The sequence below is a fragment of the Perognathus longimembris genome, chromosome 14, assembly GCF_023159225.1.
Source record: "Perognathus longimembris pacificus isolate PPM17 chromosome 14, ASM2315922v1, whole genome shotgun sequence".
NCBI classification, from domain to species: Eukaryota; Metazoa; Chordata; class Mammalia; order Rodentia; family Heteromyidae; genus Perognathus; species Perognathus longimembris.
The window spans coordinates 57,472,031-57,544,119 of record NC_063174.1 but is presented as its reverse complement, the minus strand read 5'-3'; positions in this window follow the sequence as shown (position 1 = coordinate 57,544,119).

Here is a 72,089-nt window from a genome sequence, read left to right as displayed (position 1 = left end):
TAGAGGTAAGCTCCGACACTGAAAGGTAGAAAACACGGAACACTAATTCTGCCGAATTTGACCTTCGCTCTGGGACCATGAACGCACGCACCCACATTGATGGCACCTGCTCTGCTGATACGAGGTGACCCCTGCATCCAGATCACCATGACAAGAGAGACACCAACCTTTTGCTTTTGCCATGTCTCCTCAGCAGAGCAAAGAAGGAGTAGAGTTGCTGGCAAGTGAAAGCCCTCAGCCTACCCTTCCTTTATGCCACGTGGAAACTACCCACTAACGGGGCACCCATTCTGGAGTGTGATTTGAAAAAAAAAAAAAAAAAAGCAAGAGAGACTATTGTCTCTTTAAGAGAGTGGTTGGGGCCGTGCTTTGGGTTTGGAAGTCTGGAAACAGTGGCATGAGATTGATTAGGTGTGTACATGCTGGCTGAGAAAGCTGTAGAAAGGCGAATGGAAGTGTTTGACAAGATGAAAGGCTATTCAACATGTTAGACAGCCGCTTGAGTGAAGAGATCTATAACAGTGTACTAAAATACGCTTACCAGTAAATGATACCTTCACGGCAGATGCTACTACCAAGCTAGGTCAGACAATTTCTGTGTGCCATGAACAGGCTCAACCAAGCAAAGTCTGAAAGCCAAGTGCAACGCGTGTGGCCTTGTCACGGTGGGCCACAACCCGTGGCCACGGCCCGTATTTGGTGGTCACTGCGGTATTGGTCTTTCAGAAAAGGAAAGATAAATAAGATCCCAGCGAAGACCTGTCGTATGATTCAAACAGGGTGGGCTTTGGAGTCAGGCAATACACAGTTAGGCTCAGTGGCCTCTGGTTAACCACTCGCTAGCCTTGAAGAAAGAGCTTCACCTTCCTGACTCTCAATTTTTATTCCTCATTAAGGCAGGATAATAGAAAGTACTTCTAAGGGAAAGACCGCACAGTATCTAGCCCATCACAGACATTGTAACCAGCTTATGTAAGTGTGCTGGTTTTCCTTTTTTTTTTTAATATATACTTTATTATCTTTAAGTAACTGTACAAAGGAGTTACCAATCAGAAAAGCAGTTTATGACTGCAATACATCTTGATCGGTGTTCAGGCTGCTGGAGGGCAGAAGGCCGGGGAGATTGGCCACTCGGCCTGTGGAATATGGAGCCAGGAAAGAGCGGGGCTTCCCCCTGGCCCTGTGTTTCTCACAGCAAGGCTGGCTTCTTCAGCTAACTTGTCCTGCTTCACTTATGCCTCAAACGCCATTCATAATGTGCAGATCAACCCAGCCTATGAGTCACCCCAAGACTCAAAGGACAAAACTAAAGGAAGAGATGTGATGCACACAGTCACTCTGAGCGGAATGGAATCTCAGCCACCTTTGGGGAAGACATGGATTCTGAGGCCTATGGAGCGCTCTCGTTGTTGAGGTTAACAAGGGAAATTAGCTCCAGACTCAGAACATCTACCCCCCGCCCCCGCCTTTGCACTCTGAGGCTTCTTGCTACAGAGCATGTGGTATCTATCATCAAACCCAAATAAACCCAGTACAGATAAGAGAAGAAGGGGGAACAGAGAAAACTGTTTTGTTTTTTGTGGGTTTTTTGTTTGTGTTTTTTTTCCAGTTCTGGCGCTTGAACTCGGGGCCTGAGCAACGTCCCTGGCTTCTTTTTGTTCAAGGATAGCATAGCACTCTACCACTTGAGCCACAGCGCCACTTCTGGCCGTTTTCTATATATGTGGCACTGGGGAATCGAACCCTGGGCTTCAGGTGTACGAGGCAAGCACTCTAGCCACTAGGCCATATCTCCAGCCCGGAGGAAGCTGAAATAAATTTGAATCTCTGCAATAATTACACTTGGAAAATAACATAAATGGAAGAAAATAGTTTATGTGTACAAAGAAAGGGACTATATCCTTTTGTTCTGTTTTCCACTATTATGTAATTCTTCCAATAAACGACGGTGGTAAGCCCGATCTTGGGAATAATGACAGTGATATAATTAGTACTCTTACACAGCTCTACTTTTCTTTTTTTGCCTCTGCTAAAGCTGGACAAGCCAAAGTCTTAGCGGTTGCCTGACTGACTTCAGATCCCATCTGCTGGAGAATAAAGCTTGGTGGCATTAACCATCCAAAGACCCAGCAGCCCTGTGGCGTCAGGATGAAAGCCTTCACTTGCAGGGTCCTTGCATAGAATGTTCCACGCACGTCGTCCTTGGTATTCAAAGGGCTGTGCGCTCTCTCTGCTATGTCTCTTCTCTCTTTTGCATGCAAAAGAGCTCATGAGACCAGGGCAAACTATCTGAAAGCTGAACAACAAACAGGGCTGGTCTGACTGCCATCCACACTCGCAGGGGCAGAAGGAAGCTCGTGGGTATCCGTAAGGCTGTTGATGTCGGGAGCTATCTCCAAGCAGTTTCGAAGACCAGCACGTGACAAAACGCAGTAAGCTCAGACACACGAGAGGAGCTGGGAGAACGTAGCCAGCCACTGTGCCTTCTTTCTCCACCTTACTAACTTACTTTGTGTGGCTTCGTTCCGTGGCAGTTTTCTTTGTCTGGCTTCTGGCCTCGCTTTCTTTTTCAAACACATCTCTGCCACTCATCCTGCACTCAAGGCTCCTCACAATGCACTTCTTCCCTCCCAACCTCAGCAACAGAAAGTGGCACCATTATTGGGCCCCGATTTGCAAATAAAGAAACAGGCACGGAGAGGTAATGTCTACAGAGTCTTACTTGCTCTTGGTGTTCGGTGGTTTTTAGTCCTTGAAACCACACCATCTGACTCATTAGCCTGGATGGACTCAAGACCTAGATTGATTAAAAGACCAAGTCACCCCTGAAAACAGTCTGTGTAACTCAGCGCACCCAGCCCTGTAAAAATTTCGAAGAGGAGTTGAACTTCTGTTGCCATTCCCGTCAATGAGCTGAGTGGATCTCAGGTATTTGAGGCTTGCTGCACTGCTTTAAGCAATCATGCACAGTTGGGCAGAGAGCTATGACTTATGGAAAAGGCACCGGAATTAAATAGTGAGGAGCGACCTGTGGATTTGGGCCAATTGGGGCCGTCCAGTGGTGTGACTGGTGGTGATCGCTGTCTCACTCGATAACCTCTAGCATCTTCATCACGGAACTCAGGAGTCTACTCTTGGCCTCCCACACAAAGGGAGTCACACTCCCCACAGCTCCTACTGCACAGTAGGTACACACCGTGGAGACAAGCAGTTGAATTAGAAGTTGAAGCCGAGTTGATCAACGCCTACACAACGGGCATGTGACAAGGAGGTTTGTTTTCTGAGATTGCATTCTGCCAACACATTGAAAAACCACACTGCCAATCGGAGGAATGCACTATGTTCATGCTCTTATGCTGCTTGGTCCTGAATTTTTTATCTCCCAAGAATAATGACCCCAGCCCTGGGCATTTCCAGGGGATTAATGACCAACAGAATTTAATGACCCTGGCTCCAGCCTAGAGCCATCCGCCATTCCCTAGGTACTCATTAATCCCAGGTAGACCAACAGCCTTTCTTCCTCCTGCCACAATCATGCCCAAGTTCAGCCCGGCTGCTAGTGGAGGGACCACTGGGACTCCACGCCTCCGCCTCAGTCCCCAGCCCGTTCCCAGCTCCAGCCACTGGCTCATTTATCTACAGGGGCAGCCAGGCAGTAATTAAAATATGCTAAGGAGAGCTCCTGCTCCGTGGCAGCTGCATCCGGTGACAAGCCGCACCTCCCGCCCCTCCCCTGGAATACACACGCATATTAACTTGAGGTTGGCAGCGCGCATTGCTTCACACGCGATGGGGAAGGGTTCCATGGGATTTTAATGAGTTTCTGCCCGTGTGAAGGGAGGCTCACAAAGGATCCATGTAAACTGCTCCCCTCGTGCCGTAAGCCCGGTGACAACGTGCTTCCATATTTGGGTTCCGTGAGGACAGGGAGCTGGGTGCATGCAGGTCAGGGTGAACGGGCGTGGCCTGGGTAGGGCCATCTGGAGACGAAGCCCCCAGACTGGATCTCCCACGAGGGAATCTGCAGCCCGGATCTCAGACAGCTCTGGGCCAGAGCACCCAGGCATCTTCCACGATGAAACTCAGTTTAAAAAAAAAAAAAAATGAAGCATTTCCCTATCATTCCTTCTTCTGGAATAAAAATAAAAATCTTAATTCCTATTAATAAGCTGTTGGGTGAATGCAATGGCCTCCTCCTCCTCCCCAGGCAGAAAATCATTTTTAAAAAAAATAATAAGGTTGTGATGGTGACGGAGTGAAGCCCAGAGGAGGTGTTTCCTCCCAGATGGTCCTGAGCTCCCTGCTTCTCTAAGGTGGACACCAAAGGTTTCAGGGATCTGTAGTCGGCCTCATCAGCGAGTAGCAATGTGGAGAGGAGCACCGAGGCACCCTGTACTGCGGAAGGACATGTCTCCCGAGGACGGGCACGGAATGCAAGGACTTGGAATGGAAGGACTGGCGAGCCCAAGGTCAGCCAGGGCCGTAGGTTCCCCACCCCCCCCCCGCCCCGGGGACTGACTGGGATAGACACCATGTCTTTCAGGACCGTCTCTGAACACCCAGTACCTGCTCAGGACGGAGTGCAGCTGACGGTCCCAAGTGTGGCAGATAGATGAAAGCTTGAGTAGCTCCAGGAAGGAAGTCAAGGAACATGTGGCTTTGATTTTTCTTTTCAATCAATGACCACAGAGGTCTCAGTCCTTTTGGATGAGTGATATTAGCATCTAGGGAGCCTTATTATCTTGGGTCAATGGTGAGAAGTAAAGGCATCTTACCTCAGCAACAATCTAAACACCTACTTGTCACGCTTCTTCACCTATTGTACCAAATGACTTCTCTTTAGTCTGAAAGAACCAATGAAAGAGAGATTACTGGCTCCACTTGCCGACGGATTGCTGTAGAGTGAACGTGTGTAAGCTTCCCGCACCCAAATGCATGGGCTGGAACTAATTTAATCCTCCCTGTGATAGCATTAAGGTGGGACTTTCAGGGGAGCGTCCATCTTGGTTAAGATTTATATCCTTTAAAAGAGGAGTGAAGGAAGATCTTAACTCACAGAAGGCGTCACCTGAAGGTGAGGAGCCAGCCCTCACCAGACACTACTCGGTCAGCCCCCTTGTCTGTGGCCTTCGCAAACTCTGGAACAGAAAGTAATACACTTCTTTTCTTTATAAATCTCCCAGCCAACGCCATTTTGTTATCGCAGCTCCAAAAAGGAATAAACAGGAAAGCTTGCAAACGATAGATTCTTCCCTGAAGGCTAACCATCTGGAAGGTTCTAAATTATTTCGTTTAAGAGTAGGTATCCTCACGCCGAACTCAAGTCTCTGCTCTATGACATAAAAATGGATCCCATATGAGAGACACTGCCCCACCACTGGGCTCTCCATCTTCCTTCTCTTTCAAATCTAGAAAATTCTAAAAGTCCAGAGCTAACATGCAGGTATCCATGAATATATGTTAAAGACCCTCTGGCTTAACAAACAGTTGACAGGAAAGAACTTTCTTTCTTTTTGACAGATGAGGATCAGAAGCACAGAAAGAAGGAGCACCCCCTGCTGAGATTAGACATGTTTGGGGGTGTTCACTTTTGTCTTTTCTAGCTCTTCTCAGTCCCTCTCTCTCTCCCCTTCCTACCCGCTGCTTGTCATGACCTTCTGGTTTTGCCCACCCCAAAGGCTTCGGATTCCACAAATTAGATATATATTATTTGGCTGAGTCCTTGGGTACATTTAAGTCATCGCTCGAAAGCTCACTGTCTTTGTTGTCTCTGAAAAGTATTTTCGGTCAATTAAACAACAGTAACGTGGATCGTTCTGTGTGCACCTCAAGAGGGCTGCCTGGAATACTGGATATAAATTCCATTGTTCTGTAGTCAATTAAGCCTCGTTTTCTATAAAAGTCACCTGTCTGGCTTGAGGGAGAGGTGGCGTAAATGGGAAAGGACCCAACTGAAAAGCAACCAGGTGATAGATGTTTCTCCTCTTGGGAGCAGGAAAAGGCCATTCCTTCGAGGAAAGGGCCTCGATGTAGGGTGGTGCTGTTTCAAGACCATTCTAAGGGCCAAGGGGCACCCAAAGTCTAACTACCCCTGAAAAATTAAGATGAGGGAGACAAAGCACTTCTTTTTTTTTTTTTTGTCTTTCTTAGTTCAGATGTAAGAAACTTGTCATTCCAACTTCGCAAGACAGTGCTTGAAGATGAAATGATCAACTCCACCGGGACGGCCTTCTTCTTTTTTTTTTTTTCTGTTATTACAGAAGAAAATTATAACCATAAAAATGTCCAATTTAGAAAAAAAGGTGCCACTTTAGTGTCATTTGCATAAAAGCTGTTACACACAAATTGTTATAAAGACAAATGTGTAGCACTCTTGTTGAAAATTGCTTATATCTTTGGTGCTTTGCCTCAAAGACATAAAGGCCTCTTCAAACTGAAACTCCATTCGCAGGTAAATAAACGTGAGGGTGAGATTTCTCCTCTTGGGGAAAACGTGAGTGGGTTTTCCTGTTGTCTTAAGCCCTTCCACCCTTGTCTCCAGCCCCCTGGGGTCAGCTCCTATGAGGGCAAAGGCCTCTTGGGCTGTGGCTAGTGATGGACTGTAGAGCGTCCAGCCCCATGAGCAGTGGGGACATCTTGCAGGCAAGAACATGAAGGGCAGGGGCTTGGAAGGCAGAAGGATAGCTCAGCAGGACAGCAGTCCGCAGCTCTTCTTTGTAAGTCAACTCCGTGGCATGAACTCCAAGTGTCTAACTAGAATGCTCTCCTCACCCCAGCATATCAGGGCCTGTGCTGGTGGCTTCTCTGGCAGAGTCTCGCTCCCCCACCACCTCCACCTCACACTGGAATAATGGTTCTAGGGAGTGTATTATTCATCTTCGGCTCTTCCCGGATGGACACGGGTGCCTGCCCTGATCTTCTGAGTTATCCCAAAGTATTTCGACGTTTTCTCAAAAGTCATCCCTTCCTGCCATCTGTCAGGGCTTGCTCTCTCCTCTGCCTCCGCTGTGCAGAAACCAATGTTGGCAACTGGGTGGCCAACAGGGACTGTTGTGTCACATCTGTCCTGACTCACGGTCCCAACACGGTACACATTGGAAGGCAGGACCTTCGTCAATACCAACGAACTAGGAGGTCTCTTGCTAACGGAGGGCGTGGCTGTGCCCTGGCCCCGGGCTGGGCAAGGATGGGACCTGAGCGTGGGTAAAGCTCATGCTCCCAACTGACTTCCAAGTCAAGACTGGCCCAGAACCCGGGGACCACCCAGATCCCAAGCAGCTACCTGCCACAAAGCCTATGCAGCTCCAGGTCCCAAGGACAAGGCCACAACCTGGCAGCTCAGCCCTCGGAACGCTCTGCTGAATGAATGGGCACGTGAAAGATTCCGTGTACTGTGTCACGCTTTTGCAAGAACTTCCTGTTATGAAACAAGTCCATTAACATCCCTCCTTACACATGATAAATACACGTCCGCTCCAGGATGGCGTTTACATATATTTACATGATGAAGCCGTGCATACATGGAAATGCATGCAAATGTCATGATGAAACCCCTCACGCTGTACAATTTAATATAATATATACCAATATAGGTTGGGGTTTTTTTTGTTGTTTTTTTTTTTTTTTTGGCCAGTCCTGGGCCTTGGACTCAGGGCCTGAGCACTGTCCCTGGCTTCTTCCCACTCAAGGCTGCTAGCACTCTGCCACTTGAGCCACAGCGCCGCTTCTGGCCGTTTTCTGTATATGTGGTGCTGGGGAATCGAACCCAGGGCCTCGTGTATCCGAGGCAGGCACTCTTGCCACTAGGCTATGTCCCCAGCCCCCATGGTTTTTTTTTTTTTTTGAAGAAAATATTAACCCCAAAAGACCTACAAGGTGTTTTCTGGGTCCAATGTGGGCCTTGCTGGCCCCTCAAATATAATGGGAATATTCTAACCCAGGGGAACATATCCTAACCCACGTTTCTGTAACTGGTACTGCGGGCCAAACATTTGCTTAAGGAGTAGTTAGGAGTGGGCCATGGTTTACATCTTCTACGTGAGAAGTTATAAGAAAAAAATAATTTTCTAGGTCACTGAAGACTTTGAGGCCTGCATATTTTTGAGAAGGAAGCCAAAAGAAATAAACATTTGGTTTGAAGCCTTTTTCATTTCAGAGTCGGGGTGGCGCAGAAGGATTTAGAGCTAATGCACTGGGAGAAACTATAACTCAGACTTCCCTGTCCCAATAGGAAAAGCCAGCCTAAATAGTCAACTTGAGGCTACATGCAAATTTTCTGTCAATGTTTTCAACGTTTTTTCCTTTCTTCTCCAACTAGTGCCTGGAAGCAACACTCTAGTAGCATTTGGAGGATGTTTTTGTTGTTTTGTTTTGTTTGAAGCCTGTCCTGAGGCTGGAATGACCCCTCCGTTGGAGACAATGTAATTGTTTCACAGGTCACAGATCTTGAAGGGATAAGGCTAAAGCGGTGACGATCTGAACCTTGGTCAGATTAGATTATGGGACAATTTAGGTCAAGCCAATTTATCAAGGTGTATCTATCAGACATTCACTCAGGAAACCACTGCTGGGGGGGGAGGGGAGGGCTGGAAAACGTGAACACAGGTGATGATTCGGCTCTCCTAGAAGCCTCCATGCCACGTACAGACCCCATCGGTCGATTGAGCTATGCCGATCTCTGACTGTTCATAGTGTGAGAATGCATGTATGACAAGAGTATGTTCCCAGACAACAATCACAGGCACATATGAGACTCTGACCCTGTAAGGAAGAAAATCCTCCTATGAGTTTCGGATCTGCTGAGATCTATTACTAATCAGAGTTAGCAGGCAGCAATCACGAAACCTTGATTACCCATGCAGCACCTCTTGCAGAAGGCACCTTCTAACTCCAGAACGGAGTTCTGGCAGATTGTGTTTTTTTGGGGGGAGGGGAGGAAAAGACTTGTTGGCATCTAACATTTAACGCAAATCGCATTCCCTGTGCCGGTAGCTTTCCACGGAGGCGGGGAGAACAGATTCCCCTACCCAGCATCCCAGGAAAATTCCTCCCTAAATTCCCCACCAGGGAGTGGGTCCGCTCCCCCGGGCCTGAAGCAGCTCAAGAGGTGAGTCACGGCATGCTAGGGGGATCACCGGGAACCGGTTAAATTGGGGCCCTCCGCTTTCTCGAGAACACAGATCAGTGCTAGTTCTGAGGGGAGGAGGGGGGCAGGTCCTGAGATGGTGGGGACTTAGTGGCCAGCACTCAGGAAGGGCACATGGGGAAAAAAAAAATGGGGTACAAAAGATCCAAAAGCCTTTCCTTCAACACGCTTCCGTCTTGTTGTTGGGGGTCAGAGATCTAGCTTCTCTGTGGGACACGGCGCGGACCCAAGCCTGGAGTGACGGTAGGAGTTGCCGGGAAGACAGACTTGAGGCTCGCCCTGGTCCCCGTGAGTGCACGGGACCCGCGGAGCTGCTCGGTGGGGGCGTGTGGACCTGTGCGACAAGTGTCTTCCCATACGCCGGAGGCTGCCTTTCTGGGATGCCGCGAGGGGCTTCCCTGCTCTGGGTGGGAGGCAGGAGCAGATGGCGGTGCGATTCCTCTGGGAGCTGCCTTTCTATGTTTAAGGCACACTTGGAGTATTTTGGTCCCTCCCGTGCCTCGGGTAGGAAATTCAGAGACGGTGCACATCTAAGTCTTAGTCAGCACAGAAGGCCTGGAATCTGCAGCACCAGCAGCCATGGAGAAAGCAGAGACCTGCCGTTTCCAGCACCGTCCCCGCGCCTTGTAACGCTCCTGTTCCAGCCCTGGACGGTGGCAAGGGGGATGGATGGATGATACAGCTCTGTGCCTAAGAGCCACGTCAGAGCCTCCCCAGCCCTGGGAGGCAGAACCAACCCCGGTTACACTGGGCTGGAAAACTCAGCCAAATGCCTGCGGCTGGCCGGCCATTCACACAGCACTGGGAACCCGGCCGGGCCGATCCGGAGCCCGAGCCCCCAGCTTCTGTGCTAAGCCTCATCAGCTTCAAGCAGTGCTCTTTTTTTGTTTTGTTTTTGGGGTGGTTTTTTTATTGGGGGGGGGGATTGTAATCCATTGTTGAGTGAATAAATAAGCAAATGGGCCCTTTCAGGCTACACAGGCAATTCCTCGGGTCTGATGCTCTGGGTGAATACATCTTTCCTCCAGTGAAGATCTGTGCAGGATGACAGTCAGACCTTTGGAAGTCCCTGAGTCCTGACTGCCTGGCTGGCACAAGGGGTTTTTTTGTACCTTCATCAGTCCTGAGTCTTCTGAGAAGTTGGCGCTCGGACAAGATCGGGCACACACGCAAAACCAAAATACATTAGAAGACAAAATGTCTGGAGCAGAAGCCTGAGAGTGGAGTGAGGAGAGAATGGAGGAGTTGCCCGATAGTAACAGCTCTGACTCCTGGGAAGGAGGGAGGGAAGGGAAAGGCAGGCTAGGTGGGGTGGGATGGTCTGTAGTATCGTGTGAGGAAGACCAGGGGACCTGAGGTGTCTCCAGGGGAAGTGGCAGGATACCAGAGTCCTGGTTTCTCAGGAACTGCCAGCTGGATTCAGTCCTCCACTGGGTGTGGCCAGAGGGATACTTGGCCTGATTGCTGACGTGGGACTCGATAGATGTCAGAACTCAGCAACCGAGGTCCTGGCCAGTCGTTATCTGCAGCTCCGAGACGTGGCGTCCGCAGCCACCTTACCTGGAGTCTCAAGGAGAGGGGCCTGCGGAACAGAGATGGCTCACCACCGTGGCCCAGGACTGGGTGGCGCCTCTGTGGTTTCACCCCAGGCTTCGGGGAGGTGGCAGATGCCAGCACCTCTGCAGCTTTTCAGGGGCATTTGGCCCTTGGAGTGATCCTGACTTGCTCTGCCGCCTTTACCCAGCACATCATAACCTTCTGCTTCTCCAATCAGAACACACTGAATGAACACACACATACACACACGTATATCTATGTATATATGTATACATACATATATATGCAAATATATATGTGTTTATATGTATTCCAGGACATGATAAATTATATAGGTCTCTAGACAGTCTGACACTGAGGGTATTGAAGGCAAAAGAGGATATGCATAAAAGCAGATCATAAGGATTCAATAGCTATGTGTATATGATCTTATAAAATAGTATTTTATGACATAAAAGTATTGGAGGAGAGGACTGGGGCACAACTCAATGGCGAAGTGTTTGCCAACGCGGGGCAGGGCCAAGGGTTCAGTTCCAGCCATATGGAGATCACAATTACTTGGAGAAACTTAAAAGTGTGGTTGCTGGGTTGTGTGGTAAGACTGCCTAGCTTTAAAGAAAATGTCAACCCATCTTCCATAGAAGGACAGGTCAGATCTGAGGGTTCAAACACTCCCTGGGCTGCTGGTGGAGAATGGTTGACTGTGGGCCAGCCCGGATCCCGGCAGACTAGTGCCCCTGCGAGGTTAGGACAGAGACTGTAGGAGAGGAGGAGGCAAGGGGCTTTTTGTGATCTGGGTCAGCTCATGAAAGCTTGTGTTTGCAGGTAGGTGTAGCATTTGGTAAAGTTGCGGGACAAATCCCCACTTTGGCTTATCTTTGAGGGGGCTTCCAGCTCTGTGATTAGAAAAAGGTTCATTCCAACAGCAAATAGAAGGTTCAGGAAAAAAAAAAAAAAAAGCTCTTCCTTTCCACAGTTCAAGAAGACAGTTTCGTGTGCTATCTAAACCTAACAATTTAGCCAGATTTTCCTTTGTAGTAATTATGCAATGATCAATGTCTCCTAGGGGGAAAACCTACTAAATACACGTTCTATCTCAAATTGTTGTTTTTATTGTTAAAAACCAGGACGAGCGAGGTGCTGTTTCATATTTAGCAACGTATAATTTACCTCTTGTACATCTTCCTTTAAATTTGTGGTTACCTTGTCTCAAGGTAAAGGAGGCAAACAATGAATTATTGTCATTATCTTATAATCAAACTCAGAGCCGCCAACAATGGATGTCATTACATCTTAATGGGGAAATAACAGCCAATTCTACAGCGGTCATTATGGCAGCAAAATTTAATAATGTTCTCACTTTTTTCCCCCTTCTTCTTTCTTATTTTCCACACCAATTAAAACTGTTTTCGAGTGTTTCCTCCTATACTGTTCGAATCCCACTCGGTAAAATGACTGTTAAGCAAATGCAATCTGGCAGCGCGAATGGAGCGCTTCTACTGCTGCGCACCTCGAAATCGTGAAGGGAAGCGTTGGTGGGTCTGTGTTTGGGATAGAGCAGGACGTGAGCCGGCCCAGGAGAGGGGAAAGCCGGAGTGAAGGAACGGCGGCCCGGCGGGGCTGCAGAGAGAAGAGAGCCCAGGCACTGTGAAGTCCCCCTATTCAGCAATCCTGCATGATCACACGAACAACCTGGCAGCCATTTGCCATAAGGAATTGGAGCCCTGGAGAGACGAGGTATCGTCTTAACAAAATACAAGCAGGAGCCGCTGCAGGCTAGACCTGAATTCTGAGGGAGGCGTTCGGAGCTTGTACATGCAAGCTGGGTATGATACTGCTCCTGGCGCTGTGTGCGTGTGTGTCCCACAATTGGGCCCAATTGTAGACTTTTGCCTTTTCCAGTTCCCTTAGCTTGGAATCTGCCCAGCCTAATTCACAAGAGGTTTGCTGTTCCTGTGTTCTTCCTACCTGCCTCAGTCTTCCCTACTCAGCTCTGCTAGAGCTGTATCTATGCTCTTTGGTCAGGGCTCAGCCAACTACGGCCTTCGGATCAAATCGGCTCTAAGACCTTTTTTTTTTTTAAAAAAAAAAAAAGAAGTCTTGCGGAAATACAGCCATGGTTTCACTCTGGATTAGCTACCAGAGTTTGCAAATAAAAAATTTCAGGATGTCCCTGTGATTTGAAACTCAAAGTGATAACACATTTCAGGGTAAGTATATTGCCATCCTGGGAATCTATTTTTCTGTCACAATTATCCATTTGCTTCTCGGATCTGCACACCTAATGGGGAGCTCTGCATTTGTCTGCTCCTGTGACTGGAGACCATCCCGGACCACTTCCGTACAGAACAGTCTCCCCTTCTCAGCCTCCACCGCCGCACTGGACGACAGACACCCTTCACCTTGACCCAGAGAGCCCCCTGGACCACAGCAGACTCCCATCACCCTTGGTGAGGGCTCCACAAGCTCTGACCTTTGGCTCAGCCATGTCTGCCTGCGATACATGGTGGTGGGGTGGGGGAGGCCTCCAGGCCCCATGTTCGCAACCAAGCCATGCAAGGGCATGAGGGTGGGGTTGGGGATGCTGTGGGACTCACGTCGAACTGAGAGCCGCACGAGTCACAAAGGGTTCTGGAAGCCACAGTGGTCTCCCTGGGTCTGTTGGCTCCTGGTATTGAAATAATCCAATCTTCATCCAAGTATCTGAACCTGTTTCCGGGGTCCCTGGAAGCTGCCACCATGCTAGGCATCCCTCTGTGGAGCAGAAGCTGAAGAAAGTCCAGAGGAGACGTTGTACTCCATCGCCGTTCCTTGTGGAAATGACGTTCCCTCAAGGGTCCTGTACCCGAGCATCCTAAAACTGGCTGGACCACACAGAGCTGCCGAGGTGCTGAGACGGGCCAGCCTTGTCCACATTCTCTCTCCTGTCTTCCTGGAGATGCTGTAGCTCAGGCTTAGCAGTCAGCCAAGCAAGGCTTCCAGAGACTCCCAGCTCTGCCTGAATCCCACACTCCTGATCTGAGGAATCAATCCAGGCAGAATTCTAGGCACCGTTGAGTAAAATGGTCTGGGCGTGAAGCAATAGGACAGCAGAGTCTCTTCTTTCTGCACCTCCAGGGCCTGTAAGATTGCTCAGCCCCTATCAGATGCTGATCATTACTGGTTAATTTAATGAAGGAATGAAGCTTAAATAGCGCCTAATGTCAAGGCAACAGATCTCTGGAAATCTCCTAAGTGCTGTGGACACTAGAAAAGCACACATCCATCTCCATTTTGCATAGCCTTGAGGGGTTTCACCACCCAAATGAAGAGCCACTGACCTCGCCTGACCTTTAGAACCAGCTGAAAACACTCAAGCTCAGGGAGGCCAGCAGAGCCATTCTCCGCGGACTTGAACCGGCTTCCTGCTTTCTCTCTCAGTAAAGAGCCCAAGTTTCTCACCTGAGCTTCACCCCGAGCAATCGGCTACTCCACTTGCCCTAGTGGTGCATCCTTCCATTCAGCTTACAGTAGAAAGTTCTGATTTTAATTTTTTTTTAATATTCCCATTAATAATGTCTGCTCAAGCCATCAGCAACAGTTGCCCAGTGTTAAAATGGCTTTGAAACAAAATGAATGCAAATAATTAAAAGGGGAAAAAAAATCCAGGGAAAGTGATCCATTTGTCAGATTTGGCATTGAAAGAAAAAAAGTCTTGAAATGCAGTGTTTGGGTTAATAAGATACATGAAGTTTTTTTTTAATAAATGAATTCCAATAATAATCGTGTCAGTCTGTGCAAGTCCCATCATTCTTTCCAGAGGTACCCCTGATAAATATTTTATGTGTATGAAAAATGCGCGTGATCCTCCTTCGTTTGAACAGCGGCTGAGCTGCTACGAAGGCATGGGGTGAGCGACTGTTCCTCTGCCCTCAGGAGGGCCTCAGTTTAATGGGGTGACAGAGAAAACCACTGCTGTCACCCTAACCCTAACCCTAACCCAGTGCTATGACACACCGGTGTGTGTCCACACAGCTCCAGCGGGAGGTTCAAAGCCTCTCCCAGCACCTTGGACACAGCCTAAGCAGCGGCCACGGGGCCAGGGAGAAGGGGAGCTGGGATTGAAAAATAGACAGAAGTATTCCAGAGAGAACAGGCAGGACGCTTTTCTGGACATGCTTCTAAGAGGCGGCCGGCCCATTGCAGAATGAGCGTAGAGCGAGGCCTTTGGGGAAGGGGCGGGGCTGGGGGAGGGAGATGGAGGCAGACCCCTGAACATCTAGGAAAGAGATGAGGAGGAGAGAGATGCCCTGAGGGGCTGGGCGACATGCCACTCCGCTCTCAGCAGAACTCCGGCCTCGTGAAGCTTCTTGAGCTCATCCTAACACACCTCACCTTGCTCCCTTCCCTGATGCCTGAAACCCGTAAACCACAGGTTATATCCCCGTTTCCTTTTTTGTTTTTTTTGTTATTAAAATAGTGATCTTCAGCTTATCACACGTTGTTTTAAAATGAGATCAAAGGAATTAAAATGTTAAAATGAGCTCACCTCAACTGAGAAAATAATATGATAAGATAGATGGTTCTGTTTTAATAAAAAAAAAATCTCTCATTACTTGTGGGCAACAAGCAGTGACAAGGGGGTTAAAATTATATTTCAAAGGAGATCAAGATGCATTTTAATATTCTATTTCGGTGTTGTGTATTGAAATTTATGCAAATTCAATTTTAAAACCAAGTACAGCCGTGAAATGCCTTGGTGGGCAGGGGGCAGCTAGCTGCTGGGACCAGGACGGCTCCAAGGAGCCAAAGGTCACCGCAGGCACAGGGAATCCCCTCCAGGTCAGCGATGTCACCTGTGCGGCTCCCTCCCGGCTCGTCTCCTCCTCCAGAGGCTGCCACCACACCCCACCCTGAGGGGGCCAGCCAGCAGCAGCTGACAAAGGTTCTCCCACCATGACTGGCACCTCTAAAGTGGAGGCCCAGACACCGCAAGCTCCCACGAGTGCCCAGGACGACCCACCAAGGGGGATGCAATGCCTGAAAAGCCAGCAACCCAGGGTACCAAGCAGACATCATCTTATGAAAGAGACATTTGGGGAACACGTCCTCAAAAACTAGAATCCACATCAACGTAGGAGTCCAGAGGCCTTCACGAGGGCTGGTGTATCCTCTTCGTTTCGTCTCCATCTCCCTTGGGTCTGCCGAACAGTGCAGGGCTTTCCAGGACAGACGGGCAGACAGACTCCCCTCTGTACACACTGGTCTTTCCTCTTCCTGTGGAGCTGTGGTCCCTGTCCAGCTGCTGATCTGGCCACTGCTGACCACTCATCTGAACTTCTTATTCACCCCTGAAGGATGAGGGACTGAGGGGGGGGGCTCCAGCATCATGCACACATACAGACAAGGCTGGGCACATGAGACCCAAGGTGATCACACAGGGCTGGTTGACGACAGGAAGGGTGTATTGGAATCCTTCTTCGCAGAGCGCACTGGCAAAAATCCCTCTGTCGAGTGTTTGGTGGGGAAGGTTTACAGACCCTGGAACTCCATCCTCTGTCCCTCACTCCAGGGCCAGGCTGGAGTTGATGCCTTGGGAGTGGGCTGGGATGCAGTATCATAAAGCTCCAACATCTATCTACGCTCACTCCCTTTTCCATCTTTCCTTGCTTTGCATTTGCATAGGACACGGGAAGCTCTTAGTCTCGGTGATTCAGGCAAATGCATTAAAAAGATGAACATTTTACTTAATGTTCTAAGAAGATTTCCAAAAGCAGTTTTGATTGTGTACTATTAGCATTAATTAATTTCCAGACTGGGACCAGCCGCTCTATTAGGGGAATGCATATTTTAATCAATTTTCTCTCTGCCACTCAGGGCTGGGTAAGGGGAGTTCGGTGGGCTTTGTCTACTCATTTTTTTTGTTTTTGTCGCTGAACTCAAGGGATCAGAGAACCCAGAGCGCAGAAGAGAAGCTGACCACCAGCCTGGAGATGGCGAGAAGTGCCACTGGGAGCCCAGCACCTTCTTCTGGCTTCTGAGCACCTGTCTGTACACCATGGCCTGGTGGAAAACTATCGCCCTGGGGAGTGACGGTGACCACAGGCACATTTGACAAGAAAGCAAATGCTTCTTCTCGTGGACAAGCTGGGTCTCGCAGCCAGGGAACAGCGTGAAGAGACGGCGAGCAACGTTGTCCCAGGGCCTGCGCACAGAGAGTATCCCATGCAGCTGTCTGTAGCACCGTGGTTTTTATTCCTGGCCTCTGATTGGTTGCTTTTCCAGGAAGCACCACCCACTGTTGCCATCGCAGTGGAGGCTTGTCTATGACCGGGTGACGTTCTCCATAGTGGAGATCTCTTTTTCCCCCCTCTCTCCTCAGAAATTGAGCATGGAACATGCAGACCTACGTGGACATGCCCATCACACGAGTATAGGAGAATCAGACCACAATCAGAGCACCCGTCACGGTCTTGCACACACAGCAGATGAGTGCGTGCTTCCCTTGGATAAAACCCAACTGTTCTTTCTCCAAGTGGGCATGATGCTATTTGTAGACATCAACCACTTATTTCCCTCAGTCTGGGTGTGTACAAATGTCTGCAGGTAAACAGAAAGGCACTCGAGCAAGACACAGAAAACATATCTCTGTGGCTGTATATAAATAGGTGCTGAGTATGCATGTGTATTTTACATGTATTCTCTCTCTCTGTTAGGTCTGTTAATGAATGCTCATATTTATAGGCACATGTTCCTAAATATACATAGGTTTATGTGTGTCTGCACATGTGACGTGACACATGACATGGCTATTTATGTAAGGCACATTTATAATGGGCGTGTTTTGTAAGTGTGTAAATGCAAATGTGTAGGTCCTTGTGGACAGTCTTGTCTTAGAGGGCACCGTGTTGCTTTCCCGATAAGGAGAAAAGGCCAAGGGTGACAGGGGTAGCATGCCTGCTGAGTTGACCCACTTTAAAGAACATTAACCATAGCCCCTCACCGAAGCACTTCTTGTGTTCCTGTGGCCAAAACGGTGCCGTGTGAACTTTGGAGCTGAATATGACCTTGGGAGAGGTCAAGCCGATCAATTGCTATTCTCATCTGCAAGCTGGGCTCATCATTACCCCCAAATAAACCAAGGCTTTATTACTAAAGCAGATGTGAAGAGATTTGGAGCAAACACTACATGGGCAATCCCATCATACCTACTCATATTCCTCCTCTAGAACAAGATCAAATACGGCAAAGAACCTTGTAAGGAAGGTATTTATGTGAGTCCTCCTAGTGGCACCTCTCATCTGAGAATTTCATAAAGAAGGGGGGAACAAAACCTGAGTCACTATGCTCTAACCAGGACTGGGAATACTCCATAGTCATTTGTTTACAAAGCATTGCACCGGGGTTGTTTCTGGACAGCGTTTAACTGAATTCATACAACTGTATTTTCTCTCTCATACTTCTCAAGAACAGTCACTTACATCCTGAGCTCCTCTGTCATTCTCTGTCCTGCACTGGTTGGTGTAACGGACGTTGTGAGAATTGAGTAGAATTGTTCAAGTGGGCTCAGCAGTGTCTTCTGTCCAACTGAAAAACAAAACAAAACAAAAACCCACCACACCCAAATCAAAGCACAAAAGTGGGAAAAGATAAAGCATCAGGAAAGAGGAGAAACAACCCAGCCCACCCAACCAAAACCGGAGAGAGATGCATAATGATTTGTCTCAGTGTTCCAGCTGCCCACACACATTTCCTGACCAACCTCTGCCATCAGAGACTATTATTCATTTCGCAAATCCATTATTTAACAGCGTACTTAAGAGAAAGGGAGAGAGAGTCAGGGAAAGTGAAGCCAACACGTCTCACAGGCTTCATTTGAAATTGTAAGCAAATTTCGTTCTTGGAATGGCTGCCATATGAATACCTAGAGGCTAACTTCTTCAGCTTACCCACCAGAAAAATGCAAAGCTATTTACAAATGGCACTTTCCAAAACCACCAAGAGAAAGAGAGATTGGGGTGACAATGGGAACTTCAGGCAACAACATTGGGAACAGCTCTGGGTACCTCAGTGAGAAGGGGCTTACCACAATTAGTCACATACAAATTATAAGGCAAAGGAAAACGTTCTTTGGTGTGATGTCTAATTGGTATGTTACCTTTAGGAAGACTTTGCTTAACAGGAGAAAGTGAAGGCCACTCAAAGAATGAGCCAGAGGGCTGGGAATATGGCCTAGTGGCAAGAGTGCTTGCCTCATATACATGAAGCCCTGGGTTTGATTCCCCACCACCACGTATACAGAAAATGGCCAGAAGTGGTGCTGTGGCTCAAGTGGCAGAGTGCTAGCCTAGAGAAAAAAAATTCAATCTAAAGAATGAGCCGTGGGACGTGGAAACCCATGGTCAGCCTCATGGTTGTGCTGTGTAGTTTTATTTTGCTAGGCTGTAGTGACTAGATACTTGGCTAACCTAGATGGTTGGCCAAACATGCTGGATAGTTTCATGAAGGTACTTCGTGGATGAGATTTACATTGTAATCAGGTGACCCCGAAAAGGAAACTTTCCTCTACAGTTGTGGGTGAATGGGCTCAATGATCAGGCCAAGTACTGAACTAAACAAAAGCTGGCTTTCTCCAAGGAAGGAGTACAACCCCCAGGGAGTGCAACTCTTGTCTGGATCTTCTGCCTAGTCACCTACCCTGAGATGCTGGACTATAACACACAACCTTAAATACCATGTGCTCAAAACCAACCTCCCTCTTCACACACTTACATCCTTTCGCCTCTGTTTCACTGGTGGCCGTGAGCTGATATGGCTGGAGAATCCAGGCAGATTCAGCGGCCACGCCAACTGTCCCTAGAAGGAAACTTTCATAAATATCCACCAAGAAACAGAAGTGACAGGAATGGAAGGAAATGTGTATGGCCCTGAGAACCCCTTCCCCAAATTATGTCAGGAAATAACATAAGAAAATTCCAACAGTAAATACCGTCGAGGATATAGAGAACAGGAGCCCACATACACCACTGGTAGGAATGTAAACAGATTTTTTTTTCAGATAGCATTTGATGGGTTTCATTATGCTGTCTCCATGTATAGGTATGAGTATGTGTATATGCATGTATATGTATAGTATATGTACATGTATATGTATGTGTAATGTCTTTCAGTCCTCACCTTCTCATCGCTCCTCAAAATCCCTTCTTTTCTCTTCCCTCCTCCTATAGGTCCTTGTTAAGACAGACTCTCTTTTGTATTATATCCTATCACCATTACAATTATCACTGTCACCATCACTACACTAGGTGATTCATAAATGAGCAGATATTTGGCTTTTTGAGGTTGGCTTATCTATTCAGAATGGTGATCTCCAGTTCCACACATTTTTTTTGAAAATTACATAATTCCATTTTCTCTTCATGGCATAGACAGACAGAGAGGGGGGGAGGGAGGGAGGGAGGGAGGGAGGGAGGGATGTGTATAAAATGTAGTTCTATGAACTCAGATTTGGAGAGAAGGGTACAGAGCTCGTGAGGACAACAAACAGGCATGCATACAGAGTGCCTACATGAGGTGAAGACTGGGACCTGCAGCTCTCTTTTAATGGTCTCATAAGAGCAGTATGGCAGATACACAAGGAAGGACATGGTACCAATGCATCACCGTGGGCAGAGTCTGTAATGAAAATGTCTGAAACAGGGCAGGGGATGATAGAACACCATGTAAAAATCCAAGGACGGTTCCAACTGCAATGTCATCCAGCCAGGTCCAGGGGAACACCTCACCTGGTACTGGATCTGAATGGTTAGGCATCCTCCTGTGTCAAGTTGCTCCCTGCTCGCTCTCTGTTAGAAAACCACAGGCCACAGTAGTGAGAAAAAGCATGTGGTAGGATGGGAGGCTTGCTGGTCTGGAACCAGGAAACCTGACTTTTTCAGCTGCCTCTCTGATGAATATCACATAGAATCCTTCCCACATTCACTCTGAAGATAACCAGACTAAAAACTTCCAAAGACTTTCTCCATTCTAGCACACTAGTCCAAAGTCTCATGACTATGCAAAACACTTTTTCCTCCAAAATTCAGATGGTGATCGAATTTCTTGAATGCAATTGGTAGCTTATTTTACTGCTCTTAAAATTCATTTAAATGTGTTGCCATCAGCCAGTTCTTATACGATTTTCATAAGCATCATGTTCATAAATATTCTTGAGAGAGTCAAGGTTTTATTAATCAGCTTCTAACTGTTGAACATTTTGTTTTCCAGTAGATTCTCCGAGAGGAGATTTCCCATTCCAAACAAAAGCTCTTTTCCCTAAAAGATTCCTCATTCCTAATGTCCTGCAGGAAGAACCCACTGGAATTTTTTGTTCTTATCAACTAACCAGTCTGTAACTGGTTAATTAATCAATAGCAACTAATTGGACTAATTGGCCCAGGGTGAACACCCAACTTTAAATGTACCAGTCTGATGATCTCTTCCTGCAGGGTGAGTTGCCAGGTGTGCTCATCCCTAAGACAATTTGGAGGAAGAGTCGAGGGTGACGTTCTCCAATTGGCTGCTCCTAGGTCAGCAGCTCACCCTGGGAACCACAGTGATAGAGAAGCCAAAGTCGACATTCCTAAGCCACCTGACCAAGGCAAGAGTATTGCAGCGCTGGAGGGGATATCTACAAAGGGAAGCCAAAACAAGGGAGAGGAACACTCAAGTAGGAATGGGTTTCTCTTAGTCATCTTATAGCAAACCAGCATTCAGAATGGAACTGCCATGTGCCTGTTTTGGGGACCTCCGGTGCCATCACCCAGCAGGGAAGGGAAGCTGGCCACTCTGGTTCTGAAGGGCCATCGGTGAGAAACTTCTGGATACATCCTGGCTGCCCTGAAGGAGAGGGAGTGTACATCACGGGCCGGCAACAGACACCTTATCCCTGCCCCTGGGAGTCGACTGGCAGCCCTGGTCTCTCTACACAGGAAGAACGCCCTCAGGTAATAAGCACTTTCCGCACAATGGGAAGTTCAAGGCAGGCTAGATAAATGATGTGTTGCAGGATTCCAGTTTATCTGATGGAAACAGAGCAAAGTTGGCCACGGGATTTTTCTCTGTGTTGGGAGATAGCAGCCTTTGATGGCAGCAAATAAAAGCCACGTCAAATGGGTATTTTGTAACATCTGGATACCTGGACTTAATGTTCCTATCTTCAAATTTGTAGAATGGTCAAAGCAACACCGTGAGCTTCAGAAGAGTCTTATTTCAATATAAAAATGGATCAGGTTTTTATTTCCTAGGGCATGGGCGCATGCGTGCACTGGTAAGAAAGAGCCATAGAGAACTCACTTCTACAGTGTTTCAGAAACTGTAAGATTTGGCCACTTTCCTAATGTGGACGGAAGAGGGGGTGCATCGGGGAGCGAAGAGCAGTCTAATGAAATGCCCGGCTGCTTCGGAACCAGATGCAAGCAAAGCTGAATCATGGCCAAAGTGATATAAAACATTTAAGAGCGTTTCTGAATGCAGCACAAGAGTTAGCAGGATCCCTGAACTTCCCGGCTCCCCTCTCCGGAAACTCAGGAGCCTGGCGCTCAGGGAAGTCTGCATACTGCAGGAATGGCAGGGCTGAAACCCTTTCCCTCCCAGAAGAAGGGTGCTGCCACTTCCACCACTCACCGAGAGTGCAGAAGTTGCACCCGCCTCCTTGCAGTGCCCCGCTAGAGCCTTGCAAAGAAGAATCCCAGGAGTTTTTATCAAAACCCAAACTCTGCTCCCAAATCCTGAAGTGGCTGCCCCACACAGCTCTTTTATCAGAAAGCAGAGAGGGTCAGTTCATTCCCTTCCCCCCCCAAATGCAAATCAACTGGTATTTTCCAAGAGAAACATAATTATCTTGAAGCCTCCAGGGATGGGGAAGTGACTGCTGGCAGCTCCCAGCTTCTCATGCACAGCATTTCCCGGTAATAAGAACAGCATCGGGGTGTAAGCTGGTACCCAGCCCTGGGGAGGTGGAGGAGCTGTATTAGGGGCGCTGCTAGGAAGAGCCCAGTTCTTCTTCTTTTTTTTTTTTTTTTTTTTTTGGCCAGTCCTGGGCCTTGGACTCAGGGCCTGAGCACTGTCCCTGGCTTCCTTTTTGCTCAAGGCTAGTACTCTGCCACTTGAGCCACAGCGCCGCTTCTGGCCATTTTCTGTATATGTGGTGCTGGGGAATGGAACCCAGGGCTTCAAGTATACGAGGCGAGCACTCTTGCCACTAGGCCATATTCCCAGCCCCCAGTTCTTCTTCTTTCCTTTCATTCCTCGGTGAGTAGTATTGTCTGGATCTAAACCTGAGACAGGGATACTCAGTACAAAAGGGAAAGAGAGATGGGAGCCAAAGTATTGTGAGCCAGGCACATCTATTTCAACCACTCAAGACTAAGTGTGTGTGTGTGTGTGTGTGTGTGTGTGTGTGTGTGTGTGTGTGTGTGTAAGAGAGAGAGACAGAGAGACAGAGAATATAAGAGCTGCTAGGAGCTGAATTGTGCTCATCCTTGTTTATATCTGAGGTTCACCCCCAGGAAGCTGTATTACCTTAGGAAGGAGGTAAATCAAGGTTACATGTGGCCTGGGATGTCATTGTGCCTGCTCCCATGTGGCTCCCAGTGATGGTTCACAGAGCAGAAGCTCAAGAGATTGAGAGCCCCCGTCATTGTCAGAACGCATGTCTCTCTCCACGCCTGCAGCTCGTGGCTCACACTTAGGTCTCTGCTCCGTCTTTGGGCAGGGAGAAGGGACAGCGGATGCAGAGCCTCTCAAAGCCCCCACACGCCCCTTCCGTTCCGGTTCCCTTCCCAAGGCAGAGCATGCATATGAACAAATTTGAATGCTGCCCAGTAATCTGAAATCATTCTGGACTGATAGAATGTGTCAGCCCCGCCAAAACAGTTTCTATTTCTGAGTAGTTCTTTATTCCAAGTTCTTTGAGTTGGCATCCTCTTGGAAAAGCTGGGCTCCAGCCTCTGTGGCAGGCTGTAGACCCCATATGTCTCCAAGACATCCTGGCTCTCTTCAGAACTTCACACGGAATCCTTCCGGCACCATCCGTGTGCCACGGAGCTCAGCAGGTAACATCTGGATCCTCTCACTGCACAGTTGACCTTGGTATCCTCCATGCTTGTTCAGAGTTAGAGTCACCCCAGGAGCGGGGATAACACTTCACCTCGAGCAATGCCCAGGAAGAAAAGAATGACACCGAGCAGCCCCTGCAATGAAGGTGCAAAGAGCCACCTGGGCCTCCTCTACCTGTGACTGTGTATTTATGGAATTGCAAATTATATGCAAAAATACATCTGCAAACTGCATATTAATAAATAAGGTGTAAGGTAAAGAACCTAAACAATGATTACGGGAAGAGACAGAAATTGCTCATACAGATCCTTGAGATTCAGAAAGACATTTGTGATCCTAAATCCTTCCTTTGGTAGATGAAGGAAATATGACCCAGAGAGGTGGAGTTTGTAGCCCAAGGTCACACAGACCATTCATGGAACATGCCAAGTCTATATGAGGGGAGGCCTTTAGGGTTCATTCTTCTTTCTCTTTCCTGTGCTGCCTAAATGCTGCGCTGTAATCCTTCTAGAGTCTAACCGTGTGTGTGTGTGTGTGTGTGTGTGTGTGTGTGTCAGTGCTTTTTTCGCTAACCATTGGTGCTCTACCACTTGAGTCATACCTCCAGTTTAGCCATTACTTTTTGCACTTGAGTTGGAGATAAGTCTCTTAGACTTTTCTATCCAGGCTGGCTTCAATCCACGACCTTCAGATCCCAGCCACTTGAGTAGCTTGGGTTACAGGCTTGAGGCACCAGAACCCAGCTTGACTTTGTCTTTTAGCAGGAGAAAAGTAACCGGGACTACCTTAGGCCATATGACTAAACTATGGAGTGTCCAGCGGCACAAAGAGAATCAGAGGTGAGAAGGTTCAGGATTCTCCGTTCACCTCGAATTCATCCGCAAGTTGGCTCTGGGCACTCAGATTGTCTCCATGAGGCTGAAATATGGTTAATGACCACGCTTGGCTCAGACACTCACGGTGAGATCCGAGTGACTCTTCCTCCCTCCTGTTTACATACCCCATGCTTATCCACACACAGCTCCATCCTAGGACTTCTCAGAACAAGGTTCAGGTGGGGCCAGTCTGAATCATGTGCTCACGAGCAACCAATCCCACGAGTAAAGATGAGAAGCTCTGTGTTGGGTCCAACTCCAATCAGGTATCTAGCAGGAGCTAATCGCTCTGTCTCAACTTCCTGGGTCCATGGAAAAGGCAGCAGTGACTATCAGACTAATATTTAAAAGAAGAACTTACCGTGTCTGCTATGGCTTCTCCATGACATCAGTTCTCAGAATGGCTTCTAAATAAGAACGCCCAGATTTTTGAACTATTGGGTGCATACCCAATAGAACCTTAGAACCTGTCCTTCCTCCATGTCTTTTTATCTTAATTTTGAATTCATATGCTCTATTTACTGCTTTATGCCAAGTGGTTTGACCAGCTGGGAGTGGGAAAGCGGTAAGTTTTTCTTTCTTTTTTTTTTAATCAAAAGAAATTTCAAAAACAAAGTGTTCACCTTCCTGCCCGTGACTCCACAGCTCCAGGGATGCCAAGAGCCGGGTGCTCATTCCCACGTCATCCTCGGTTCTGTGGACACCGTGCCCTTAATTCTGTGAGAGCAGGCCTCCCCCCAAAGTGAAACAGAATGCACTGAACTGACAAGGTGGACATCGGAGATCGGTGGAAAGGCGCTGCGCCTCTCACAGAGGACAGACGGCATGCCGGGGGAAACGACCCCAGCGTCTCCACTCTGCACATCCTGGGCATTCGCAGGTTTTTCTCAGTCACCCGGTTCCACCCCACCGACGGGCAGTGACTTCTCTTCACGCGTCCCCAGACAAACTTTCCAGAGGCCAACGCTCAGCAAAGGCAGCAGGTCCCGCCTTTGCTTTCGCCGCAGACCTAGATGTGGGCTCTTCTCAATCTACTGTCAGATGCAAACATTGGGTGGGATGACACAGTTCGGGGACCCTCCCGGAGTTGCTGGGACAGAGATCTGTGACGAAAACTCTGACAGCTGTAGGTGGACCTTTCGGCAATATGCCAGCAAAATAATATTTCTGAAATAGAAACTATTTTTTTTTCTTTTTCTGGAAATGATTTCCCCTTTACTCTCAAGTTCCTGTTAGGCAGCCAGAGAGACAGACAGATTTTTCTTGTATTCACTGCTGCTTCAGAGATGGCTAACAAGAGCATAAAATAAACCACAGCCCTGAGTTCTCCTAGCTGTTGCCTAGCAAGGTTGGGAAGCCCGGAGACACATTTTAACGTGAACTGGAACTTCCGATTTGTAATTATGTTCAGCTTTATGCACAGTGTTGGGCATCCGTCACCGACCAAGCACCATATTCGGTGTCGCCCCTCCACTTCTGGGGGCTTCTCTGATGAGAGTCAATACCAGCTCATCTCCACACATCATCTCCTTCATGGACGAAACCAGTAAAGACGTGTTCCTTTCTCATTGGCTTTTATTTTCCACGGGTGTCAACCGGGGCTAAGAAAGTGTAAGTCATATCCCCAGGGTTACACCTGCCGTAACTTCTGAAGTAGGGGTTTAATCTCAGCTCCAGCGCTCTCTCCAGCCCATAACTTTGATGGATGCGGTTGGTGTGTGGCTCTCAGTACGTACGTTCTTCCCTGGTGTGAATTATGAACGGCCGGAAATGACCTGGGATCGGGGGCAGAAGGGGCCTTTCCCTAAGACAACTGGAGAAGGCGTGAGGTGACACCTGTGCACTGTAGTAGATCGCGTCAGCTGGGTGGCTTCGGAACCACAGAAGTTCCTATCTCCTGGTCCCAAAGGTCGAACCACTGGCAGACTGGATACTTGAAGAAAGCCTGCTTCCTGCCCGCAGGGCTCTTGTGAGCCCTGGCATGGTTGGGGAGCAGACAGCTCTCGGAGGTCTCGTATAAGGATGGGCTCTGATCCAGTTGCTGAGGAGTCTGCTGACAGGACCTGAGTACCTCCTTATCCCGGAGCCTTGGGTTAGAATCACAGCTAAATAATTAGGGGGGACACACACACACACACGTTCAGATCGTAGTAGAAGGCGTGCCCTCAGGATGGGGTACAGAGCACGTGCGGGAGATGGGTCTAGGCCCAGGCCTTACCCTGTCATCAGGACCTCCTTCCGAAGAAAGGAAGAGGCTGCAGATGCAGCGAGGAGAAAACGCAGCCCTCAGCCAGTGCAGGGCAGGGCTTGGGAGTGTCCACTTCAACGGCAAGGCTGTCGAGGGAACCCTGCAGGCCGGGTGGGAGTCAAGTGAGCCCTGGCTTCCCGGGGCCGGGGGTGGGGCTGGTCACAGATTCTGGCAGAAGAGTGCTCCTCAGCCTGCGAAGGGACACTGGGTCACGTTTCAGAACATCGGTGAAGGTGATGCCGACTGATGGCTGATGGGGTGAAAACCAGGAGTGCAGGTGTGTCCTACCTACCCTCAAGAACGAAGAATGACCCGCAGTGCGCACTGAATGCTGGGTCTCTCCTAAACCCATGTGGTGACATGGCGGGGGGGGCGCCCTTGGGAGAGGGTTGGAGCCCTCAGGAGTACGACGAGTGCCCTTCCGAAAACAGACCCAGAACGTCCTTTGTCTCTGCTCACATCATGGGAAAACATGACAAGGAAACAGCCTCCCTGCCAGCTAGGAATCGCGCTCTTAACCAGCCGCCAAACCTACCAGATCCCTGGACTCTCAGCCTTCCGAACTACGAGAAATCAGTAAGTATTGTTTATGTCACCTCCTCTATGGTTTGTTTGTGGTTGATTTTTACACGAGCCCAAATGGACTAAGACACACCTCCACCGTCCACGGAGGTTAGATCAGGAGACTCCGCTGAGGTGGGCCCACGGGGAATGCAGAGAGGAAAGAATGATGTGCGCGCCACAGTTCTGGTGAAGAACGTTGTGGTAGTCACAGTTCTTGGTCTGGTTGAGCGAGGTCCACAGCTGCGCATCATCTCAAGATCAAACCCAAATCACAGCTCCGCCCTCACCGGGGACCACCGGTGAGCTGTGCACAGAGGGTCTGCCGCTCGTCCCGGTGCTGTCTCAGCGACAAAGGTGATAAACAGATCCCGAGACCGAGGCCCACGCCCGTGTAAAGCGCACACAAGAGGGGGTGGCTTGGTCCCGGGGTGACAAACATCTGCCGACTTGCCGTGGGCAGGACCGCTGGCTCAGCATGTATCACGCTGCCCTGGGCAGGTGACGGCTGGAATGAGGAATCCACCCTGCTGGGATCTAATCTCCTCGGGCTCCGTGCCCATCTGGGTCCTACCCTAGTCCAACCGAAGGCAGGCCTCTCTCGAGGCTCAGCCCCGGGTCCCTGGCGGATGGGAGGTGCCTGCCGTAGATCGTGTTCACCGTCCAGCCCACGCCAAAGTGCAAAGCCCAGCAAAACAAGAAGCAGGCAGGGTGCCCTGGGGAAACTGGGCTTGGCTGGAGCTCTGGACAGTCCCAACGTGCGTGGGCAAGTCGGACCTGAGAGCTGGCAGAGGTCCTGCCCCCGAGGTATGAGCCGGAGACATCAGTCACTCCCGCCTGTCTCCCCCCCCCGGGGTCCCCCGCGGTGTTCCCACAGTCTGGGAAGGTCCCAGAAGGAGGAGGGGAGATGCACAGCTTCAGCCCATCTCTCTCCCAGAGCTGACCCGGCCACCCTGGGGTGCAAGACCGGGCAGTGAGCAGCCAGCCAGCCTGCCGAGAGACAGAGGGGAAGAAACACCCAGCTGGGCCCTGGCCTCGCGGCGGGGGGAGACCTCAGAAAACACAGACAAGCAGTGCACGCCTTCCTCCAGACAGGCCAGGTGTGCGGCCCTACTGTGCGCGGGGAGCTCGGCTGGCCCTCGGGATGTGGAGAGAGACAGGGCCGACACGTTTCCCCCGTCACAGCACTTCGAGCGCAAGATCCACGAGCCGCCAAGACAAACCCACAATCCCACGGGCACTCGGCCTCTTGACAACGCAGCTGGCGCCCGAGAACCTGGCACACACGATAATGGCGAGGAGCCCACCTGAGGAATCCGAGGGTCCCTCGAGCGCTTAGGGAAGAAGCGATGTGGCCCCAGGGGCCCTTATTGCAGGTCTGAAGAAGGAGACAGACTAAGGGCAGAGCCCTGCAGGGTATTCAACCGTCTATGTAGGAAGGGTCGTGAATGACTCAAGTAGCGAAAGGGCCTGGGCGATGATAGCGCAGGCTTCACCATAGCCCTGAGTGTCATTCACCTGACCAAGAGAAGGGAGACTCAGCACCGACAGCTATGATGGCAGTCACACCTGGAACCCCTCATCAAGGCCAACCCGCCTTTTCCCGGTTATGAAAACACTCCATCACGGCAAGCAATGCCCCCCACCCCGCCCGTGCCTAACCTGGAATCCTAAAAGCAGAAGCACACACCCGTGAAGACCGTGACCAAGGGGAATAACAATGGCGACAGGAAGCAAGCCGTGCCTTCCCTGAGAACCCCGGCTGCCCCGTCCAGACAAACTCCTCCAGGCTTCCAGGACGCTGGATCCTCCCTCGGAGACTCACCAGCCAAGGGAAGGGTGTGCTCAGAACAGACCAGGGCACGACGCATTCCCGGTCTGGACCGCAGCCTGTAGCGTGCTCACACAGGGTCACTGGCTGACATACAGACACCGGGCTCGCGAGCTGGCCTGGCTCAGCACTCACTCCCTGCCCACGCCTGCCTCGCCCTCCAGCCCTTGCCAAATGGACAGGCCTCTCTCCAAGTTTCTCAGGACTGTCTGAGCCCCGGGGAGGAACAAAGGATTGAGGTCTAGGAGCAGGAAAGCTCCTCTGCCTCAATCTACACCATCACTCTCCTTCCCAGTACTTAAGACCAGGGAGATCTACCTCCCCCTCAGTCATGTGAGGATCTTAAGAGAATCCCACCCCTTACCAGCCCAGCCTCACCCTTGAGAGGCACAGCAATATGTGCTATCAGTCACATAGATAAGGTCTGTGTGCCAGGGCTGTGGTCTTCAGGCCTACCCCACTGCCTACTTGGGTAAATACAGTAGCTTTCACTTACTATATGTTAGCTAGGTCTGGTTTTGCACCACAAAGGCAAAGGCAAATCGCTGTCGTAGAGCCTGTATTGCATACACAGCCAAATGTATGTACTGTCTAAGCCTTGAAGGAGAAAGTTGAATTGATCCATTCAGTGACAGTGCTGGACTACGGAAAATTTAAGAACAGACACAATCTTGTCTGTCTTGGTCTCCTCAAAGCCAGGCACAGTGTCTGGTAAGTCCCCGGGAAATTCTTGTTGGATGAAAAAAAAATGAACAAACATAACAAGTAATAATAGGTGAATCACTCCTGAGTTGGCCATCGAAGATCTTCAGCCATTTGCAAAAAGATGGAAAGCAAATCGGGGAAGGCTAACCCTGCGAGTGGATATGTTTCTTAGAGAAGAGGGTTTCTGCCCCTAGGCTTCATGAAGAGTCATAAGAATGGAGTTAGAGGACACTGAGTTTGCATTTCTACCTATAGAATCTGAGGGTTCTGGAATCAAAATCCCCCTCCCCCCCGCCCCCCCAAAAAAAACCCTGCATTTGCACAGCACTTCAGGAAGGAAGTGAATCCAGCCACTTCTTCTACCAATAGTTCCTGGGCACCCTCAGTGATCACAGCCCCATCCAAGTGCCCCAGACTGAACAATGAACACAGCCAGCCCGAGCCTCAGATACTGACACGATGATGTTCCAGGGGCACCCGGACCCCTCCCCTCCGCGCCTCCGTTCTCCGATCTAGGAGCCATACTGCCTTGGAGGAAACTCCTGTCTCATGCCCAGCTAATGAAAAGAACCCAAGGCCCTGGGCATGATGGGAAGTCAGGCCGGAGCTCTGCATCAACCCGGGACCAGCTTTGCCTTGCTGGCACTGACAGTGACGGGAGGCATCCTTGCCCTCACTTTGCCTCCCGTGCAAAGAGAGGGTGTGATGGCTCCCACTTCTCGAGTCTCCCGAGAAGACCCAATGAACGCCGGTGATGCTCTCGGCAGACGCAGGCCCTCGGGAGTCAGTGAAAATGAAGACACGGTGTTGAACGTTCATAGCTGTAATGCGGCAGCTCGACTGCGCTGCCTGACCCAGTTCTGCCGTCCTGCACGGACAAGCCTTTTCCTCCCCAAAGGCCTCCTCTTTTGGCCCGCGAAGTGCGAGGCACGGTCACCTAAGGCACTGATGCGCTTTCCCAGGAGTGTGACTGCCCTCCCTCCACCAGGAAGGGAGCCAGGAAGGGAGCTGTCCTGTATCACAGTGCGGGATCTCATCGGGCACCGTCTATCTCCACATGGCCCGTTTCCCAGGTATGCACCCTGCGCGCCCCACCTCTTCTTGCTACACGACCTTTCTCTTTTACCTCTTGATCCGTCTTTCCTTGAGGAAGGGAAGCAGAGGGGAGGGTCAGTTGCGTTCAGTTGGAATAGATTTGCCCCCCCACGGCAGAAGCCAGGGCCGTCCCTCTTTAAACGAACAGATAGCCAGCAGCTCCCACGATTGCGGGGGGCTTCGTGTCATCTTCTGCATCTTGTTCAACGCCCCTCCCCCCCCCACACACCCTCCCGTCCTCCCATCCTCCCTCCTTAACCCCCGATTTTCCTCCTTCTCCTTTCTCAGCGTAAAAGTTGAAAGGGGCAGATTCCAAAGTGTCAGGTGCCACATTGCTATGCACACCTGCCGCCGTCCATCCTGTCACACACACCAAAATCATCAGAACTCAAGATACAGACTATGCCGCCCTCCAACATTCTCATTCAGTTTTTGTTTCATATTGAAATTTCACTCTATTTCTTTTTTTAACCTCTCCTGAAGGTCTTTATATATAGGACAAGGCGCGCGCGCGCACACGCACACACCACACACACACACACACACACACACACACACACACTTCTGTCATTTAAAGCACAGGGAAATGAGCAAAGGCAAAAATCTATTTTCAGAAATTTCTTGTTAGAATGTTTTATGCCACCGCCACGAGGAAAAGAAGGATTTCAAAGGAAGTCGGGTCTCTGATGAAGATGAGGGAATTTTTCTGACCGGCCATCTGTCCTGTCAATTAGAGTCTGTGCTATCAAGTTCTCAGCACCCCCGTGGAACTACTATGAGGTACTAGTGCATAGTACTACTTCATATACTTCCATCAGGGAACCGTCCCTTCCCCAGTGCACAGACCATGGAAGGAACTAAAGAGGCTCTTCAAACACAAAACAGGATTTGGGCCTCAGAGAACAAAGGTTTCTATCAGACATCTTCCTTTTTCTTCTAATGGCCCTTGTGAAGTAAAAATAACGTCCAAACACTATAATTTTACTCACACAAAAGTTACAAATACTGTAGGTATCTTTAGAAACAGCTGTGAAAGTAGTTTCACTTCTGACAAGATTGGTGTTAATTACCAGCAAGGACTCCAGTATAATACTATTTAAATCATTTTAAATTATCCCTCTCCAAAAATTAATTTTTCATCAAAGATTACACACACACAAAAAAAATCATGATATCATCTCTACAGCTGCGATTTAGTAATAATTTCATGTATTATTACCAATGTCAGTTGGATAAAAGAAAAAAATGGCACCCTACCGTGCCGATTCCAGCGCAGGCCATATATAGAAATTTTTAACTATCACTTATAATCGTTTTGATGAGCTTAAACCTCCTCTCAATTAACAGTCTAAATGACACTGAGACATCTTAATGGGGGATGTAAGTGAGGGAAAAAGACTTTAATCAGGGAATAAAAAGAAAAAAAAAAGTGCTTGGAGGAAGAAGGACTCTGTGTTCACCTCTTCGTGTCCAATCCGATGCAAGTCTGGAACGGCCTGTCCAGCCTCACGCCCTTCCAGCATCCCAGGCAGAACCCCCGAAGCGGCTCCACTCTGGAAAAAAGAATCATCTTGCCTAGATGCCCGCCTTGTCCCATCAAGATTTGCGGGGGTGGGAACTCGAGAAGGCTGTCACTGGAATAAGAGCCATAAAAGACAAAAAAAAAAAAAAAAAAAAAAAAGCCAAGACATCCTGTCTCTGAAGACCTTCTCGTGGGCTATCCCAGGACAGCAATTCGGGCATCCGGATTTCCCGTGGAGGTACCCTGCTGTGTCCTCAGCCAGGGCCGGAGCGGGAGATGGGCCTCCGGAGTGGCATTCGAGCTATGCGAACCCTCACATCGCCACCGTCCGTTGTCACCGGAGGACATTTCTCAGCCCGTTATGTTTTATTGTGAACTGCTGCTTTCTGGGCTTTGGGAGAGCTGGAGATAAAACGAAATAAAACAGAATCCGAATGAGAATGGACCGGCCGCGCTTTACTCCGGCTAAATCGTGTTTGCGGTCTCCATGGTGACTTTTGTTTCCAATTACGACGTCCTAATGAACATGTGTGAGTACCCGAGTTTTACTTCCACGAGACAAACTGGGCGATTAATGGCCCTGCAGGAGCCTTGGTCCCTTGAGCCCTCTAGATGTGTCGGGTCAAAAAGCCAAGTTGTAAAGTCCTGAAATTATATTTTAAAGATTAAACGGAAGGAAACGTGACTTTTTGGGTAGGAGTTACCTTTTTCTACTCCTAAGTCATCTTAGTTCAAAAAGACAGGGTAAGGGCTGGGGATATAGCCTAGTGGCAAGAGTGCCTGCCTCGGATACACGAGGCCCTAGGTTCGATTCCCCAGCACCACATATACAGAAAACGGCCAGAAGCGGCGCTGTGGCTCAAGTGGCGGAGTGCTAGCCTTGAGCGGGAAGAAGCCAGGCACAGTGCTCAGGCCCTGAGTCCAAGGCCCAGGACTGGCCAAAAAAAAAAAAAAAAAAAAAAAAAAAAAAAAAAAAAAAAAAAGACAGGGTAAGCCCTGCTGTAAAACACACACACACACACACACACACACACACGCACGCACACGCACACGCACACACACACGCTACATTATTTTTACCAGCCAAAAAACAAATGATAGGTTTCTGCCAGTTGCATCAAGGGCCAACATGGAACCATTGCGAGGGATTCCGTCTGGCAGTGTCGCAGCCCACGCCAGAATCCCACAAATGAAACCACCACGCTCCGGTCCCCACCCCTACCCGGCTCACCTTTCACCCAGAGGTGAGGGATCAGAGGGTGAAAGGTCGTGATGTCAGAATTCAAACCTGGCTTCATCACTGGGGGCAAACTGCGACACACCAAAGCCAGTGCCTGCCCTCCGAAGAAAAAGGAGTGGGGCTCTTTCTACCTTTTTCTGGTTAGCTAACAATGCTTCCTAACCTGCTTCCGGCCCCTAACGCCAGCAATCTGATGGTTTTACAGACTTTTCACTGAGATTATTAGGTGGTGAAGTATCTTGTTACTTCATCGGGGCAGTGGGGTGGGGGGGGCGTGGATATTGCTTTACACACACATAGACACATATGTGCATGCAGCTGTGTGGTGAGAGCTAATCATTTACATAGTCATCCTTACCATGGTCCGCTCTCAAAGCATCCCCCTTCCGGAAATGTACTGCCGGAGAACGTGAGTGACCTTCCTGAGGTTGTCCTTGTATCGTCCTCATATGCAAAGACAATGTATCTGGAGATAAAAATTATAGCCTGAAAACTATTTCTATTTGGCACCTCAAAAGTAATTGTCCACACGAGCTTAGGTGCCGTGACTCATGCCTGCCGTCCTAGCTACTTGGGAGACTGAGGATGGAAGGATCTCAGTTCCAGGGCCAGGGTAGGCAGAAACGTTGGTGAGTCTCCATCTCAGCCTCGGGAGCTGGGTGAGGCCGTATGCACCCGTATTCCCAGTAAATACAGGAAGCATAAAGTAGGCAGATCACCACTGGGACTACCACACCACATGCCCAGATGGAAAGGAGACCCTACCTCAAAAGTGAGCAAAAAAAGTCAGTGTTAGAGGCATAGCTGGATGGTAAAGGGCCTGCCTAGAGTACTGCTAACCAACATCTCCACTCTCTCATTGACTCAGAGTGGCTTTTGAGACAAACCAGCCCCGACGCCCTGCAACGGACGAGTGGATCAAGGAAAGATATACACAGGGAATGTCACACATCCATTAGAAAAGATGGTATTGCACCATTTACAAAGAAATGCAAAGACAGAGGAAAAAATGATGTTAAGTGAAGTAAGTCCAGCCCAGAGAGACAAAGGATGCATGTTTTGTCTCATACATGGAAGCTAGAATTCATGTATAAATGTATAAGTAAATTCATCAGGTGGTATATAAGTGTATACAAATATGTGAACTGAAACTGTATATCCAGGGAGCAGTGCCATTCCTTATAAAGGCAAAATCATAGTTCAACAAAATAAATAGCAGGAAATGAGTACCTGGAAAGACTGTGGTGGGGTCAAGGGAAAGCAGGGGGGTGGATAGATAGATGAATGAAGAGAAGAGGAGAATTCAATGTAGAGGTTGGGAATATGGCCTAGTGGCAAGAGTGCTTGCCTTGTATACATGAAGCCCTGGGTTCAATTCCTCAGCACCACATATATAGAAAATGGCCAGAAGTGGCGCTGTGGCTCAAATGGTAGAGTGCTAGCCTTGAGCAACAAGAAGCTAGGGACAGTGCTCAGGCCCTGAGTCCAAGGCCCAGGACTGGCAAAAAAATAAAAAAGAATTCAATGTATTCCAGGAAATGGGGGGAAAAAAGAGAATTCAATGCATGTCCTGCAAAATTAAGAAAATTAAAGGAAGGGGCAGGGCGGGAGGGATAGGTGAGAATGTAGAAAGGGGTAGGATGGATCAAGACACATCCGTACCCATTCATTGTATTCATAAACTGCGTGTTGAATGGAAACTCCTTTGTACAACTAATTAAAGGCAAGAGAGAGAGGGAGAGAGAGAGAGAGAGAGAGAGAAGATTTTCATTTGAATGTCATTGCTGTAGAAGCGATCTGTACTTTCTTTCTGGGAACTTCTTTTTTCTTTTCCTTCAATATTCTTAAGCATAATTGCAGATGTTCCATAATGGACAAGACATTGCATCCTCAACACAAAGGTTTGTCCAAAAATAAAAAATTTCAGTATGTTGCATCCTGATAAATTCATCATAACTTAAACATAAGGTAGGTCGTGCCAGGTAAGGCATCTACTTAATGTGTATTTATTTTTGTAATTAATGGACATTAGTTGTACATGGGAATTTGTGTGATATTTCCGTGAGTGTGTGCAGTGTACTGTGATCAAATCCACCCCCATTATACTCTCTTAGCCCTACTTTTCCAAACAGTATTTCATGGGTCTCATTACTACCTTTCTCTGTGCATAATGTACTTCAACCATGTTTATTCCCGGAACCTTTCTCTGTACCCTCACTCACCAGATAACCCCTTTCTTTCATGCTCACGTCCCATTATTTTTGTCATTGGTATCATTTTAGGTTAGATTCCACATCGGAGCAAAAACATGAAACACTCAGCAGCTTGAGCCTGGCTCTCTTGCTTCACATGATCAATGTGTATTTCTTTCGTGTCACATTAAAGTAGAAAAATCATAATTCAGACAGTTCTAAGACGGAGACCATCTATATGTTGTCTAACTATGATTTTCCCTCATATATTACATTTGGCATTCCGAAAGTACATTTGCTATGAATTCTTTCTTTCCTTCTGTCAAGACTTGCTTTTCAAATATTCCTCTGCGTTTTCTCTCCTTCTAGCACTGCCTGTTACCATCACATCAACAGAGGTGCTTTGAGCTTCTATTTATTTCACTTTTCTTTTATCAGCTTCAACATTTCATAGCAGCTCTCCTCCTTTAAGAAAATTCTCTAAGCTGGTCTTCCAGCTTATCAGTTTATTTCGAAGCCCTGTTTCTTATGCTTTGTGTCCCACTATCAACCCCACCAGATTGTGGAAGAACTGGAAGTCGCTTGTTACATGACAGGACAAATGTATCCTTCTCAACCTCTGTTCATGGACATCTACTTGTATTGATGATCTTCTGTGGCCCTCGAATATGAATGACAGAATAAATACCAAAACGACCCTAGGTGAAAGAGCAGTTCCCTACTAAGGATCTACTAACACACCGGATGTGAAGAAATCAGTAGATCATTCATCGAGAACTATGATTCTACCTAGGACTTATTTTGGTTCACAATTTCAGGGATACAGTTCTGTCTAGATTGCTTCTGAACCAGCAGTGAGGGAAAACATCACGGCAGAAGAATATGGCAAGGCAGAGCTGCTTACTTCCTGGCCAATAGTAAAGAGGAAAGTGAGGGGGTGGAAAAGAGAAGAAGAGGGATGAGAAGGAACCAAAGACAGCCAGACATCAGGGCGTAACGTCCTTCCAACTCACTTCCAGAGTGAACCACTTCCTCTGACCAGGCCCCTCCTCCTGTAGTGTGAACTCACAACGGGATTAACCCACTCAGTAAGGCTGCCATCTGGAGATCCAATCACCTCTCAGTTGTGCCACCAGCTGGGGCCAAGCTCCAAACACATGAGATTCTAGTGGAGACATTGCATATCCTTGCTAGAGCATCCATTGTCACAGGTTTTATCTCTGGAATTTCTCTGGGACTCTGCTCTGTTACTGCAACCTTCCACTTTGCACTCCCCAGAACTCTTATTCAGGTGAGTTTCTTTCATTGTGGTTTCTCGTATCCTGTTTCTCCTCCCCCCGCCCCAAGTTTGAAAGAAAGCCAGGAGAAAAACCTCCAGGAACAAAGTCTAGGTTTGTTCACCCCATTGACTTGGTGATCAAAGCCTTGGATTAGCTGTCTGTCCCTGGAGCTGGACATGGCCCTTCCCTTGAAGGTTGCCTCTTTCCCTCCATCCTCTGAAGCTAGGGAGGATGCGGAGAGGAGGTACTCGGGAGCTGGCTGGTGGCCCACTAATTTATCCCTGCACTGCCTTCCAGCACTGCCGGCTTCACTTTGGTATTTTTCTTCTTCAAAAAGGAAAAGGGTTGGAAGAGATATGTCAAGAGAAGTTTGGAAGGGCTGGGGACATGGCCTAGTGGCAAGAGTGCTTGCCTCTTACACATGAGGCCCTGGGTTCAATTCCCCAGCACCACATATACAGAAAACGGCCAGAAGGGGCGCTGTGGCTCAAGTGGCAGAGTGCTAGCCTTGAGCAAAAAGAAGCCAGGGACAGTGCTCAGGCCCTGAGTCCAAGCCCAGGACTGGCCAAAAAAAAAAAAAAAAAAAAAAAAAAAAAAAAAAAAAAAAAAGAGAAGTTTGGAAAACTGAATAGACAGAACACACAGCGAGGTCCCTGCGATCTCCTTACTAAATGGCCACGCCAGAGGCGGGTCATTGCCGTCTTCTCAGTCTTCTCTGACTTTCCAACTATGTCTGGGTTATTTGCTCATCTCCATTCACTTATTCCTGAACTGTTCAGCCTTTCTGATCTGAGCTCATGGGAAGAGGCCAGCATTCGAGGATCATCATAGTCCCAGACCAGCAGAAATAAGATGCAAAGGCAGGATTATCCTTCTATATACAAGGGGAAAAAAGCAAGCCAGAGAGAAGTCATTGACAAGGCGAGTGACACAAACCCACGTGAGACTCGAAGTACCCATAGGGCGCTTCCTGCTTGAATTCTTGGTATTCATATAGAGACAGCAGGGTTCACCGGAGCATTGGGGAGCCAAAATCAAGGAGGGTATGCTATAAACTGTTCTGGAACTAAGCATGAGATGGATAAGCACTTGCTCTTTTGCTTTTTAAGTGCAGGCAGATTTTGGTAAGGCCCATACTAGGTACCTGCCATGTGATCTTAAATACTTCCACGTCAGCTCACTCCAGGAGTCATTGCACTGGAAAAAGTGAACTTCCCCACACAGCCAAGGTCAAAGCTGACCTGGGTCAGTTTTGATTTATTTCCACTTAATCTTACATGTGAAATCTCTTGTCACTGTGAAGAGCCAGACTTTGAAGTCAGGCCCCACTTTACCACGTGAACCTGAGATAAGCAGGCCCTGTGAGCAAACCCAGGACAAGCTTACTAGGGCCCAGCCGGTCAAGAACTCTAACCACTGGGAATGTTTAACTCTGACCGCAATGCCTTGAGCCCTGAGCCAATCAGATTTGTACCCGTGTCCTAATCTTGCTTGCTTGAACACCTGATAGCTGTAACTTTGTTTTTTGCCTTTATAAGCCCTGTGCAATCGCAGCTCGGGGCTGCCTCCTAACCTCCGCTGTGTCGGTGGGTAGGACGAGGCCTGAGTTGCAGCCCACCTGAATAAAGCCTTGCCTTGCTTTTGCATTTCGGAATGTCTGAGTCTCGGTGGCCTTCTTGGTGGTCATTTCGCGACTTGGCATAACAACTGAGGTTTGGTCTTCAACCATGTGCCCAGATGGCTGGTCATAAAAAATGGCTTCCTCAGGGAAGGAGGCCGGACTTGGAGAGGCGCCATGTTGGAGCACCACCTGGGTAAACTCAGTCACTCTGGTTACCCCACCAAAGACCCTTCCTCACTAAACATACACCCTCACAAAGGCCACTTCGCTCCCCTGGATCTTTGACTGCAGAAAACAACATCCCTAAGGGACAGACAGAAAGAGAGACAGACACACAAATGAACAGACAGACACACAGAGAGACAGAGAGATGGAGAGCAAGGGTAAGAGAAAAAGACAGCCAGACAGACACACAGAGAGACAGAGAGAGGGAGAAAGAGACAGAGAGAGGGTGGCAGAGAGGGAGGACTGGGGACAGAGCCACCCTTCCTTCTAGCTCTGCCCTGGGTAAGGGAGGGACCTGCATGGCTGAATCTCAGGTAGACATGAGGCAGCTGCTCTCTAAACACAGCCCCATCTGCTGCCCCTAAGTCTGGGTCCCTGCACACCTACCTGACTGCTGTCTATCGGTAGAACTAACTTCAAGGACTAGTGGTCTACATTTCTAAGCTGTGTGTTCTTTGCAAACAAAAGCAGCGTTGAGATAGTGATACCAGAACATCGCAGTGAGTAGTATGCTTTGTTATTGCGAGGCTCCTATTTCTTTAAAGTACTCAGGACACCGGATTATTGTATCCGAAGAATGTGTCAAGGCCCCACTCCCATTTCTAATTCCCAGGACTGTATTTTCTCCACACTGCTGCCCGGCCATGAAAAGAGGAGGCCACTGGAGTTAAACCCAGTCTGTTTCCAGGCCCACAGCGGAACACTAGCACATGTGAGAGCATCTCCAAGCCCCTCCGAGCCTCGGGGCCCACACGGCACAATGAGCATGTCCTGTTGTGGCACCCAATAAGGCCAGACCACTCAACCCTACATAACTGGCCACCGGCACAGGGAAGCACTTTGAGAACGACTGGTTTCTGCCCTTCCTGCCCCCGACAAACCAGCAAGGTAAGTGACTCCGTCGTGGTGACCTGGCTGGAGTAGCTCCACTGACAAAACTAACCGTGTGGCTCTTCCTGAGGTCCAAAGCACTGAGCAGGTCCAGCCCAGAGCTGAGATAGCAAAGACCAAGCTGCCTCCGCCTCACAAGAGCTCTGAGAACAGCAGGCGTAGGCCCGGCCTGCGCACCACGTTGCTGGAGCCCACTTCACATCAGTAGCACAATTGAGGGAATCTAATTTGGTCCATGGCACATGTGCCCAGAACACCCATTCACTTCTAAAACCAAGAGCTCTTAAACATGTGAAGTGTCGAATTTAGAAAGGATCGAGGATTTGGGCACACACAGTACAGAGCAATTTAACATTATGGGAGCTCTTCAACTATTTTTTTTTTTAAATATAAGTACTTCATTTTGGAAGGGTCTCAAATAATGCTCTATGGCGACGCTGAACTTGAAAAATGCAATCACCCAACATTAAAAATAAACAAGTCCCCTCAAAGGCCCCAAACTGAGAGAATGCATACAGGGAAGATGATACTCAATTCTTCTGCCCAACTCGCTAAACACTGAGCGTCTTAACCCCACGCTTAAAAGTGGCCACTTGGTTGCCTTTCAGTTCGACGCGGCCGATGCGCACGAATGTCGACTGACAGTTGCTTGATTATTGGGACATAGGAGAGATGCGATGAAAGGAAACACCTGAAGAAGAAAGTCGGGGTGCAAAGAGAGGGTCCTTCTTGACAGGGTTGTGGGCCTGGCTACTGCCACCAAAGGTCTTGGAACTAAGGGATTCCCCTTAGTGCCCCCCCCCCCCCCGTGCACCGAGGCAGTCTAAGCCCAGGGCCATCCCAGGCACCGCAGAGCTGAAGGGGACTCGATGCTGTGTGTTGTCGCTACTCGGGGGCCGACGGGAGCCCTGAGGCCCCGGTGAGCAGCACATGGCTGGAGTGCAGGCTTGGGTCTCCTGACTGCCACATTGGAACTTGGTAAACCTTGTGACTCGCCTCTACTCGGGGCACGCGAACATGGAAACATACCACCCTCTGTCGAAACGTGCTGAGAGTACCTTTACTTACCCTCCATTGCCTGCACAGAATCCTGGAGGTCCACTCGGGGTGCTTCCTCTCCCCTCTCCTTCTCCTACTCAGGATCTCTTCCTGGAAGAACCCAGGAAGGCTCAGGACTTGAACCACAGATTCTAGGCTAGAAACTTCCAAAGGTATACCCCTACTCCCTCACCCTGGCTCAGAGGTTCATGCCTTTGTGTCTTAAGGGCTTCTGGCATTTCATATTCAACATTTCTCATGCCAGGCTTCCTTCTTCCTTCCACCTATACTAAGCAAACCAACAAACCAATCACTTGCAAATCAGAAATGTCAGTGGTAAGAAATTGGGGTGAGGAATGAGGGAGTCCATTCTAAGCGTGGTTAAGAAAGGGCACTTTGCACCTAGAGCCACCTGGTGAAGCTAGGGCAGATCAGTGGAAACGAGCCGGCTGAAGGGACGGGAGTGCAAGCCGAAGGAAGCACACGTGCAAGGGCCACCAGGAAGCTTGGCAGGGTGGAAGAGGTAAAGACGGGCCACCTGTCTGGAGCATGGTGAGAAGGGAAGGGAGCTCAGGTGAGCAATAGCACCAGGAGACTGACCAGAGAGGGGCTTTCTGGATACTACTCTATGAGCAGTGAAATTGAGTAGATCAACGGTCTACTTACTCACACCGTCAGTAAGCCAGGGTGAGGTCTGGACATGTGTTTCTGATCTCCCATGCAACATGAAGCTTGCATTTCTCTGAAGTTTCTTCAATGAGCAGGTACTTCTTACCTTTCTGTCCTCGTGGCCATCTTTCTTCCTTTCACCTCTTACCTTGTTCCCTGTCTCCTTGTCCCTTCGCCGCCCTGTTGATCAAGGTGCTCGCCAGTCTGAGGAGCTGAATTGTGTCCTCAAAATCTGTGTGCCTCAATATCTGCTTTATTGGGAGACAGGGTCTTTAAGGGACAATGAAGCGACAGGGAGATTGATAAGATCTGATGCAATCTGACTGATCCTGTAAGAAGAGGAAACATACACATACATGTACACTGGAGTTATGCACGTGCAAGAGCTGACATGGGCATCTTGATGGAAGCCTCCAAGACAGGCAGAAAATACTTCCCTGTTACCTGTGGCATTGGTATGGTACTCTAGCCAACTCCACGATACTCCCTTCCTGCAGAGCCGCTTGGCGCAGAGATGCCTGGTTGCCCCTGAAATATGAACTTTGCACTGGATGTGCTTTGCCTGACTAAGGTGGCATCAGAAAGGAAAGCAAGGCGATTCCCCCACCTTCTCTGAGTCAGTGCCCTGGGTGAGAAGGTTTTTATTGCAACTTCCCCAGCATGGACTTAATTGTTTATTGGCATGGCAGGGTGAGATTTCAGCATTGGCTAGATAATGCATATCTTGGGAGACAGATCTATCCTGATGCACAGAAATCACCAGGAGAGGGGTTGATCTTATTTGCGAGAATATCTTTGCTCCCAGCAGCCAACGTTTACACGGGGCATTTTGGAGAAGATAAAATATATAGATCAAGAGATTTATCATTTCAGAGTAGGGGGAGAGGATGAGACTGGGAAAAAAAAAACATTTGAAGATTTCATTTATACATAGTTTAAATGTTTGTAAATATTTTACAGGAACACTGAGCCAAGCCGTAAACTCAAATTATTGCCTGGTATGGAAAGAACAAGAGGATTATTTATCCGTGAGGAGGAAGGGATGGGACAAGCATTTTACAAGGGCACGCACATTCGGCATACTAATGGGAATTGTGTCAGTTACATGTTGACATGTACCAAATCACCCAAATGCCTTAGTCATGGTGGGGGCGGGGAGGGGAGGTAAAAAGAAAAGGAGGATATGTAAGAATAATCTGAATTAAAAAGGCAAGTTAGTTTAAATTTCTGTTTGGTAGGCCCCCAGGCCTACAAGTCCAATGGGAATAGACTCTAGCTACAGCTTGATGAATGGCCTTAATGAAGTTGGACAACTTGGAATACATGCATAAAATGATTTTAAATATTGATACGATGTCATTGTGTGTCTGAAGATATTGAAATGTTAATTCTCTCAGCAAGACAGGTCCCATCTAATTTATTAAAGCTGGGAATTATTATTTACCTTGGAAAATGGAATGTGTGCCCAGATCGAAGCCTGGGCAATACAATAACTATTGCATCTAGGGACACAGTCCCCCTTCTGCAAAGGATATAAGCAGCACATGTCCCTCTATGCACGCCGGTTCCCTTCAAGACGATCACTTCGGGTCCTGCAGTGTGGATACAAAGACGTCGGCTAAGAACTGCTAATGGTGTCTAATCCGGTTGCGTGGAGGAGATAGCACAGTGCAAAGGCTTTCCATGTATGGCGGGTGTGGCCCGGCCCCCCTCGACATGTCTACTGGGACACACAGCCCGCCATGCTGCTCACTGATGGGAAGCAGAAGCATGGCGTGATCGTGGAAAGCTGAGCTCTGTTGTGATATGAGAGTTTCTACGGAGAATGCCTCCAGGCAGCTGTCTGCCTCATGTGTTCAACATTAGGGCTGTGTAGCAAGCCGGAGTAGAAGTATATTAAAGCTAGCAGGCAGTGCAGCGTCAGCTGGAGGTGAGGAAGTGCTAACTAGGCCGAGGAACCAAGGGCGGACCCAGGTATAAAAATAAAATCACCGCAAGCCCATTTCATTTCCTGCCTATGCATCGTGGGCTTGGAGAGCTAATTGCACCTCTCTGGTTGGAAGGTGTTTGCTCTTGGAAAGCTGTGTAAGTGCAACACACTACCCCATTAATTTCTATTAATCTCTTACCATTTTTGGCAGAGCTGCACCTGCATGACAGGCTGGACACATCAAAACACCGGTAGCCTGTTTCTCCACTACATGTATTACCACCATCACCACCACCAAACCCAGCCAGCCAAACTGCACGGCACTTAGAAACAGCAACAGACCATCGGGAGAATCATAGGCAGATAGAAGTCAGGACATTCATTCTTCTGTTCGTTCCCCATTTCCTAGATCCCTGCTACAATCTCCAGTACTTGTGTGGCCTTGGGCAAGCAACTTAACTTTTCTGTGCTTCAGTTACTTCATCATGAGAAGGATGACAACCACAACATCAGAACGATGTCATTCGATAAGTTAATGTATTTAAAGCCCAAAGAATAGCCTTGTTTGTGGTAGCCTGTCAATGAATGTTAACACCGTGGCGTTTTCTCTCCTTCTGTCTGTAGGGAAGATTGTGTTGCGCACTTTGGTAGATTAATAATAAAAACAGAGCCTTGGTCATTAGGACCTACAGACATGTAAATAAGAATAAAATACATTTCTGCGACGATCGTAATTACCACCGTGTAAAACAAATTATTATGCAGGAGCGCCACAGAGATCAGGACCCCCTCTGTCAAGCCTGGAGCTGTTATCTCACTTGGCAGAAGAGGAAATTCAGCCTCACAGAGGCCAGGCAGATGAAGACGCATCCAATGGTGGAACCAACACCTCAGTTCTTCCCACCCCCGTGTACTTCCCTGGGCTGCAGAAGCCAAAACAGAGGCCTGAATTCAGTAGAGCGTGTGCCCAGGAGACCCTATCTCACAGGCCTGCCTCCGTGCTCCTCTCAATCCTTTGAGGCCCACGCCTTGAGGGTTGTCTGGGGACGATATGCAATCGATTCTTTCCCCAGATGGAGCTGGGGCGCTAGGCTTGCCTCTCAATAGTGGGGGGGTGTCAAACAAGGAAAGTACGCTGAACGAGCCTTGGAACACCTTAGCAAAGCCAAGTCCACAGAGCTACCTGCCCGCAGGCTTTCCTGCTTGTGCCACGTCACCTTTGCCAACTGCATGGCAGGCAGAGGGCACGTCCTCCCCTCCAGAACATTCCCAAACCCGGCAGCAGCCACAGCCGCCCCACACTGGCCACCGCCCTCCTCCCACTTCTCAGCTCCCGCGGGCTTCAGAGGAGCCATTCACCAGCAAGACATTCCAGTTACAGAAGCATCATGGAGGTAGAACTATAACAATAATAATAATTAATAATAACAACTGTAGGATCCGTGTATAAGTAAACTCTCATGAGACAGGCTTTATATATTTCAACTCATCTAGCTCTCTCTCTCTCGCTCTCGCTCTCTCTCACACACACACAGGTGTGTAAGAAGTATCACCCTATATGGCTGAGGAAATTGATCCTGAGTGTATCTGAGACTGAGGTCTAACTGAGCTATAGCTAAATTTGAGTATGGAGCCTGAGCTGAGGAACTCTACTTTGAAAGACCCAGGGCTTTCAGACACGCGTCTCAAACCTGCTGCCACACTATGGGATAAGTAGAGTAACAGACCCTGGATCTCAGTTCCCTCTACAGAACTACAGAGTGGCAATCTGTGGCCCATGTGCCCTTGTGAATATACAACGAGTAGCTGTGTGACCACCGTTAACCAGCACACATAGCAATGGAGACACCCGCCTGAGTTACCCACCAGCTGATGCCAGTCATCTTGCTTCTCACCTCTAGTTCCCTCTTCAAGGTAATGGAGATAATGGGCCTGCCCGTTTGATGGAGCTGGGGTGAAGTTTAGATGAAGATACGCTGTTATCATTCAAGTCGTTAGGACGCTTAAGCCATCAAAACACTTCCAGTGGTGGATCACTTGCCCTGGCAAGGCCCTGGCTTCCATTCCCAGCACTAGAAAAGGGGGACAAGAGGAAAGAGTTCTAGCATGATCTTTGAATGCAAGTAAAGCCGCCAGTTCATCACTTCTCAATTCTCCCTCAAATAATTAAAGTTGTATATTCCTCTTTTGAATAAAAAAGGAAAAGGAGTTTTCATACTCATAGACTGAGTGCACTGTATATGCTGTAGCACTCTTTATGTCAGGTCTTCTGTGTGTGTTGTGTAATGTATACTGTTGTGCTGCTGGTTATGTGCAAAAAGAGTTTCTTCTCGTCAAGAAGGAAAAATAAACCCCATGTCACAGTTTTACAACAAAGCACATCTTGTCTTACACCTTTATTTTGCATGCCGAGTCATATACAAATTTGACTATTATTTGCTCATGAAGAATTCCTGATAACAGATAGAAATAAAAGAACATTCTTAGTAATAAAAAGGAGTTTGGATTTTGGTGCCCTGGATATTGTATATACATTTATCGGGACTAGGGAAGGGAAAGGAAACATCAAAATGGAGAGACAAGGGGTAAAAGGCGAACCAATGCAACAACAATACTTACGAGACAATATGCTGCAAATCAACCGTACAACTGGGGAGGAAGGAATGGGGGGGAAGGAAGGTGAGAGGAAAATGAGGGAGGAGGTAATAAGTTTGATAAGAAAGGTACTCACTGCCCTATGTATGAAACTGTAACCCCGCTGTATATCACTTTGATAATAAATTAATTTTTTAAAGGAGTTTGGGTTTTGTTGGTTTGCATTTCTCTTGGGTACACCAATAATATACATACACACACACACACACACACACACACACACACACATACACACACACCTATCAGGAGCCATGCAAAAGAACTTCCTATTAAGGAGAGAGAGAGAGAGAGAGAGAGGAGCACCAGGTCAGGGTTGGCAGCAGAACCCCTCCTTCACCTGTTACCACTTATTGGACATACATAAAATACATATGGCGGACCCAACGTGGTTCTTGAATCAGGAAGCAATTCTTCAAATGGCTCCTTCCTTCAATCATCATGTACTGAGAATCCGTTTCGTGCCACATACTTAGAAAGAAGGTGAGTGGCAGGCTCTCCAGTTACTTGCCTCAGAAGCAGGAGAGAGAGTGACCATGTCTCTGTGAGCTTTGCGCAACCCTCGGCCCTCGGCAGTTTCCTACCAGGGGAAAAGCGGAGCTGGTAACCTTTCTCATGGGACTGTGAGAAGGTCAGGCAGGCAGGGCCCATATGCAGAGAGGTCTTTGAACCTAGCAGATGTGCATTCTCCTCCTCTCCTTGCATCACTCTTAACCATTAAACCACTCATCGCTTTTTCTCTTGTAGTCTGGCTTAATGGATTCCCTCCTTATAGCTTAGACTAGGACTTCTCAGACCATGTGGTAGTCATTAGAACGGCTCACAGGACATCCCCAGCTCTCCACAGCCACGGCACATGACAAGACCGCACATCTCAGACTCCTTGGCTTTGAGGGTGTCCTCTATGTCCCTTGCCATGGCTGTGCCTTGGCCTTGGCCTCTAGAGCTCTCCCCCATAGAAGTCAGTGACTTAAGAAAACGACGGCTCCTCCTTCAACCCAGCTTTCCACTGTGAGACAATATGGTACCAGCCAGGACAATAAGTAACATCACCCTTTGACGTTGCAAGTTACTAGGTATTTGCTAGAACAGCATAACTTAGCTTGTCCTGACTTACATAGAGGATAGCATGAAGTCTAGCTTAGGCTACATGCAAAGTCAAAATAAAGAGTAACTGACTAGCTACCTATGTAGAAGGAAACAGGAAAGATGTGTGATTGAAAGCCGAGAATTTAGAATGAGAGTCTAAGAAACTTCCAGAAGCCAAAATACCAATGCCAGCTAAGGAAAACTTAAGCCAGACAGGAAGGTAAGAAGACTGCTATATCCAATCGCTGCTAACCGTTGAAGACACAATGCAGAAGAAGACAGGATCCTTTAGGGAGGGAAATCACGTTGTTAAGAAGTCAGGATGGCAAAGTAATCGCTGAAAACATGGAAGGCAATAGAGGGAAAATAGATATCCAGGGGTTAAGAAGGCACAAGCTCCTATCGGCGCACTACTGGATTTGTCCGCGCGGGCCCAGCCGTGGGGCTGACAGGTGCGTGACTGCTTTGAGAGAGAGCGCATAATCATCCCAGCCAAGGGCCAGTTGGCTGAGTGGGGGCAGTGATCACATTCTTCTTCATGCAGCCCCAGGACACTGCTGCAGCATCCGTCAGAGGAGTGCACACTTTCTAATATGTCGCCAGTAGGAGGACAAGAGCAGGAGAGGGATTATGAGCCATCAGGCTGACGGTTGGGTTCCAGCGACATGACCACCGTCGTTCCTACCGGAGCAGCTTGCAGAGGAGGCCTTCCCTTGCAGCCACACTCAGGCCTCTTGCCAGGCCCAGGAGAACGCAGGAACTGGGTCCTTCATCCGGTAGGTAGAAGATGTGATTATAGTAGTATGTCCTGGTAGCCACCACAGGACTAAGGTAAGAAAGGCAGTCCGTGGCCATGACAACGAGCAAAAGGTAATCAGTCACCATAGGAGTCCCACCTATGTCCTCTGACCCCTGGCCACTAAGTAGAACCGCCAAACGGAAGCAGTTGAGCCAACCACCCACGGTGCGGGAGCCTGGCAAAGCTGAGCCGCGCAGGGATGCGGCGCTTAGTGCATCTCCACCGCCTCCGCGCCGCCCCTCTTCCCCCCAGCCCTAATTAGCCCCTCGCAAGTCATCTGGATAAGTTGACTATCAAACTCATCAAGAAACTCTCACTCTGATTGTCGGCTCTAAGAAGCAGTCGTAATGGCTCAATTTCTGTTCAGGAATTCCATTGATTATATGCACTGATGAAATAACAAGCAATGGGAGATTGTTTGGGTGTTCTTTCCTGTGTGGGGTTTTTTTTTTTTTTTTTGGCTTCTTTCTCTCTCTTTAAGTGATTGCAAGTAAATGAAAGAGAAACTATCTGCTCCATGCCACACACACACACACACACACACACACACACACACTGCCTGACTTCCATACTACACAGCAAAGGTGGAGAGGTCATCTGAAACCAAGACGCCTCACATATTGATGGGAGACCAGGTGAGGAAGGTTCTCCCGAGAGCAACCTGCTAATGTTGGAGAGCTTGTCCATGCCGACCTTTCCAGTTTGTAAATTGTGCCAAGGAACCAAAAGTTTACTTGGGAAAGTCAGGCACTGACTTGGCTTACATGCCATTTTCCTATCGACATTAAAAAAAAAAAAAAAAAGAAGCAGTTTCGTCGCTATTGATCATTTCCTAGTGATTTAACCGAGAGATTTCCACTCAGGGCAAACCATTGATTGTAATGGTGATTCCTGCGGACTCAAAGAAGTATTCATCTCTGATTGGACCCAGGTATCCATCTCCAGTCACCTACCAATCAATCTTCCCTTTCCTCTGAAGAAGTCCCCTCTCATCACTTGGCACTGCGTTCTAAACCTCCCACCCTGCACCCACATGGCCACAGTGATGATAAGACCAAAGCTGGCTTCCTTCATGGTATCCCTTGGGTGAGGGGGGGGTTGTTCTACTTGGTCCTGTGGAATACGCCTTTTTTATGGGAGCCAAAGTCTTAGCAGCCATGATGGAATCAGAAGCATTTGAAAACAGGCACACTGACCGGGTTGCTGTCTCTGTGTGATCTACCGTGGTCTCTCACTGGATTGCGTTAAAATCCTTTCATTCTGCCAAACAAAAGGATCTAGTCTTCCCACGTGTGCTATGTGCCCAGCAATGGTACAGGAATTGAAGACACACCTGTGGGCAAGTCAACTAAGAAGCGCAGGCTTGCACACACTCGACGAGAGGACGAGATAAACAGCCAAAACTAGGTAAGAAAACGAGGAGAAGTACAGAAAATACTGAGATCGCGTTAGGCCCCAGGCCGGTGGCTCACATTTGCAATCCTAGCTACTCATGAGACTGACATCCGAGGACTTGGGTTTGAAGTCAGACCTTCGGGTCTGAGTCACGGGAGTGCAGCAATGCTTGGCTCCCTGGCGAGGCTACCCGGTGCCGCTCCCGCCTCCGCCATCTCCAACCCACGACCCGTCGCTCTGAGCTGACGGCCCTCCGGGTTTTCTTCAAGAGGAATGAGAACGTGGGAGCAAGCAACCTGGCAGAGAAGAAAGGAATGGTGCGGACCCCATGGTTTGAGTTCACACTCGCTTCCTTTATAGCACACACACACACACACACACACACACATTGACTACATTTCCTTTAGCTTCCTCTCCGATTTTACATTCAGAGTGGTTTCTATTTTTAATTTCATTGTAAAGGTGATGTACAGAGGGGTTTACAGTTACGTACGTCAGATGATGAGTATTTCTTTTTGAACAGTGTCACCCCCCTCTCTCATTCTCTCCACATTTTCCTGACCCACCTCCACCCCTTGGTGATGAAGTTCCTTTCCAACACAGTGTCTAGTGAGTATCACTGCTGGATTGGTTCAGCCTTTGTCCCACTATTACGGTGATTCCCCTTCCCCTCAGATAAAAGGTACAGAAAAAAAATTTTTAAGTAACAAAAGAGGAAAAAAAGAAAGAACTGCAAACAGTACAATAAAAAAGCTCTACTAATAAAATCACCTTGGTTATGGCACAAGAATAAGCCTGAGGACCAATATAATCGAAGATCCAGAAATGAGCCCACAGACCTATAGCCACCTAATCTTTGGAGAAGGAGCCAAAAGCACCAGACAACCTCTTCCACCAATGATGCTGGCAGAATTGGTTAGACACATGCAGAAAACCCAAATCAGAGTGGCTTGAACTAGCTAGTTACAACTTCAAAATTTTTAGTTATTCATTATCTCCTCTTCCCCACTCCCTTGCCCCTTCCACATTTGTGCTTGAACTCGGCCTTGAACTCAGGGCCTCATGCTCTTGCCTGGCTTTTTCACTCGAGGCTAGTGTTCCACCCCTTGAGCTCCCAGATCTTTGGTGATTCATTGGAGACAAGAGTTTGGCAGACTTTTCTCCCCAGGATGGCTTCAAGCTACAATCGTGAGACCTCAGCCTAGTAAAGTAGCTAGGATTGTAGACGGGAGCCCCTTTATCATCCCTACGTAAACACGTTGTAAACTCGCCAAGTTTAAACTTGCAAAGTTACTTCTTGAAAAGTTTGCAAGTGGAAAGAAAACAAAAAACTATGAAGCCAGAGAGGAAAAACAACAGCAGCGACAGAGACTGAGCAGGTAAGGGTGACAATAAACCCAGTATCGGGTTTGAAGTATAATTCCCCTGGCCCGGCGAGCGATCTGCAATTTCCGAAGTGCCTTCTAAATGACCAGGAATCAAGAAGGGCCTAGCAGTCGCCATCTGTAGGCCCTTGCGCTGGGTCGCTGTGGGGCCTCCTTCCTCCCGCCTCCTGCCTCACAACCCCACCACGGCTGCTTAGCTCCAGGCATTACTGGACCGGGGTTACCACAGACGCCCGCCCCCTGTACATTACCATTATTATTATTTTGTGTTCCTCTAATTCTTTCATTGAAAGATAATCATGTTATGAATATTAACTTTTATAGGCTGCATTGGTAACTGCTTATGGGTAAAGCAGCAGCACTTTTGGAAATCAAGATGACACTAATAATTTTAGTCAATTTACTTCCTCCCATCTCTGCCTTTACAGTCCTGTTATTTTGTTACCGCACGATCTGAATTTTGATAAAGGCCTCGTGGTAATCAGTCTTTTTTTTTTTTTTTTTTTGGTGCTTCGTAGTTACAAGATGCCTTTGTCAGAGGCAAGTGCTTCCTATGCTCAAGTTCAGTGGCACTGACGGCCACCAGGTGCCTGGCTCTGTGTGGGGAGGAGGAGGGGCCGGCGCTGTTTCACCCAATCACAGCATGGAGAGGGAGGCAAACTTACAAGCCGCAAATGCACACATTCATCGCATCGCGAAGGGTATCCCACGTGTGGAATCTGAAACACCCTGGTGCTGCTAGTGGAGACTCCTGAAGATGGGATTCACAGGATATTTTCTGTGTCTAAAGTCAGAGAAGAAGGATGCAAGAAAAGGAAAAGTATACATGAGCGGACGATACAAGGTTTGTCTAGTATGTACTAATACGCAGAGAGCATTCACGTCCTTTAGGACTGCCATAACACACAACCCCTTATATAGCAAGAGCAGAAAATGACCAGTATTGGCAGGATTAAGCCGGAACTGGAACGTTTGTGCCTGGGAAATTTTGTTGTTGTTTTGCTTTGTGCTAGTACTGGAGATTGAACCCAGGGCCTCGTGCTGTCACTTAGCTCTTCTGCTCATGACCAGTAATTCTACCACTTGATCCATGCCTAGAGTGCCAGTTCTCTTCTGGATACTAGGAGAGGAATCACACATTTGTCTGCCTGGACTGACCTTGAGCTGTGATTCTCAGATGCTCTTGAGTAGCTAGGATTACAAGGGTGAGACTGGTGCCTAGTGCAGACAGCAACACGGAGGTTCCTCAAAATTCAAATACAGAATTGCCGAAGGGGCTCACAGCTCCACTCTCAGTGTACACCCACACGAGCAAACCACGACGGCAGGAACTTCGGTGGCTATTTCCACACTCAGAAACACAGCAGTGCTATGCCTCACAGACAAAAGGTAGACGGCAAGTCACGAATCCACTGATGAATGAATGGATTAGTCAAGTGTGGAATGCACACACACACACACACACACACACACACACACACACACACACACAGGAATATTCCTCGACCTTGAAAAGTATAGAAATGCTGGTCTACAACTCAAGGAGCCTTGTACGGGGACACCATGCTAAGTGAAATGACCCAAATGTTGTATGAGAGTCCACCTGCCTGTAGTACTGACAAGAAGACGGATTCAGCAACACCGGAAAGTGGAATGCTGGTGGCTAAGACTTGGGAGGACAGGGAAGGGGGCAATTGTTTAGCTGGGACACTGTTTCAACACGGGAAGGTGAAGTATTTCTAGTGACGAGGATGGTAATGGCTTCACAACGGTCTGAATGTGCTTGATGCCACTGAGCAGTGGACTCAGAAATGGCAAATGTTATGCTATGCGACTTTCACCACGACGATGATGATGATGATAATGACGATAGGATACAGGCTTCCAAAACCCACGCCAGCCTTCCCAACTGTGTCTCTCTCTCATCTCCCTCTTGCCCTCTCTTCTCCATGCCTATCTCTCCACCCCTCATTTCTCTCTCTCCCTCCCCACTCCTCCTTCTCCCTCTTTTCCTCCATCCTCTTGCTCTCGTTTCGATCTCCGCCTCCCTCCCTCCTCACCAACATTTCACCGGCTCTCATCCCTACCCTCTGAGCTGGGTTTCTAAGCACAACCCAACTTCCCATCCATTCTGCTAAAATGTTGCCTTCCTGGGGACTGCCGCTGTTTGTAAGTCAGCCGTATTTGTAAATACAATTAGAAATCGACCACAAAATACCATCATCTAAGGGCTAAATGTTCTCCGGCTCCGAAACTGAGTGCTGCCATTCCCATTAACAATAATGAGAGCCCCATGGCTAACCCCGCCCCCACCCCCCCCACACACACATCAGGCTCAAAATTTACCCCCTAGAGTTTGCAGATGGAAAAAAAAAACAAGGATTATCTTGTGCACAAACAGAAAACAGAAACGAAAGCCAGAAATGGTCATCTGACCGTGGAGATGCCACGGGGACAATCAGCAGGCAATCTGGTGACAGAGGATTCCAAGAAAGCCTAGGAAGGCAGAGAGTCTGCCCGGGCCCGGGATGGGTCCTGTCAGAGAGGTCAGAGGGCCATTGGTGGGTGGCCGGAGGGTGGAGAACCCCAGACGCAGCCGTTCCGAGATCCATTTCCTTCTGATTCGGGTGAACTGAAAACAGACTGTGCTTCCTATACCGCCCGACGGTTCTTAAAGTTTTGTTCCCAGTGAGTTTCTGGGGAGGCTTGTAATCATAATTGAGGACTTCAAGGCTTTAATTCCCTCTTTTCTTTGCATTTCCCCCTGCGCCTTTGTCATGTGCTATGCCGTTGGGAAACATAAGCAAGTTAACACGAGAGGAAGGCTCTCTCTTTCTCTCATTTCCCTCTCCCTCTCCCTTCACCATACCTAGCTCTCTGTCTCTCATTTCTCTCTCCCCCTCCTCCATTCCTCCTCCTCTCTCTTTTTCTCCATGCTCCCCTCTTTCTCTGATTTCTAGCTCTCCCTCTTTCCCTCCTCACCAAGATTTCACGGATGCGGACGCTCACCCCTACCCTCTTCACTAGTTCACTTCCCAGGTCCCCCCCCCCTCCCCGCAGACATATTCCAGCTCACCATCCACAATGCGCAGAAACAATGGCTGCCCTCCCGTCCAATGCCATTCCCTCCCACCAGATCCAAGACCGTGGTTTAAGGTCAGGAGAGGCAGCCACCTTGCCAGGGGATCAGATACTTCGTTTGCACATGTTATGGCCGGGTTTATGGGGAGGAAAGAGGTAATACTGTTGGCAACACACACTGAGGGCCAGAGAACCAAACTAACCAACCTACCCATGAAAATGTCTACATTTGCCCAGAGCCACAGGTAGCTAAGAAGTGGGAATCTATACGCCAGAGTCACTGAACTCAATGCATGACCTACAAAATAAAGGAAACTGAGGGAAGGGGTTGTATTGTGAAGAATGACGAAGGGGGTGACTTCGATCGAGATGCATTGCGTTCACAAACAGATGCGTTGGATGGTAACTCCTTTGTACAGCTGCTTGGAGATAACAATGTTCAGAAAGGAGTGCGGTCAAGTTGTGGGCACAAAGTCTCCAAGAGCAAGCCTGTGTCGTGACAATACCGAGACATTGTTTGCCTCTTTTCACTCTATGGGCATGAGTACTGATTTTTCGAAATGCATGATGAGAATAGTTAAACACTATGGAATAGTATTTGGCTATATATATACATATATATATATATATAACATAATGGAATCTTATCATTAGCAAGTGCATTAACTGAAATGAGCCAGGAACAGAAAAAACATTACATATAGCTACAAGCTTACTTATGTGAAGAAGTCTTAAAACATGGTCTCACAGATACAGAAAGGAACCTAGAGAACAGTAGAGGTCAGAGAGGGTAGCGCAGAGGGACAGGTGTGGACAGAGCCTCCACAGGATGGGATTTGTGAGATCTGGTGGTGACTATTACACAGTCAGGTGACTGGAGCCCACGGCGCGCCATGGATATTTTAATATAGCTGCAAAAGAGAATCCTGAATAAATCCCCCATCAAATGGCAGGCGTTTCAGATGATGAAGCCAGTGCTCCTTCTAGATTATTCCCATGTATGGAAACTTCACACTGTACCCCCAGACTCTGACTTACAAGCTAAACGAGCCACACTTTCTACACAATAACATTGTCTCCCTAACTGAAGAGGACAGGGAGACATTCTGGCTGTCCACTACGGAAAAGGCTTCCCCCCACCCCCCGCAGAAATGAATAGAATAAGCCTGTCATTTGAAAAGAAACAAACAACAGTAGCCTTTGCTCAAGTTAAAATAGTTCAATGAATCTTCAACCCTTGTATCATTTTCTGACAAATGTGCTGGCATATTATTAGTGAGGTTTTAAAAATTATTTTATAACTGCACACACCAACAATTTGGAAGATTAATGCAGCTCCGTAAACCAATATCTTCTGAAAAATCAGTAGACAATACCATAAAAATAAATAGCAGGATTTTACTAGCAAATCCACTCAAAGTTCCTAACAGACAATGGATTTTAACGCAACAAAAATAAAGGTGAGGGGCTGGGGATATGGCCTAGTGGCAAGAGTGCTTGCCTTGTATACATGAGGCCCTGAATTCAATTCCCCAGCACCACATATACAGAAAATGGACAGAAGTGGCGCTGTGGCTCAAGTGGCAGAGTGCTAGCCTTGAGCAAAAAGAAGCCAAGGACAGTGCTCAGGCCCTGAGTCCAAGCCCCAGGACTGGCCAAAAAATAAATAAATAAATAAATAAATAAATAAATAAATAAATAAATAAATAAATAAATAAATAAAGGTGATTCTTGAGGTGGCTTCAGAATTTATATGGCAAATCACTTTTGAAAAATTACTTTTTGGCAGGCTTTTGTGTGGGACCTAAGAAAAACATCTAAAATAATCTGAGAAGGAAGGGGTCAGGGGAGAAAGGGAGAGAGAGAGAGGTACCTACAGAGACAGAAACTAAATGGAAAAACTGGGAAACCCAAATAAAGCTTACAACTTAGTCCCATTTGACTTCACAAATGTGATCCATGTGTCATGGCTACACAGTGCCCGAAACACCAGGGAAAGCTCATCAGTGGGTGATCAGGGGGCATGATGCACTCCTTGCAATTTTATCAACATGGAAATCATGTCAAGTACCAAGTTTGAAATGTCATCAGTGGAAGCAAACAACAACGGCTTCCCGTTTCACTCAGAGGAAAAGGCCCAAGAGCTGGAGCAAGGCACACCACGTGATCTGTCCCTTCCTTCCATGTGATCTGCCTTGATCTCACTGAATTCCTCCCTCTGACCCCTAAGACATGCCCACTGAAGGTTCCCAAGCCTGGTCCTGCCTTAGGCTCTGGCCCTGCCAGTGGGCGCTGGCCGGGAGGGACACTCTCCATCAGGCAATCATTCATTCCATTGGCTAACAGCTTGGCTTCTTCCGTCGTCCCTCAAGCCATGACCTCCAGAGGCCTGGCCTGCACATTCTATTCAGATTGCACCTCTTGCCCGCCCCTGACCCTCCAGCTCTTCCTTCCTCTGCTCTCTCTCCTTTCCTCTCCTGCCCTTCTTCCTGCTGCCCCTGTGTGAATCCTGTTTGTTAGGGTTCTGGTTGGTTTCCTGTCTTCAGTTCCATCATGGTGATCTTGTCCTCTCCTGAATCCACTGATCCTGTCACACAATTCTGGTCCTCCATCAGCTCGACGGAGTGACTAAATTTGCCCATGGTTATTGCTAGCATTGAACTTGACTTGTTGGTTTTCAACTTACCTGTGCTTTTAAAGTCCATCGAGGGTGGAGGTTGTAAACACGATTCCTGCCGAGGAGACAGGGCAGAAGGTCCTGAGAACTGGCAAAGGGGTGGACGGATAGAGGCTCCTTCCTGTCACCATGGGAATTAGAAGGCCTCACCCAGCTCCATGGAGTGCTTGAGGACCCCATTTAAGGAAACCAGGAGGACAAATTGGAGGTTATGAGAGATGTAGAAAGGCTTCTGCCTAAGCACCTTTGAAATTCCCAGAGGGCTTTTCTTATGTGGTAGGTATTGTAATGAAAAAAGACCCAGACATGACAAGAGACACATGGGTAAAGACAGCTATTAAACCAAGAATGATTGATTTCATCGCACTCCAAGGTAGCATTCTCCAGCTCCAGCTAGGGCCACTTCTCCACATCGCCTCCCTCATTTGCATACGTAATTGACAGCTTGTTAACAGCTCATTAAGAACACTGAAAACCATGTGACAACTACAAAACGTGTGCCTAAATGGGGACAGAATCTGTGAATGGCAGGGTGTTGAGAACTCAATCAGATCTCAGACTACAGGTCAGAAAACAAGGATATCAAAGAACTTTTTTTAAAAAAATAATTATTAAACAGTCCCGTGGCTGGAGTGACAAATGCAAACCAGGGCTAGAGAGCTTTAGAGGGTTCATCTCTAGCTCATGTGATAGGTATTAGAGCTCCAGTTTAATCTAAGTCTGTAACAAGAGATCATTTTCAGTTTCTAAAAACACCCATTAAACTGCGTATGCAGTTTTAGTTTGTTCTTAAAATTCACCTTTTGCATAAATACCAGTCATTTAGACATGCAACCAAATAGACTGCAAGTGAGAAAAATGTAAAGCATAATTTCATTTTAGCCCATAAAAAGGAGATATGTTTTCTGATTCGAACACAGTTACTATCGGTAAATTTGGAGGCTGTCTTTTTTTTTTAAAGAGCATTTGAATATAACTAGCGCAAATAATTGTTCCATCGGCAAGTCTTTTCTGAACATGGGATGCCCGCGTGGCCTTCCTAGGCGAGCTACTTCTGCTGTGTGGAATACCAACTTTAAACAAAGGTTGTGGGGCTCTGCTGGAATGCTGCTCGCGGCTCTGTCCTTCCTGCAACCCCAGAGGACACAACCCCTGACATCACGGAGCCACTGATGATACCGTAGAGTCCTTGGATTCTCTTCTTTTCCTTTTTTTTTTCTGCATCTACAGCAGGCAAATGGACAGCAAGTGTGGAGTCGCAATCCAGGAAACACTGCCCATAACTCAGTCCTTGGGATTTTGACACCACCCTCAGGGCCAGAGCAAGCCAGCTCTGACCAACTTGCCAAGTCCGGACACCCCTCCTCCTCTCCACACCCAGGGACTTCAGCTGAAGTGGATCCCCACCCCCTGGTGTGTTTGTCATCCTCCGTCTTGTCTCTGCATGGGCAGGGGCCAGTCCCAGGGAGCCTGTCACGACACTGGGACCAAGTGTGGGCAGAGCACACAGTAAGGATGGAAAGAGACACCAGGGGGGCACCAGGCTTCACCACTCAACAACAGAGTGGGCCCCGCTGAACGAGCTGTTGAAGTAAAGGTGATGGCGACACTAGGCTCACAGAAATCGAAGGTGTGTCGTCTACTGACCGGTCCTGGGGACGTCGGATCAGAGTAAACCTTCAAGGAAGGTTAAGATTAAGACTTGGTGAGAATCTTCCAGGTCTTAGTTTAAAGATCACACCAGAGCTCTCCGTGGATGGGATAAGCATGGCCACATGGGCCCAAGGAAAGCCTGTCTGGAGGCTGAATGGACATGTAAGTGGTGGTCAAGCGGGAACAGACTGGACAAGGCCCAGCCTTCAGCTCCAGTCTCTGAAGAGAAGATGAGAGAAACCATGACAGTAAGTCCAAGCTGATGCTTCACGTAAGGGCTTGAGAAACCACGCACATACACGTCTGTGCACACACATGCTCTTCTGCACATGTGGGTATCCACACACAGGAGAGCTCCCATGTGTACACGCACATGCACCGCCACAGCCCCAAACAAATGCTGACGTCATCTCCAGTGCTCCTCCTTCCCGTTTCCGTCACTCTGCTTCTGATAGTCATAGTAATAACAAAACCGATTTTATTCAGATTTCAAGTCCGCCGCAAAAATGGTGAGCCAGAGTGTATCTATCCAAGTTGGTCAGCAGATATGTCAGCCTGGTACATTTTGTATTACAGATATCTTTTAATTACTCCTGTATATCTAAAACCAGGAGATGCCACCAAAACATGAACCATTCTCTCAGAAAGCTTACGAGGAGGCTCACTGGGTTGTATTCTCACCAGGTGATGGTTTGCAGAATTGGAGGGGCCCTGCTCACAACCGCTCACCCCCATCAGCTGAAATCAGGGGTGCCAAGCTCCAAGGACTGTACCCCTCTCCTTCTTCGTATTTTGCTGAGTCCCTGCCACCTCACAAAGTCCGTCTCCGTGTGGTTTTTGCGGCCGAAGAGGCAACTTGGATGCAAGGACCTGGGTAATTTCTCATTACCGTGGAGTCCATGAGGCGCAGGTCCTGGAGACCCAGGTTCACTGGCAGACCTGTGGTTCTGAGAAGGACCTGGAACCACTGTGTCCTTCCTTCCTGTTATCACCCCTCTTCTTCCTGATCCTGACCTCCACTACCCCAGTCTCTTTAGATCTCTACTTTGATTTCAGGAAATGACTCTCAACATGAAATGACAATATCTTTTTTTTCTTCCAAATGCAATATTCTTGTCTCGGACACAACCCACTGCTTTGAGGATGGTTCCCAAGGTCTCCTCCAGGAGCAGATCCTAAATGCAATGTGTCGTGAAGTAGCGGGCATCCTCCCATTCTGGATAAAATCTAACTTACCTAACAGGTAAGTTGAGGCAGGGGGAAGAGCTCCCCTAGCAGGAGATCCAAGAGGACATTTCCTGTGATTACAAAAGATTTTGTACAAAAAAAAAAAAATAGGTACTTTCAGCATGGCAGACAACACACAGCGCAAGCTGGAAGACTGGACAGGCTCAGTCCAGGATGCCTGGCGCTGAAAGCACCATCTGAGCAAGTCACAGCAGCCCTGGAGCTGGGTAGAAATCCATCCACGACGTACAGACCAAGAATCTCTAAAAGTAAGGCCTAGGAATCCGTGTTTTAAAGGATGGGACCATCTGATTCTGAAACCCAGTAGACATTGAAAAATCACTGGCTGCACCCTGACATCCCTGGGGAAAGTTAGAAAAATAAAATACAGGACTTCCAGTAGAACTTGAGTTTCAGATAAATGAGATTGTCACCCCCGTAGTGGTCACCACCAACACCACCATCATCATCTGTATTTCTTAAGGCCATATACTATGGGCTAGGCCTTGCCTTGGGCTTTTTGCACACATATTTTCCTGATGGATAGTGTGATGAATCTGCCAACTTTTCTTTCTAGATTCTTCTTTCTGATTGGAGTTTCGGATCTTTTCTTAAATTGAGTGTATCTTCCACAGAGATTTGACTTCATTTGGATTTGAGTTTCAGTCTGTGAGAGTTTCTGGTCCCTCACATTTGAGAACGTTTTTAAAGTACCGTGTTTTTAAAGTACCCTTTTGCAATCTCTTCTACAAGGATCCCAGAGCCTTATCTAGCCCTTTTGGCATTCTCACAACACAAGTTTGATGTAAAGTTGAACTTCACTCCCATGCACTAAAGTAGATTTGGTTCTTCTAGAGAGATACTTTTCCCTTCTCAGAGGCCAAAGTAAATAATCAAGATTTTATTTTTTTTATCACCTGGTCTACCTTATCATTTAGAAGTCTAGGATCTGGCTCCCACCCCATGTAGTTTAAAGCTACATGTTAATTTCCAGTGTGGGTAATAAATTTCCAGACTGTAGGATGTTTAATCTACATAATCTACACTCCCTTAAAGGTCACTATGGCATCTGCACACTGAAGCTTCACTTCGTGCACCGAGACGTTCCATCCCTTCCAAGGCCAGGCATACATTTTTAAATGTTACAATTCTCCAGCATTTCCACGGATTTCTCTGTGGAAGTGGTTCATTCTGCCTGTTGTTAAAGCCTGAAGCCCGCAAGGTCTCCTTTCAACCCAAGAGCCAGAGTCTATGAATTCTTTCCAGTCTACTCAGAAATACTTGGCAGCCATAAACAAGGCTATGAATGGAAAGGCTAGATATAGGATAATAGGATGTAAAGAGCTTTGGCCATGATTTTGCAGAGCTACTGAACAAACAACTCAAGACAAGATAAAGCAAGAAGGAGGCACTTCCAGAGGGTCCTGGCATTTTGTGAATCCCATCAATCATGTGTGATCATTGATCAAGAGCTATTCTTGTTTAGCAAACTACCCTCAAAACCTGGTGGCTTCAAAAAGCAATCATAAAGCCTGATATTGTGGACAGAAATCTGGACAGGGCTCAGTGGGGTGATTCTTCCACTAATAAAGGACTGTTGGGGAAATCCTTAAACACCAGCCAATCGTTTATTGTGGTGATTCTTATTGTTGACCAGAAGGCCAGTATCAAACCCTGCTGGCCTGGTGGCCAATAAAAGAGCCAGACTTCTTACATGGCTCCGAGATTCATGAGACAGGAAATGATACTTTCAGTCTTGGGCAACTTTTCCACACTATTCATAACAGTAGCTCCAGAGCCCAAGCAGGTTTGAAGGGAGAGGCCTCTTGGTAGGAAGAGATTTCAAGAATGTGGATGGACCATCTTTCATTTGCTACCACAGAGCAGAATGCCTGGCTCTGATGCCAGGCTGGTGTTCTAATTCCCTTCCACTTGCTGACTCTAACACAATCTCTGGGCTTTTGTTTTCTGCATCTGAAAAAGGGAAATGTTAACCCAGATCCCAGCTAAAATGTCCTCAGATGCAAAAAATGGGAACACGAAGATACGTGAACGATAGAAAAAATGAGCTTCATTTTTCTCACTTGAGGAATTGAAGTTCTCAATCTCTTACTAGCTTGAAGCATGTTCCTACTACAGAAAAGGAGGCTGGGAAAATGAACCATAACCTGTACAGGTCACTGCCTTTGTGAAGCAGGCTTCTGTGGGCAAGAAAGTGGGGATGGAATAGTAACATGATTGTCTTGCCCAAAGTCACACCATGAGCCAAATATACATGTAAAAGTCCAGTGCAAAGCCTGGCTCACAAAACGAAGTCAAGAAATAGAGAGATGAAGATATCATGATGATGATGGTGATGACAATGATGAATTATTTGGGTCCCATCTTGGTCCACCAAGAACATGAACTAGTTGATCTTAAGAATACATGGAAGTTTAAAATGCCAACTTGCCAGAGTCATGAATCGAGACAGCGCACGCCGGAGGAAAGCAATCCTCTTTCTCAGTATTTGAGAAGTCTTTCAACTTTGGCTTCTATAATGATACAGAGAGGAACTGCTCTTCAGACTTCACTGTAAGACAAAAAATGGTTATCCAATGACAACCTAGCACGCCATAAGTATGTATTCATGTATGTACATGTACGTGACATATACATATGTTGTATATAAGCTATACATCTATAAATTTACGAGATATGTCATAAACTAAAGAGTAAAGAGGATAGAGCAGATCATAGACGAAAAGAGAAGAAACTTCTGGAACATTTGAGTGGGGCCAGGGTCACTTTGGCGTTGGAAGTGAATGTCAGGATCCTACCTCATGGATTTATGACTCGAGGTGTATATTGAGCCTTACACTGAGGGATCAGTGGTCTCACGGGTTGATTGCTCTGTCGGGTCCAAGACAGCATGGTTAAGAGGCTTTCTCTGCATTGCCCCTGCTGTCGAACCTTCCCATGTGTTTTCTTTCACCTTGGCTACACAGCCGTGCCGAAGGGTTTCGTGTCATTTTATAGATAGTGAGACTGACTCAGGGGTGCTGGTGAACCTAGCCCAGATTCCCCTGCTCAGGCGGGCAGCTGTCTGTGCTCCAGCAGACTGGCTTGTGCTCCCCCCCCCCATCCTATCCCTGCCCTGAGGGCGTGATCCACAGCCACACCCACCAGAAGGTTCAGCAAATCCAAGATGGCAAGGCAATCCCTCCAGAAGAATTTCATCCTGAATGGCTAAGCTGCCAACCGGTTCCCCTGCAGACCTGCCCATGAATGCACTAGGGGGCCTGACGGACGGCAAGAAAAGGACAAAGCAGGAGCGTCTCTCGCCTCCAAGGGACTTGAGCGCTAGGCCTTCAGATTCCATCCTGTGCCTTGCCTTGCTTCCAAAGGCCTTCTTGGCTTTCCGTTTTGCAAGTGGATTTCTGCTAGGGGTATGGATCTAGCGGTGGAGCACTTGCCTGGCAAGTGCAAGGTCCTGCACTCATCGCTTGGTGCCTCCCCTCCAAACACAGTGAAACAGTCAACCAGTCAAGCCAGTACATTGTTCTGCGTGTGCATAGCTAGTCCTGTGCATCTGCGGTGGCCATGAGCCTACTAGCAATCACTCCTCAGTCCGAAGTTAAACATCTTAGACTCCATTCTGGGGCTGGGTTTCCCGATATGGAGCGCCCCACCCCCCACCTCATGCTGCTTAGGGCTCTGACCAAGTAGGCCAGGTCATCTTGTTTCAAGGTCAGAAGCGATTTCTGGATGAATGCAACGATGTTTAAGACACAGGAGCTAAACATCGGGGGCTCACAGCCATCATCCCAGCTACTCGGGAGGCTGAGATCTGAAGATTCCAATCCAAAGCCAGCCCAGGCAGGAAAAGCCCAGGCAAGGAAGTCGTTGTGACTGTACTGTCTCCAAAAGGCAGAGCCTTTGGAATTTCAGCCTCAAGCATAAAAGCTAACAGATGGCACCCAGGCCCTGGGTTCAAGCCCTAGTGTTGGCATCAAAGAGAGAGAGAGAGAGAATGAGAGAGAGAGAGAGAGTATTCTGTTAGCCATTCTTGCTGCTATGATTCTGTGTTAATATGATTTTGAATACACATGAAAGGCAGCCATAATTATTTGTAGCACTTGGGGTCTAAATATCCCTCTTCCCCTGAGATGAGGGGTCCCCAGACATCCAACCACCTGGAAGAAGCTGCTGCTAAGACAGTGATGCATCGCACCACCTCTTCACTCTTCAACCTTAGGCTCCGAGGGAGCCACAATCAAAATCTAGTGAGTGTAAGGGCCCGAGTTCAACCCTCAGGACCACCACATTCTTCCCTTGGCTACTACAAGCAGAAAGCAAAGGTCAGTTCAAGGGAAGGCTGGCAAGAGACCTCGGACGAACTGGGAACCACAGCTTCTGTGCGCTGTGGCATCCGGACCACCTTCCTTTCCAGGAAAGGCAGAATTGCACCTCTCTCTGCCTGTGCCAAGAATATTAGCGTCTAAAGACAGCTAGGCCTCACGCTAAAGAACGTGCACGTGCACATACTTTCAGTCCTCCCCCCCCCACCCCTTCCCCTCCCCTCCCTCCCTCTCCCTTGTCTCATTTCAGGAGGGCTGCACGTTCAACTTTGCCTCGTACCAAACCACACCAGACCCCCTTGTTCTTTCTCGCCTTCTTCCTCCTGCCTCTCCCCCTTGGCAGTCCATGTTTTATTAGTCTCATCCTCTTCGGTGGCACGAGCAGTACCAGTTCCTGCTCCATCAGGCCCCCCGCCGAAAGCCACCAGGAAAGCTCGCTCTCCTCCGGGTGACATCTGTCTTGGTGGCAGCCTCCTCCGGCGGTTCTCTTGGCAGCCTCCACCCTGCCACCCGGCCTGTCGGGCGGCTCGGCGGCTGACAGCCTGTCACAGCCCCCTCATCTCGGGGCTGCCATTTTCTTTTGATTTACCTTTTGATTCAGAGGCGTTTGTAATGCTTTCATCACTGGGTGGACAAAGTCCTCGGCAAGTTCCCCCGTGGCTGTGGGGGGGGGGGGGGGGGGAGACAGCAAGGAAAGCAGCAGATCCCTGAGCCGCGGGGCTTTGCGGTGCACAGAGGCACCCAGCCACCCCGCTGCCCTTGCCACACGGAATCCAGCCGCCTCTCGGGAGCCTGCCACTCTCTCCTTCTAGGGGCTGTGGCTTCCGGGCTCCCCAAGAGTCGCTGGTCTGCTGCTGCTTTGTGTCGCTGGAAAGCCAACTGGCTGGATGGTAAGTGCCCCCAAGGCCAATCCATTTATGAAACCCCGAACTTTAGAAGGTGGTAACGTCGGGGTTAGCATTTCTCATCCAAATAGCCGGTCTCCTTCACACACACACACACACACACACACACACACACACACACACACACCCCTCTCCTTGCTTTTGTGCCCATCTCAGGGAAGCAGTTCTCCTCTCCCCGCCCCTCCTCCCTTCACCACGGACACGGGCACCAGGACAGGGTTAAATTGCTAATCGAGGTTCCGTGAGGTCTGCCAGAGCCGACTCTCCAACACTTACATCTGTTCAACAATTATTACAGCATTTTTGTCATAAAAAATTCAACACCCTGAGTGTCGTGCTAGAAAAACCTGAAAATTTATGCAGTGAATAGAATAGCTAATTTCTCTGAGGAAATGCAGGGGGGAAAATTACAGATTTTACTTAAATTCCAAACACCAGAGTGCACACATCTGATGCCCCTCGTGTTCTTTTTTTCTTTTTTTTTTCCACCTTTCTCATCCTGCCACAAGGATGGACCGCGGTCAGACTTTTCAAATCCATCACAACGCAGGGATGGATCTTCTTGAGGGAAACCACACCGCTGCAAAGTTCTAAACGGGTGCCCTCCCTCCCCCCACCCCCAGCATCTTGAAAAGGCCTCTCCCCTAATTAAATTCACTTACAGCATGAAATTAAGACCCCAGCTCTAGTGTGAAGTTGGTGAGAAGGGTGTGCGTTTTCCTACTTCCTTCTGATTTGCCCCCTGACTCTGAGTCCTTGGAGTAAGCAGAGGAGCGCGCGTGCGCACGCACGCACGCACACGCACACACGCACATACACACACACACACACACACACACCCCTACCCTCTTTCTGATCCACAAGGTCTGGAATACAGATTCTGTGCTAAAACTGAAGCTGTCTGGTTAGGATGCCAGAGAAATGGGAATGGTTTGGCCCAGGCGGTCATCCAGTACTCTCCGGGGCTGGACGCTGACCCCTGGAGGCTGGGTGTTGTCTCCCTTCATAGTCACTGTGAGTGCACAGCTTGAGAATCTCTTACACCACCACCACAGTGTGACCACAGTGAACCCAACCCAGCCTTCTACAGCACAGACTCGAGGCTTGCAGCCCTCCCTCCTTTCTGACTTGGTGGGGGGCTCTGGTTTATTTCCTCCTGGGAATCTCCTGCCCTTTGCCTCCTGGTCATTCTAGGTCAAGCCCAGTGAAGGCCCGCTTGGCCACGGCTCCCCCCTCCCCCGACCCCAACTGAGAGACGAATCCATCACTGTCACTTATGTCTTCATGCAAAGCACGCGCAGGGTTCAGCTACCATAAGCAGCACCGCCTTCCCTTTATGGGAGAAGGATTCATTTTTCCTCGACTTCTCTCGCTTCCTTCTCTAGCAGAAGGTACAAGGTGGCTAGAGAAAACTCCACGGAGGCGGGGCTCACGGTTGCCAGCCAGGCCCACAGGAGTGCAGGGGACAGCTCGCAGGCCCCGCCCCTGCAGCCCCGGGCATCTCCTGGGAGAACGGCAGCCCCTCCTGGCTCCTGGCCCGAGCCTGTCTGGCAGCCACCTCCCCAGGCTCCCGTGCCGCGGCCCAGGTGCTGCCTCTGGCTCTGTCATGTGGCACCGGCTCCCTGGAGGCCCCGGGGAAGACTTCCTGCCTGACAGACCACGGCCTCCAGGTCTGTCCTGGGGCAGGAGAGTCTCCAGATGGAGGCGGAGGGCTGGGGAGCTCGCCCACCGCAGCAGAGTCTGAGTGCTCGCCCCCATCGGTCCCCCCCACCCCCGTGGGCCCTGGGAACAGCCACAAGGCTCCAGCCGACTTCAGCAGCCCCCCGCACTGACGTGACACCGCACCACCACCACTGCCTCCGAGACGCGGGCCAAGCACTTAGCTCAGTTTCTTTTTCAGCACCACTCTCCAAAGCGTGGTTCATTATTTCGCTTTCTCCATCTAAGGTGTGGAGGTCAAGACCAGATCTGAGGCTGGTCAGCCTTGAACTCCTGCTCCTCCTGCTGGCCCACTGTCTTTGGGACAGATTTGCAGGGCATCAGCAAGGAGTGTCCATCAGAAAGGACAACCAGGGCAGATCTGCACCCCCTGTGTAGTTCTGTGTGCAGACTGGGTCCGTCTGCGTGCAGGGCAAGGCCCACAAGTGGGCGCCATCTGTCATTGAGAGGACAAAGGCAAACGACAAGCTAGAATGTTCTAGAAAGAGCAGGAAGTCAGCTTGACTGGGAAGAATTATGCCCCCCAAGGCACCGTTTCCAAGAAATGGCTCTCCTGTCCTCTGTGCTCTTCCCCAGCTGTAATTTTCCTACTACAAGCCCCGTAGGAGAGCCGTTTGGGGTCTGTCGTGGTGGAAACGTATGACGCTCCGGAATCCTCGCGTCTCTTATTGACTCCTTTGCCAGATCTTAAAGTCCTGGTACCAAGCTGAGAGCCTTGGGGCCACTACCCCCTCCACCCCCTCCCACACGCCCGCCTTTGTTGGTGACCAGCTGTTTGTCCGAGCTGTCTTCTCTTGCTCACAGGAAATCCCAAAGCCGGTGTACCCAGTCTGTCTGTCCACAGTTGCTCCCGACCACACCGACAGGAGCTCTTTGTGTCGGTCATTCCTCACCAGGTAACAAAGAACACCCAAGAGAGGGTGGCTTCAAGCAGCAAGGGTTCGTGGCCTTGCCCTTGGGTGGATTGGAAGGCCAAGCACGACTTTGCAAGGCCTTCCGCGTGAGAGTCTCTTGAAGAGGCCCAGACGCTGAGTCTTTACTAGGAAAGGCATCGGCCTCCGCACGCACTCTCTAGCTGCTGCACAGAGGGCTTCGGTCCTCCGCTGGCTGGGGGCTGGAGACCAGACCCACACCTGCCCCTAGAGAGCTGGGCAGCGCCATGGTGGCCGGACTCCTAGTGAGGGAGAAGACAAGAGGAGGAGTGGACAGGCAGAGCAGGGATTGCCTCGTTGGCACCTTCCGTTCAGAAGTGAGTCTCTCTCTCTCTCTCTCTCTTTCAATTTAGTCATGCTCAGCAGAGGTGCTCCCATGGGTGATGGAGATCGGGAGGCAGGGATCTTGGGGACCCACCCTGAAAGCTACAACCACCCCCCCTCATCACACCCCACCCTGGCTGGATAGGTGGTTGTCAAAACGTCAGGACCTCACCTATCACGAAGCCCAGCGACTCTTGCCTGACTCCCAGTACTGGCACCATTTTCTTCACGTGCAGATGGCTTGTAAGGACACTAAAATGCCCACTCTCTTTTTCTACCAAGCTCCCTGTCCTTCTAACGAACAACAACAACAAAAACAAAAACATGCTCCAACTGGCTGCCAGCTCACGCCTGTCATCCTAGCTACTCCGGAGGCTGAGATGCGAGAGCGGTTCAAAGCCAACCCCGGCAGCAAAGTCTGAGACTCTTCTCTGCATTTCACTAACAAAAAGCTGGAGGTCGAGGTGTGTGGCTCGTGTGGTAGGGTGTCAGCTCCAGCACGGAGCAGGAGCGTCAGGTAGTTCATTTCACGAGGTCCTAGAGCGAGAGAGAGCGGTGGGGGGTCCCGGCATGGGCGAGGACTCAGACACTCCCTGAGGACTGGGACTGTCCCCAGCCTCATTTGTCACTCACCCAGGGAACACGGAACGAAAACGAAAACACAGGCTGTGCTGGGTCCACACAGCAGCAGACATCCAGAAACGCATCAGCATGTCCATCTCAGAGGAGCTAAGCACGCACCCTGGCCACAAAGCGTCCGAGTTCTTCCTCATTGTAACAAAGAAAAAGAAAGAAGGGAGGGAGGGAGAGGGGAGGGAGGGAGGGAGAGGGGAGGGAGGGAGGGAGGGAGGGAGGGAAAAAGAAGGAAGAGAAGGAAAAAGAGAGAAAGGAAGAGAGGAAGAAAGCAGTGAAGGGAGGGAGAGAGAGGAAGGAAGGAGGGAGGGAGGGAGGGAGGGAGGGAGGAAGGAAGGAAGGAAGGAAGGAAGGAAGGAAGGAAGGAAGGAAGGAAGGAAGGAAGGAAGGCCAGCCGGCCTGGATCGCGTGGTACCTATGACAATCTTGGGTCCCCTGTAACCCAGTGTTCCAGCTCCATCACATTTGTTCAATAAAACAGTGCTAAGAATGCAAATAAGCACAAGTTACTTAAATTTTATTTGACCCTCACAACATTACCATCATTACCTATTAAAATATCAGATGCCTGCAGTTCTGCATTGTTTATCCTATACTGTATGGCTGTTTATGTTCTCACCTAAATAAATGGTCCTTCCATATAAACAAAGACCTTTTCTTGGTATAAAAATGACCCGCAAGCAATGATCTACACTGTGTCACAACTTCCATGGGCAGGAAAATAAAGGAAGGGAGGAAAGAAAGGAAAAGGAAGGAAGGAAGGGAGGGAGGGAGGGAGGGAGGGAGGGAGGGAGGGAGGGAGGGAGGGAGGGAGGGAGGGAGGGAGGGAAGAGAAAAAGAGAGAGGAAGGTAGAGAGGGGAGAGGAGGAGGGAAGGGAAGGGGAGGAAAGAGAAGAGAAGGGAAGGGAAGGGGGAGTTTTATCTATGCAGAGATACTAGTATATGACAAAAGACACAGCAAAGCCGGCCCTCAGCTTGACGCGTTCACATTTAATAGTTTATTAAATGTGGACTACTGTTCTGATTATTACACTTAAAAAGAACCAAGTTCAGAAGGGGGGGGGGGGTGGGTGGGAGGACGCATCTCCAAAGCTACACAGAGAAATGGCAAAAAAATAAAATAAAAAGTCAGCATTTTACCCTATAGTTCTTGGATTCCAAACCTCATGCATTTTCCATTAGGCTATGCATTATCGAGAATCACATTCTAGAAATTTCTTTGTGGTCATGGGGTTCCACTTGATGAAGCCTGGCCCTTGTGCTATTGAAACGTGCATAAATAAACCCAAGACATCCAGAGCCACTGTAGCGCTGGAAACAAACTTATCTCTAAGACAAATGTCTCATGTTTCACTCTTGAAGGGAACAAGAGAAGTTGGCCCAGCGTTACTTTGCGCATCGCAACGTGGATGACAGGAAAGAGGAGAGGGGAACCTGCCAGCTTAACAATCAGGAGGAGTTCCACCCCCCGAAAAGGGAGGCTGTGCCCCAAGTCCAAATTTCTGCTGACAGCCCTACATATTGGAGCCACCCATCCCCCTTTACTCTCACTTCCGCTCGCTAGCGCCCTCCTCTGGTGGGATGTGGAACTCCAGAACAGGTTCGATTGTGTGTGTGCATCCAAACAGGTGTAAGAAATCGCATAGGTCCTCCCAAAACCCAAGGATAAAAATCTAGCCATGAGACCAAGGAGAGCAGGCCATTTACCTGCCCTGCACCTAAAACCTGGCAACGTTCTGCCAGTCAGTGTGGACTCAGCACTGACATCCGGAAGGACAATCTTGGAAATGTAGAAATAACGGCCAGGAGAAACGTGATCCTTATTCAGAGACTACTACACACAAAGCAAGCGGAGTCATGCCCAAGGAAAGTGGGGGGGGGGGGAAGCACAAACAGGAGCCCGTGTGACAAGAACGCAGGTAAGAAAGGCATACCTGAGGAAGGGATCTGCTAGGGGAATGCTTAGAGCTGCAGCTGCTTCATCTCCTGTAAAGAACAAACTGTAGAAACGCAGAGCCAGACAAGAAGCCATTCTTAACATCGCGGGTTTGAACCTGGCAAGTCAGGTGAATGCTGAGATCTTAAAAAGGGACCTAGAAGAAATTATGAAAGGATCAATATTAGCTAGTACTTTCTAAAAACGAGTGAATCAAAACAAATAATCCAAGAGACTGTGGCTCAGGATAAAAGGCATTAAATGTGCAGCAAAGCTACTAAATAGTAAACACATCTAGGTAGGATCGTGTCAGCTGATAAAGTATAGCAAGAAAAGCTAGAATGTAAAATTTTTGAAATCATATTAAGACAAAAAATGGAATTTAAAATAAACTCTCTAAAGGAAAGCAAAATGAATGAAAGCAAAATGAGATAATGCAATGAAACCCGATATTAATTAATTATAGACATGCATAATAGCATTAATAAATAAACATAAGAAAGGCACGCTAAACTCTGGAAGCCATTATTAAGTACAAATTAAAAAAACAAGAAAGTGAATGTACTAAGTCAGGTATGAAAAAATAGAGTATTAAATAAGATTTAAAAATTAGAAAAATATAGGCATAGTGCCTGATATAAAGTCATTTGAATATGGAATCAGAGAGATGATTTCAAAGAAAATTGGAAATAACAAAAATGAATCCAAGAAGAATTAGGAACATTAGTAAACATGTGTCCTCGGGGAAATGTGGAAAAAGTCTGTTCAGTAAAAGCATCTTCCAAAAGAATCCCTGGCCCAGTAAACTTTCTCATTCTCTATGGCATGAAGTATTTGATTATTATACAGAGGATTCAAAATAATAAATCACTCACGTTGTAAAGACACTTTACACCCACATCAAAATCCGCAGCAGATGATAATGAAAGAAATAGTTTGTACAAGTTATTCATAAGAAGACAATATCCTAAAACACTAGAATTTTCCAGGCATTTTACTAAGAATATAAGGAAGTTATTAGTAAGAATCTACTAATTTGATTTCTTATATCTCACTGAAACATCAAAATTTTCATTGCACTTTTATTCATTTAAAAAAAGACATGCGACTAAATTTCATAATTTCATCACCCATTCCTCAAAATACAAATAGTTTAAAGTAGTTGGAGACTTAGAGAACACTTCCCCAGTGTTGTAAACACCGTGTGTTAGTTTCTTAAACACAGAATGCCTTGCTTACACCGCAGAGATGCTCTTGCTCGAGTCAGAGGAGGAGTAAAGGTACCAATGTGACCTTCTACGTTCCAGACAATGTGGCGGACTGGGAAAATAAATACCAATCTTACAGGAGAAGAAAAAAAAGTTGCTCATTACTCATTCCTAGTTTTATAAATCATGAAGTCATGCATCTGGAGTAGCTGAAAGAAAAGCAACATCGCTTGAAGCCAATTCCGTAAATTAGCCAGATACAAGATAAAGAACGTGGTCAAAGTTGGGTAACCTGAGCCAAGTTATCCTACATCGCATCCAGGGGAAACACAAATCAATGCGGTACTCTAAAAGAATCTCTGTCTTTACCATTGCGCCTCAAAAGCTCCTGTCGTTGCAGAGCACCGTCACATAAAGAGCAACTTCCATGGC